The sequence below is a fragment of the Lontra canadensis genome, unplaced genomic scaffold (assembly GCF_010015895.1).
Source record: "Lontra canadensis isolate GAN:19392208 unplaced genomic scaffold, GSC_riverotter_1.0 scaffold9, whole genome shotgun sequence".
Taxonomy (NCBI): Eukaryota; Metazoa; Chordata; class Mammalia; order Carnivora; family Mustelidae; genus Lontra; species Lontra canadensis.
Genome location: NW_022631003.1, coordinates 38,032,543 through 38,104,631, shown reverse-complemented (window position 1 = coordinate 38,104,631; position 72,089 = coordinate 38,032,543). Strand labels below are relative to the sequence as shown.

At 34.7% G+C, this 72,089-nt stretch overlaps 1 pseudogene; it reads left to right on the top strand.

Annotated features, from left to right (window-relative positions):
- Positions 1-23,654: 23,654 nt before the first annotated feature.
- Positions 23,655-69,328, top strand: LOC116866055 (annotated as a pseudogene).
- Positions 69,329-72,089: the final 2,761 nt, after the last annotated feature.

The following is a 72,089-nucleotide window of genomic DNA, read 5'->3' as shown; positions in this document are numbered from 1 at the left end:
CCATCTCCCTCCGACTCCAGCAACCCTCAGTTTGTTCTCTATAGTTGAGTCTCTTATGGTTTGTTTGCCTCCCTCTCTATTTTTATCCTATTTTATTTTTCCTTCCCTTCCCCCATCCATAAACTTTTTATAAGGCAGATTGCTTACACTTTATAAATGTATTCCTCATTGCAGCCAGGGAAATATGTTAGACTCATCCATTAAACATTTTCTTAATGACTTTTACAAGCCTTGTGATTCCAAAATACCCTATAATTTATTTTATATGGACATTTTACAAATGAGGCATTCCAAATTTTCCAAGAAACTCAACAGAGATAGAAGAACACCCCTTGTTTGGAGGATGGACAGTATCTAAAATTGAGGCCACCATGAGATGACTTTTATAAGGGTCATCAAATTTTTCTGACTATAGCAAATCTGTTGTTTTAGAGCTAAAACAATAATGTTGTTCTAGAAAAAATCCTCAGCAGTATTTTTAGTGCCTAGAACATAGTACATGCTTAAGAAAACATGCAGAGGGTAGGAAGGAGGGAAAAAGGGAAGGAGGAAGGTGGAGCAGAGGGTGAGGAAGAGGAGGAGAGAGAGGAAAAGGAGAGGAATCATTTGTCTCCTTTAACTTCATGGCTAAATTGGTATGATTCAATATTTTATATGTGGAGAGATAAAATATCCTATGTTGAAATTAAAAATGGATTTTTCTTGCAAGTTTAGAGGTCAGAATCCATTCATTCATTCATTCATTCACTCAACACATTATTTGACTGCCTATTTTTTGTTAGGGATTGAGCTTAGCGTTGGGATATAAAGATGTTTTCATGCACCAGTTTCTGGGTAGCTTCTACTCTTATAAGAAATTAAGATATAAATAAATAAATTAAGATATAAATAAATAATGCAATGCAAGAAGAAGTAGCAAATTTTCACCAAGTGAGATGTAATCACATTAATTAATTTAAGGAAGGTTAAAAAATGAATAATAATGTCCATCACCCTTTTACCTTATCACTCCACCCACCTCTCCTCCAGCAACCCTCAGTTTGTTCTCTAGAGTTAAGAGTCCCTTATAGTTTTTCTCCCTCTCTGTTTCTATCTTATTTTTCTTTCCTTTTTCCTATGTTCATCAGTTTTGTTTCTTAAATTCCACATATGAGTGAAATCACATGGTATTTGTCTTTCTCTGACTACTTATTTTGCTTAGTATAATATACTCTAGTTTATACCACATTGTTGAAAATGGCAAGATTTCATTCTTTTTGATGGCTGAGTAATATTCTATGAAATATTTAAGTACATATATTTATACATATATCTCACATGTTCTTTATCCATTCACTTATCAATGGACATCTTGGCTCTTTCCACAGTTTAGATATTGTAGACTTTGCTGCTATAAACATTGGGGTGCATGTGCTCCTTTGAATCACTGGTTTTGTATCCTTTGGGTAAATACCTAGTAGTGCAATTGCTGGGTCATAGGGTAGTTTTAACTTTTTGAGGAATCTCCATACTGTTTTCTGGAGTGACTATGCCAGTTGCATTCCCACCAATGGTGTAAGAGCTTTCTCTGCATCCTTGCCAACCTTTGCTGTTTCCTGTGCTGTTAATTTTAGGCATTCTGACCTGTGTAAGGTAGTATTTCATCATGGTTTTCATTTGTATTTCCCTGATGCCGAGTGATGTTGAGTATTTTTTCATGTGTCTGTTGGCTATTTATATATCTTCTTTGGAGAAATGTCTATTCATGTCTTCTGCCCATTTCTTGATGGATTTTTTTGTTTTTGGAGTGTTGAGTTCAATGAATTTTTTATGGATTTTGGATACTAGCCATTTATCTAATATGTCATTTGCAAATATCTTCTCCCTTCTATCAGCTGTGTGATGATATTTGCTGTGAGTTTTTCATGTATTGCTTTTATGAATTTGAAATATGTTCCTTTTTACCCTACACTACAGAGAGTTTTAGTCAAGAATGGATGCGGTATTTTGTCAAATGCTTTTTATGTATCTATTGAGAGGATCCTATGGTTCTTTTCCTTTCTTTTATTGGTGTCGTGTATCACATTGATTCTTAGATGTTGAACCATCCTTGCAGCCCAGGAATAAATCCCATTTGGTCATGGTGAAAAACTCTTTTAATGTACTGTTGGATCCCATTAACTAGTACATTGGTGAGAATTTTTGCATCTATGTTCATTAGGGTTATTAGTGTGTAATTCTCCTTTTTGGTGGGGTCTTTGGTCTCATAGAATGAGTATGGAAGTTTTCCTTTCATTTCTATTTTTTTTTTGGAAGAGTTTCAGAAGAATAGGTATTAATTCTTTAAATGTTTGGTAGATTTCCCCATCCAACCCTGGACTCTTATCTGTTGGGAAATTTTTGATTAGTCCTTCAATTTCTTTGCTGGTTATGGGCCTGCTCAGCTTTTCCAGTTCTTCCTGTCTCCCAGTTTTGGTAGTTTATATGTTTTTAGGAATTTTTCCATTTTTTCCAAATTGCCCATTTTGTTGACATATAGTTGTTCATAATAATCTCTTATAATTGTATTTCTGCGGTGTTGGTTGTAATCTTTCCTCTTTCATTCATGATTTTGTTTATTTGGGTGCTTTCTCTTCTCTTTTTGATAAGTCTGGGGGTTTATCAATTTTATTAATTAGGGTTTTATCAATTTTCTTAATTCTTTCAAAGAATCAGCTCCTAGTTTCATTGATCTGTTCAACCTTTTTAAAATTTCTATATCATTAATTCCGATCTAATCGTTATTATTTCCCCTCTCCTGCTGGATTTAGGCTTTATTTGCTGTTCTTTTTCAAGCTCCTTTAGGTGTAATGAGACTTCTCTTGCTTCTTGAGGAAGCCTGTATTGCTATTTGCGTTTCTCTTAGGACCGCCTTTAGTGGTACATCCCAAAGACGGGTCCCCCTACTACTCCACCATGTTCTAAAAGTTATATGCTGCTTAAAGTATTTTTTGTTTCTATGTATTTCTGTTACACCATAATATTTTTAACATCATTTTTCAGAAACAAACATTTGTTGACATTTCTAGATTCTACATATTATCCCTAGATATTTTTAGAAAAATCTGTAATTGTTGAACAGTACCATTGTTCTCCCATGCATCTCTTCATACCTTGAATCACTAAGTCAAGGAAACAGTCAGATGTATCTGACCTGGAGGATAAAATATCCACATGTGATCAACAATATGTTTGAAATGTCATGATTTTGTGGCTAAGCACATAATCAATTGCAGTGGAAAAAATGATATTTTATGCAAAAGCATCCATAATCCCACCTGTCTGTTGAGACAAAAGCTGTCTAGTTTTCTTTCAGTTGCCTATTACCTGTCCTTCAAATATATTTCAAGGAGGTCCTTTTCATGGTGTTTCATTTTGCCATTTCAGGTTGAAAACTGGAATTTCCTCTGCCACTTGCCTCCCACATCCATTTATTTCATGTGTAGCTGTGAAAGGTATGCCTAATTTTTGTCATGAGATTTGCATCTTTCCTTCTTTAGTTCTTTTTGCACCCTGCATTCATTAAATCTACAGAAATGGGAGGCCATGTCTCAACACTGGCTGATTTTGTGAAATTCAGGTACATTCAAAGATGGTAATTAGTGTCTCGTAATGAAAGGCACACATGGTATGCCAATGCCTTTTTACTGACAGTAGATGGACAGTTATGTAATCTACTAGTGTAAACTCAAACTTTTTAATTGAATACAGGCTCTCTATATGAATACTTAGAAAACATAGGGAAAAAAAACAGACATTGTTAAAATAAGATAATGATCTTTTTTTCCTCCTCACAATTTTTCTAGTCTGGCAATAATTAAGCCTCAGTTGGACTTGGTTTCTAAAATGCCTGAAATAAATGAGCAAAAAATTCTCATATTTTTCTAACATTATCTTTTTTATAATTTTTTTAAAGATTTTATTTATTTATTTGAGAGACAGACAGTGAGAGAGAGCATGAGCGAGGAGAAGGTCAGAGAGAGAAGCAGACTCCCCGTGGAGCTGGGAGCCCGATGCAGGACTCGATCCCGGGACTCCAGGATCATGATCTGAGCCGAAGGCAGTCATCCAACCAACTGAGCCACCCAGGCGTCCCATCTTTTTTATAATTTTTAAGAACCATGATTGTTCCCATGATTTCATCAGAACATCTGATGATCAGTAATACATGCCCTATCTTTGCTGAGGACAAGCTACTTCACTATGTTAACAAATTCAAAGTCACAATACCTTGATAAGTTGCTTTTTTGTCATTATTCTGGTGGAAAGATTATTGCCAATAGTGAAAATGAGTACCTATTACAGATTTAAGGTTTTATTCTATGTTGACACGAAGAATTTTGTAGAGATTAAAAACAGGAAGCAGGAAGTATTTCTGACCTGTGCCACAGTAGTAACAACTTATGAAGCAGAGCAGTAGATTTAGAAAAATAAATAACTAAAAACTATCCCCAAAAGGTGCCCAAATTGAATTAAATAAGATAGAAAAATAATGATTTTTTTTCATTTTTAATACCAATTTCTACTTTTCTTAGTATTAAAGAAAAGCATAAAATTAACTCAGATGGATCCTTTGGAATTGGGTAATCTTGAATACACATACAATGATTAAGAGCAAGAAAGCATTGAAAAAAATAAGCTACTCTGCCTAAGAAAATATGCAGAGAACCAGAGAAATTAAATCAGCAGGCTTGCTAAAAGGTAGATCATCTCTAAGGCAACCTCCCTCCACACATGCACATCAAACAAGTCACCAAATCCTGCAAACTCTACTTCTAAAATTATACATAGGAATATTTCCCAGTCCAGTTCTCCTCTCCACCCACCACCGCTACCATGCTGTTCAACAGCAAGTGATTTTTTCCCTTAGTGTCCTCTTCTTATCTCATTACCAGTTGCCTCTTTCTTCAAGCTATTCCCTACAATGCTGGCAGCTTTGTATTCTGAAATAAGAGTCCTGATTTGCTGGGCTCCAAGCTTTACTAGATTTTTGGTAGCTCCGGCTATATGAAGGATAGAATTTTAAATTTTGAACATGATGTACAAAACACTTCACAATCGAGAGTCACAAGCATTAATTCACCCACTAAAATCTACTTTTACATGTCTGATTACACCCATGGGTAGTGGTGAAAAGGAAATTATATTTTGTTCATCTCTTTTTCCCTATTATCTTCCATAGTTCCTGATACCTAATTCATATTCTATAATTACTAAATAAACATTTGTAAATTAATTAATGACAAAGCAGAAATGTTAAGTTGGCATATAAATATCAGGAGATATCTATCTATCATCTATTTATCTATCTAAACATTGTTCTATTAACAATTTTGAATCATAGTTTCTAAATCTGTATGGAGGCAACATAGCATAAGAGAACATTAGAGAGAAATTGTCTGGAAAAAAATAGTATTTTTAGTTTCTACTAGGCTGAGTGATTAAAGATAAATTATTTAACATCCCTTACCACATTCTGTTCATCTCTGAATAAAAAATATTACTCCTTGCCCTATCTAAATCTTAGGGTTCTTATAAGGCTCAGATGAATTAACATAATTAGAGTGTTTAGTAGAAGGTTTGTCTAAATTATCATTTTGCATTGTATGGTTTAGATAAGGATTAATTCAGAGTTTAAACTGTATTTCCCAACTACTATGTGCTAAATATAGCAAGCCTGAACACTTCAGAAGTGGCTATTAAGCATTTGTTAGTTACGTGTAAGTCAAATGCTATAAATAGATTTGAAAAATTCCAGAGCATAAATTAATCAGGATTTTTTTGAAGGATTGAAAATATCCCTACCTTGCAAGCTTATATAGGAAAGCTTAATAAGAGTGCTTTAACTGTTTCCCTAAACTTCCACAAATAAGGAAAACATTGCTCCCTTTTAATACAATAATATTGCATCTGTGGCTCCCGTATTTACTCTCTATGTGTTTGATTAACCTCTTTTTACTTCTGAATCCATAATAAATATGTTTGTATTTCTTTCGGTTATTTGATGAGTAGCCTTTAGAGATTCAAATGTTGCTCTAGAGAAGGTGGTGTGTAAAATGACTTTGGATAAACCTAATGCATGCATCAAAACTGATGTATCTGATGATACAACAATCATAATCTCATTTTCATTTCCTTTTTTTCCCTCTCATTCATACTTTGGGCTATATTGATAAAACCAGTTCAGTTAATCATCTGGAAATGTTATCTATGTGGATTTAGGTAATCAATATGACTGTATTTTTAGATGAATTGACTAGATATTTTGGCATCCTTCAGTGTTACCCGTCATGATTCATACTGATAGTCCATTTATTTAAAGAGATAGTCAAGAAAGTGCCACTGACAGAAAAAAAAAAAAAAAAAACCCACAACACTACAACAAACTCCCCCATCTTCATTCTGTTTTTCAGGCTCCTAATCCACTGTGCTTATACTTATTCAAGTTCTATCCAGACTCTGTTTTTCATTAGAGGATAGTATCTGTTCTAAAACCAATGAAAAAGCAGAGGATTGGAATACTAACCATCCTAATGATACTGAATTAGTAATGTCCTAATAACTAATGACTGCTCTTATAATGGGACTGTCCTGTCTCACATCCAGAAAGAGTGCAAATGTTGGCCTTGTTCTTGCCACATGTTTACATACTATCCTCTGCCTTTGAATTTCATCCAGTTGATTCAGGGTTAGTCTTTTGATCTATACCAGAACAAATCGTCTCAAATCTTGTGGTAAGAGGAAAAACCTGAGAATATTCTGGCCATATTTCTGTTCCCATCCTTACTCTCTATCATCATCCTGAGAACCCTGACTCTGAACTCTTTTTGCTCTGTTATGAGCTACATTTTCTCTGCCATGTTATTTTTCTTTTCTTGCATTTAAACGCTATTTTATAGAAAAGTGATAGCTTGATGAGATATTTGGCTCATTGCCCTGCCATATATCTTGGTTAGGGCCAAGGTCATATTGTATTGTGCCATTGTTTTAAGTAATGCTGTAAAAGAGGCTAAAAGCTATTAGGTTAAAATGAATTGGGATATGCAAAGGGCTGCATATTTTATGATCCTACTTCTACAAAATGTTCAGAAAAGGTAAATCTGTAGAGGAGACAGCAGATCAGTGTTTTCTTAGGTCTGGGGAGTGACTATACACAGGTACAAAGGAATTGGGGAGAATAATGAAAATATTTTAAAACAACATTTTCATAATGGTTGCACAACTCTATATATTCATCAAAAAAAACTTAAAATGAGTACATTTTATGTTATACTAATTATACCTCAACAAAGCTACAAAAATAAGTAAATATATAGCAACAAGGCATTAAGAGACAGAAATAAAACAAAATTGCCATTTTATTGATAATTGTTTAAGCTTGTTGATAGATAATGGGGTTTGATCTTAGTATTTAATATTTATGTGGCTTTTACATGTAAACAGGAAAAAAAGGAAGGTAAAATTATAGGAGTCTATGTAATCACCTCAAAGACACCAAATATAAATCTGGATATATTTAATACTTATTTGTTCACTAATTTGCTTTATATAGATTTGATATTAAGGGTAATTTTCAAGTAATATCCTGTTTCTCCCCGCATTATTCATGGCAGCCTATTAGTGTCTATTTCTAATCAAATTTCTGGTCTTTTCTCTTCCTAGTCTCACCAGTTGACCCGTCCCTCCGCTTATTTCCTCAGCCTTCCTTTTGCATGATATTCTTTATTCTGACACCAAATAGCACTCTCTTGAATTTAAGCTGACAGCTCATGAGCATGGAAACTTGCAATGAATGTATCCAATCAGACTTTAATGTTGTTATGTTTATGCTATCCAAAGACCCAAGGAAATGATTTAGGATTCATACGAAAAAAAAAAATCAGAGCTATGAGCAAAGCAGCAAACACTGTAACGTATAACTTTTGTTTCAAAGTATATACAATTCAAATTTTGGCATTGATAAGATGATCTATATTCAAAAATAATTTGAAAACTATAGTGATATGTCTAACCTTATCTGCATATATTTTGTGACTAAAAGTGTATTGAAAATTTGTAGGATAAGATTATAGACTAAAGTAGATAAGTCGGTGCTGTAGCTTTCCACAAACTTTGAACAAGTGATTTTTGCTTTTTATCTGTCACTTCCAGTTGTTGGACAGATTTCTGATCTCCCACTAGCTGCTTCAGAAATTCTTTACCTACTCAAATATTCCCAGGGATGTTGGTAGGTACACTTCTATAGTTACTTCTTTTCTAAGGATTTAGAAACTTCCTTTTTTTTTTTTTTTTTTAGTAGTCAGGTGCTAATAAAGGCACATCGAGTTCAGAACAGGCAGTTGGTTGGAACATAATTCAATAATCATATAATGATAGCCAGGAACCACCTGTATTAAGTAATTTTTAATTAAAAATTATCCCAGTGTTCCTCCTTTCATTTTATTTTTTTCAGTTATCTAGTTTAATGATATATTAGCTTTCTGCCTTTAAAAACATCAATTTATTTTTTAATAATAATCTTTATCAACAAATATAATGATATGATAAATAAACATTTAAATAGTTCAAAGGCATATGATAAAAATAAACTAGTCTTCCTATTCTTGATCTCCAGTCTTATTCCCCAAAAGTAATGACTCTTAACTGGCTCATTTTGGTATATGCAAAAAAAAAAAAAATAAGTATATCTTGTTATACATTTAATGATGGATTTTGAAGCTCTTTTATGTCAGAACATGCAGATCAACATATTCCTCTAAATACCTACCACCATTCTATGGAAGTAACAATGTGTTTTTTTTAAAACAACTCTTCTGTTATTATGGGCAGCTAGGTTCCACTTTTCTTTCTTTCATTCTTTCTCTCCACCCCCATACAAAAATATTGCAATAAATATCTTGTACCTCTGGATATACCTGTGAGTGTTTCTTTAGGGTAAATTCTGAATAATAGAGTTAATGAGCAAAGGACTTGTACGTTTGTTGAATTCTGTTATTTTATGCAGAGCTGCCCTCCAAAATGTGTCAGTTGTATGTAAGAGTCCTAATACTCCTGAACCCTTAAGAGTGTGAAAAAAAAATGACATGTACATTTTACATACAAACTTAATATATATTTAAGAATTCAGGGATTTTGGTGGTTGTGGGTTTTGTTTGTTTTTGTTTTGTTTTGTAGAAAGCATCAATAGCTCCTTCAATTAATAGGTTTTGTTTGTTTGAAGACAGTTATACCAGAACTCCTGTTCCTCTTTTGACTAGAAAGGGTCAGGGTAGATCGAAGCTGCCTCTGAGAAAAATTAGAAAAGCCAAATAAAATACAGAAATCATCCTTTTAGGACAATGGAAAAGTTGCTGAGACAATGAGGAATAATGGCAGACTGCAGAGAGGGAGGAAGCTCTGGAGTGAGAAGATTCCTCAGCCACTCCTATTCTGGGACATTTGCTGATTCTGGGGCACAGGGAATAGAGAAAATACAAGGATGTTAGCTGAAAAACCTAAAAGGCCAGGGATGAACCAGAAGTGGACTGAACTGCTACACAGAAATGATACAGTGGCATTTTTATAACAACCATATTGTACTTAAATTTTGATTATGGGGAATTGAATGTTCACAACATTTAACTCTTTAAATTCTTCTCATATCTTTTTGATACAACTTTAAAATTCTTCCACATATATATGATTTTTTAGTTTATTTCTACATATTTTCTAGTGTTTACTGCTTACAATTACAAATGACTTTTTTTTTCAAAGATTTTTTTTTTTTAATTTATTTACTTGACAGAGATCACAAGTAGGCAGAAAGGCAGGCAGAGAGAGGAGGGGAAGCAGGCTCCCTGCGGAGCAGAGAGACCAACGCAGGGCTCAATCACCCTGAGATCATGACCTGAGCCAAAGGCAGAGGCCCAACCCATTGAGCCACCCATGCGCCCCACAAATGACTTTTCTTTCATCACATTCATTTGTCTATTTACTTGTTTTTAATTTTGGTACAAGATATAGCATACATGAAGAAAAGTTCAAAGATCATAAGTTTATATTTTTCAACATAAGATACTGGAACAACCAGAAATCCAAATGAAAAAAATTAATTTAGATCCGGACTTAGCACCACATAGAAAATTTAACACAAAATAGATCACAGACCTAAAAATGCAAAACATAAAACGTCTAGGAGACAACCTTTGTGACCTTGGGTTAGGCAAAGATTTCTAAGATATGAGAAGAGTGCACTCCACAATCAGACTTCTTTAAAATTAAAAACATCTGTTTTCAAAAGATGCCATGAGAAGATAAGAAGACAATTCACAACTGAGAGAAAATATTTGCAAAGTACGTATCTGATTAAAAAAACTTGTATCCAGAATATATAAGAATTCTCAAAACTCAGCAATAAAAAACCAAACAGATGTTTTACCAAAGGAGGTATAGAAATAGCAAATAAGCACATGAAAAGATGCTCAGCGTCATTAGTTATTAAGGAAATGAAATTTAAAACCACAATGGTATCACTACATACCTAGTAGAATGGCTAAAATTAAAAGGTTTATTGCTCTGTGTGTTGACAAGGCTTTGGAAGAACTGGAAATTTCACACACTACTTACAGGTATATAAAATGGCACAACCTCTGCATTAACAGTTTAGTAATACCTTAAAAAATTAAACATACACCTACTCGGGGCACCTGGGTGGCTCAGTGGGTTAAGCCTCTGCCTTCAGCTCAGGTCATGATCCCAGGGTCCTGGGACAGAGCCCCACATCAGGCTCTCTGCTCAGCAGGGAGCCTGCTTCTCCCTCTCTGTCTGCCTGACTCTCTGCCTACTGTGATTTCTCTCTCTGTCAAATAAACAAAGAATCTTAAAAAAAAAAATACACCTACTATATGATCCACTCATTGCATTTCTAAGTATTTCTCTAAGATAAATGAAAACATGTATCCATATAAAGACTTACACAGCAATCTTCATTCCAGATTTATTTGCCAAAGCCTGAAACTGAAAATGCATCAGCAGATTAATGATGAATAAACTGTGGTAATAGAATACTACTTAGCAATAAAAAAATAATGAACCACTGGCATATGCAATAACATGAATGAATCTCAAAATAATGATGCTGGGTGAAAGAAGCCAAGCTAGAAAAGATATTACCGTATAATCACATTTTATAAAATACTAGAACATGGAAACTAATCTACACTGACAAAAATTAGATTGTTGGTTGCCTGGAAATACACAGGAAAGAGGGCTGTTAGGAAGAAGGATAAAGGCACATGAGAAAAGTTTTGGCTATGATTAAATACGTTCATAATCTGGGTTGTGGTGATGATTCTATGGGTAATATATATGTCAAAAACTTATCAAATTATAATCTTTAAATATACAAAGTTTACTGAATATGAATTATACTGTAATAGAGCTATTAAAATTAAAATAATGAATTCCTCTCCCTCCCCATCTTAAGTTTACAGATTAATGAATTTTCACATATATAAACGTGTATAAAACCAGTTGGAGGGGCGCCTGGGTGGCTCAGTGGGTTAAAGCCTCTGCCTTCGTTCGGCTCAGGTCATGATCCCGGGGTCCTGGGATCGAGCCCCGTATCGAGCCCGGCATCAGGCTCTCTGCTCAGGAGGGAGCCTGCTTCCTCCTCTCTCTCTGCCTGCTTCTCTGCCTACTTGTGATCTCTGTCTGTCAAATAAATAAATAAAATCTTAAAAAAAAAAATCAGTTGGAAACATACAATCGCCAGCACCCCAGACATTTGCTCATGCTTTTTTTCCAGTGAACTCATCTGCCAGAGACATTAATTATTCAGACTTAGTTTACCCCTTCATGAGTTTAATGGAAAGGGTACCATACAGTCTAACTGTTTTGTATCTTCCTTCTTTATTTTTACATGTATCAGTAGTTTGTTCTTTTTGTTGCATTTTGTTATATAAATTCTATTTATCTTTTTTTACTATAGACAGTCTTGAATTGTTTTCAGGTTTTTGGATATTACGAATAAGGTTGCTCTGAATATTCTTGTATATATCTTTTGGTGGACATACAGACTCATTTCCTTGAAGTTCAATTATTGGGTTATAGGCTAGATATTTGTTTAGGTTTAGTAATTATTGCATATAGTATTCTGGGGTGTAAATGTTTGCATGCCCAATAATTCTTGTTAAGATATATCCTTAAGAGAACTTAAGAGAACTTGTTTTTATTTTGATGGTAGCGATCCTTATGGTACACAGTTGTATCAAAATCTGTTTTTAATTTATATTTCCTGTTTAATAGCATTGAATACATATTAATATGCTTATTGGCAACTTGGATAGCTTCTTTTGTGTGTTGCCTCTTAGAGTATATTGATATTTTAAAAATTGTGTTGTTTATATTTTTCATAATTTAAAGGTTTTATTGTGTTTATCAGTGGTTTGTTCATTTTTACACCTGAATAATATTCCACTGCACTAGTACATCAGACTTTATTCAATGATATATTTAACCATTGAATAAATAATAAATAAAATTCAACACTAACTTTATTTTTTTGTTTCTATCTGTGGTTATTTCTCCATCTCACATCTAGTGCAGCGCATTCATGTTTTCTCCTTTTTATTCTTCACTTGATCTTAGCCCAAAGGCTGAGAAGCAATTCTCCTTTTTATTCTTGATATTTAACTAATAATCTTTGTTTCCTTAATTTTAATAATTGACCCTTGAAATATATTTTAATTCTATTTGGCTGTTTACTGATTTAGTGTTTTCTATTCCTATCTCAAACTTCTTTTTCCTTGAGTTTATTTTATTTCTAATTTTATAGTTTATTCATTCATATATTTACTCACTCGTTACCATCTCCTCTGGACAGGTATATACTAGGTCCTTTTTTGGAAGCTGGAAATACAGCTTTGAACAAATAGACAAAACTCTATTTTTATGGAGTTCACATATTATTATTGAAAATATTTAAAAATTTACAAATTAAAATGTTAAAAGTATTAAAAAATATTTTTAAGTAGAATGCTTATGTAATTTTTAAATAGGTTTGAAAAATATTGACAATATCAATTTTCCTCTGAGCCCTGAACTAACTGAACTCTAAAGTATCTGATACACAGTGTTGTTATTTATGATGCAAATATTTTTTGGATATGTTACAAATTTAATTTTCATTTTTATCTATTACCTTATAAAAATGGAGGAGAGTTACCATGTTGTTTAATTTTCAGGAGGTATGAGATTTTGTTTATGTACTTGCTCTTAGTACCTGTATGTTTAGCACAATAATCAGAACTTGTCTATACTTTTCCCACACCATGAAATTTAAATTTTATTTGTGTTAAATTTTTAGCAAATATTCTTTTGGCACATAAAATAGACATTCTTTATTTTCAAGGAAATGTATATTATATGTCTCTATTAGATTCTCAGGAATAATTGTATTTTTGTAGTCATTAATTACATTTTTTTTTGCTATTGTACCTAACTTTGCCCAAAAATAATGTTCCATTATTTATTCTTTATGTAGTGTAGTGCCATTTTCCATGAAAATATCTGTGGTACATTGATCCTTCAAAAAATATTCAATTTAATTTTATTATTTAATGTGGTACTTTATTTATAAAATGTCTCTCTTGAATCCTTAATGTTTTAAGTCTTCAATTAAAATTTACTTAATGTTAATCATGGGATTCATGAAAACTAATTATTTATTTATACCTGATATTTTTAATATTTTTAACTTATTCATTTTCTTCTTGCCTATTTATTTTCAACCTGAGTCACTTGTTTAACACACATATCCTAATTATGCATTCTTAAAACATTTGTTTAAATTTAATCAAGATACTTTAACAGGGTAAATTTATTAACGTTTATTCAACTGACAGTCATATCTTAATGCTATATTTTTGTGTTATATTTGTATTTTAAGTGTTTTTTTGTTTTAATGTTTCTTTCACTGTATGGTTTATGGTATTTTTATGTCATTTTGTGTGTTTTTTATTTCTTTCAGGAATAATTAGTTGTTTCTATAATCTACTTTTAGTCCTATGGGTTCTTCCAATACCACTAATTTAATTAGCTTGCAACTTGGTTTTTTTTTTTTTTTTAGACTTAAACAAAATTTATTGTCCACCTGTAGTCCATTCTGAGATAAGAAAAAACATCACTCATAAACTTCTTACAAGCTCTTATCTTCACACTCTACATTGCAATTTTTGTTACCTATATTTTAAGTTTTACAATATCAAGAGTTACGGATACTCTGCTCAGTCACCATTTTCCAGTTAATTTTAGTCTTACATTTCAATAGACTCTATATTCATCACCAGTCCTTTACAATAACTTCTTCATTCATCTGTTTGTCAGTACAATTCCATCACTGGGTGGTTTTTCAAGAAGCCATGCATGTTCCAGATACTTACATTTTTCTCATATTTGAAAATAACTGTCTTGGAGTGCCTGGGTAGCTCAGTTGGTTAAACATCTGCCTTCAGCTCAGGTCATGACCACAAGTTATTGGAATCAAGTCTTTCCTAGGGCTCCCTGATCAGTGGGAAGCCTGCTTCTCCCTCTCCCTCTGCTGTCCTTGCTCCTTGTGCTCTCTTGCTCACTCTCTCTCTCCCCGCCAAATAAATAAATAAATAAATAAATAAATAAATAAATAAAATTTTCCAAAAAGAAAGAAAATAATTGTGTTATCACTTGAGCCATATCTTTGCAGGAGACTGTATGGAGTAAAGATTGGAGAGATGTATCTTAGAAGTAGGCACATTGGAATCAGTTCATAAACCATTTCTTAAACTTTATGCTGCATATATTGCACAGACTATATGTCTTTACTTATGATGACAAGGAAGCTGCTGGATTACAAGGGAGATCTTTGTCTTTCATTGTCTTCTTGAGGTGATCTATCACCTGTCTACCTTTGTTCAATGAAATAAGTAGGTGCAGTGCTTCCTGCAAAGGTGTCATTTTATGGCTCTCCTTAGTCTACCTTGCCTGGACTCTGTGCTGCTTTAGTTTCAAGCCATGAGTCACATTTGTGGCCTTCCACATATGTCACCAACTTGTGAGAACCCTGAATGCAGCTTGATTATCTGCTAGGGCATGTTGCTTTCATGCCCTCTCAATATTTGCTCTGAATTTTATTTCTTATATCGAGTACTGAAAGTGTAGATGTTTTCTATATTATATCAAAAATTGAGTTGTCTATATGTGGATATATGTCTATATGTGGATCATTTTTTTTTGGAGTTTTCAGTTGGTTTCAAGAGGAAGAGGGGTAGAAATGGCTTTCATTTGCCATTTTTATCTGAAAGTCTCCAGATTGTTTCTTAGCTGAGTCATATAACAAAAAGATAGTTGCTTGGGAACAATTTAATCACACACTTTATATAAACTAGTAACTGAATTTTCTTTGGAGTTTAGTTAAACATTATAATTAATTGAAAGTACAACATACCAATTTCAGGTTAGTGTTGATAACTTGTGCCTTTTCATACAGGGTAAGTTGTGTTCAGCCTAAGAAAACAAGGTCTGCTTCTCAGTTCAGCTGTCTTGATTCATTTTCAAATCCACTCGTGGCTGCAGTCAAGGAGCAGCTGAAGAATACTGTCTTTGACAATCATCCATAGATAAAAGAGCCTTTGTGGAAGCTCGGGTTTGCAGTGGAGTAGTTCCAGCATGCTGCTGGGGCAAGAAGACATGAGTTTGGGTGTTTTGGGGAGGTTGAGAGGAACAGTTTGGCTCTGCCTGTATAACCCCACTTCCAAGGTAGCACAGTTCAGTGACAAGAGAGATCTCAGCTCCTGATTTCTCTCCTGGGGGAAAGTGAGAGCATGTGAGTGAGTGCCCAGTTTCCCCACCTCTGTGGAATGTTGCCAAAGAGGCCTATTTCTTTATCACCCCATCCACAGTACTGAGTCATGAGCTGCATGACTGGAGGGTAGGAAGGGGTTGGGAGAATGGCATACTGAACTCTTGGTAGGCAAAAAAAGGGATGTGGATCCTACTAACTGTCAAAGATTCCACCACGAAATCCAAAAATGAGCCACTAGGGATGCCTCACCCACAGATTCCTCTAACTTTCCCAAGGACATCCCCAGCACAGCCACCTCACTTGCCCACACTCCCATCCTACGACCAGTTCTCTGTGCATAATACTGATGATGGCAAGAACAACTTCGACAGATATCTAGTGAATATTGCAGAAAGCTGTGTAGAATTTGCAAGCCAGGGATAAGGAACAGACATGAGCTTCTGCTCCATCCTTGGGAAAGCTAAGAGAGGCTTTCAGCACCCAGTCTGGTGCATTACAGGATTAAGACAAAGCATACAAGTTAAAGAATTCTGCCTCAAAAGAAGAAGAGAGAGCAAGAAGCATGGAGTAGATGTGTCCCTAGACAATCAAAGAAAGCCTCAGACTCCTTAAAAGGGGTGACAGAAGGTGTTTCTCTCCAGACATAAGTTAGTAAAGACTACAGGAGGTGACTGCTACTTTAAAAGCAGACAGCAATGCACTACTTCAAGGAGCAAGAAAAAAAATCAAGAAAATATGACACCACTAACAGATCTCAATAATCTTCCATTAACCAATCCCAAAGACATGGATGAAGATATCTGTTTGTTCATTTAACACATTTACATTCATTTTTTAATTGATAAAATAAAGTAATAATTTTATTTTTATTGTATATTTACTTATCCTTGTAACACTGGAATAAGTCTACAGGATATATTTATTCTTGTAATATTTAAGGATAAAGAATTTAAAATAGCTGTTTTAAGGAAGCTCAAAGAACAGGAAAACATATAAAGGTAATTCAACAAAATCAGGAAAACAACACATAAATAAAATGAGAAGATTACCCAGGAGATATATCATAAAAAAGAACCAAAATAAATTTTGGAGCTAAAGGATACACTGAATGAAATGAAAAATGCAATGGGGGACATCAATAACAGATTAAATGAAGCAGAAGAAAGAATCTGTGATATAGAAAGCAGGAGCTTTGAAATTAGTAAGAGGACTAGAAAGATAAAAGAATGAAAAATGGTGAGGAAAACCAATGAAAACAAGAAAATAAATAATATGTAAAGTATTGGAGTTCCAAAAAAGAGGGAAAGGGGGCAGAAAGCTTATTGTAAAAAATAATGGTTGAGAACATCCCAAATCTGGGAGAGATTTAGATATCTAAGTTCATGGAGCTCACAGTTCACAAAACAAACTCAACTTAGAGAGATCTTCTCTAAGATACAGTATGGCAAAACTGTCAAAAGTCAAAGGAAAGGAGAGAATATTAAAAGTAACAAAAGAAAAGAAGCATGTAACTTACAGGGGAATTTCACAAGGCTATCAGAGGATTTTTCAGCAGCAATCTTATAGGTAGGAGAGTGGCAAGATATATTCAAAATGTTGGTCAGAAAAAAACCAAAAAACAAAACAAAAAAAAAAACCCCTGCCAACCAAGAGTACTCTATCTGACAAAATTGTCCCTCAGAAATGAAGGAGATATAAAGACTTTTCCAGACAAACAAAAGCTGAAGATAGTCATCTCCATTTGACCTATCTCACAAGAAATGTTGAAAGAATTCTTTAGGCTAAAATGAAAGGAAGGTAATTAGTAACACAAAAACATAGGAAAATATACAACACAATGGTAAAGCTAAGCAAATGGTCATATTCAGAATACTCTAATATACTGTAATATGATGGTGTGTTAACCACTTAACTCTACCATAAAAGTGAAGAACAAAAGTATTAAAAATAACTTTAGCTACAATAATTTGTTAATGAACAGAGAATATTAAAAAAAGGTAAATTGTGACATTAAAAACTAAATTGGGGGAGTAAAAGGGTAGAGTTTATCTCTACGATCAAAGTTATCAGCACAAAGTAGACCATTATATCTATAAGATTACATATCTGTAAGATATGTATGCCTCATGGTAACTACAAAGCAAAACTATAATTAGATAATAAAAGATAAAGAGAAGGGAATCAAAGTACACAATTATGATAAATTATTAGTTCATAAAGGAAGGCAGCAAAAGACAGAAAGAAGAAAAGGGAATTATAAAATAACCAGAAAACAATAAGATGACATTAGTAAACCCAAATTTAGCAGAAGTAAGGAAGTAACAAAGATAGGAGCAGAAATAAATAAAATAAAGACCACGAAAGCAATAGAAAAGATCAATGAACGAAAAGCTGCTTTTTGAAAAGATAAAATTGACAAGCCTTTAGCTAAACTAAGAAAAAAGAGAAGACTCAAATAAAATCAGAAACAAAAGAGGAGACATTAAAACTGATAGAAGAAATACAAAGGATTATAAGAGTACTATGAATAATTATGTGCCAAAAATTAAATAAACTATAGGAACTGGGTAAATTTCTAGAAACTTACAATCTACTAAGACGGAATCACAAAGAAATAGAAAATTTGAACAGACCAATAAGGAGGAAGGAGATTGAATAAGTAATAAGAATCTCCCAACAAAGAATGGCCCAGGACAGATGGTTTCCCTGGTAAATTCCATCAAACATTTAAAGAAGAATTAATGCTGATCCTTCTCTAACTCTTCCAAAAAATTGAATAGAAGGGAGCATTCTACATTATATTTACAGCAAAGCCAGATAAGGAAACTAATAAAAGAATACTATACACGAACATTCCTACTGAATATAGATGCAAAATTTTTCAGTGAAATATTAACAAAATGAATTAAGTTGAATATTAAAAGAATCATACACCATGATCAAATGGGATTCATCTCTGGGATGCAATGTTGGTTTAAATATGCAAATTAATAAAGGTGATACACCACATTATGAAAGATAAAAATCACATGATCATCTCAAGAAATGCAGTAAAAGCATCTATATGACAAAATAGATTTCCATGATAAAACTTCTCAACAAGTTGGGTTAAAAGAAATGTACCTAAAACATAATAAAGGCTCTATGTAACAAGCCCACAGCTAACACAACACTCAGTAATGAAAGTTTGAAAGCTATTCCTCTAAGATCAGGAAAAAGACAAGAATATGCATTCTCATCATTCCTATTCATTACAGTAGTCATAGTCAGAAGCAGCAGCAAGAGAAGAAGGAAAAGGAAGAGGAAGAGGGGGAAAAGAAGATGGAGTAGAAAAAGGAAAAGGAGGAGGAAAACCAGGAAGAAGAAGGAGAAGGGGGGATGAGGAGAAGAAAAAAGAGGAGGAGGTAGAGGTATGGGGAGGATGCACAAAGAGAAAAGAAGAAAAGGCATCTACATCAGAAGGAAGAAGTAAATTTGTCTTCATTTGTAGATAACACTGTCTTATATATAGAAAATCCTAAAGACTCTTCCAAAAAACTGTTAGAACTAATTGGCAAATTCAGTAGAGCTGCAGGAAATAAAATCAGCATAAAGAAATCAATTGCTTTTCTATGCACTAACAACAAAATATCTGAAAAAGAAATAAAGAAAACAATCTCATTCACAGTAGCCAAAAACAACAACAATAACAAGTACTACTTAGGAATAAATTTAAGCAAGAAGGTGAAAGACCTGTACACTGAAAACTATCAGACTTTGATGAAAGAAATTAAAGACACAAAGGGAAAGATATCCTGTGTTCATGGATTAGAAAAATTAATATTGTGAAAATGTCCATACTACCCAAAGCTATCTATTGGTTCAATGTAATCCCTATCAAAATTCAAATGGCATTTCTCATAGGAATAGAAAAAACAATCCTAAAATCTGTATGGGACCACAAAGACCCTGAATAGCCTAAACAATCCTGAGAAAGAACAAATCTGGTAGCATTTCATTTCCTAATTTCAAACTATACTACAAAGCTATAGTAATCAAAACAGTTTAAAATGCTAGAAAGCACATAGATCAGTAGAACAGAACTGAGACCCCAGAAATAAACCCTTGAACACATGGTCAGCTAATATTTGACAAGGGAGCCAAGAATACTCTGGGGGAAAGACGGCCTCTTCATTAAGTGCTGACAGAAAACTAAATAACCACATGCAGAAGAATTAAATTGGATTCCTATTTTACAACACTCATAAAAATGAACTTGAAATGGGTTAAAAACTCAAAAGTAAAACCTGAAACCATAAAGCTCCTAGAAGAAAATATATGAATAAATCTCCTTGATATTGGTCATAGCAATGATTTTTTGGTTATGACACCAAAAAGACAAGCAACAAAAGCAAAACTGAATAAATGCAACTACATAAAACTAAAAAGCTTCTTCACAGCAAAAGAAACAATTGACAAACTGAACAGATAACAACCAACAGAATGGGCGAAAATATTTGCAAATCATACAGCTGATAAGGAGTTAATATCCCAAACATATAAGGAACTCATCCAATCAATAGTAAACAAACAATCTAATTTTAAAATGGGCAGAGGAACTGAACAGACGTTTCCCCAAAGAATATATACAAATGGCTAATAGGTCCATGAAAGGATACCCAACAACATTAATGAGGGAAATGCAAATTAAAACCATAGTAAGATACCTCCTTAAACACGTTAGAATGGCTAGTATCAAAATGACAAGAGATAACAAGTGATAGTGAGGATGTGGAGAAAAGAGAACCCTTGTGCACTATTGGTAGGAATGTAAATTGGGGCAGTTATGTGAAACAGTACATAGGTTCCTTAAGAAATTAAAGACAGAACTACTATATGACCCAGCAATCCCACTTTTGGGTATATATCCGAAGGAAATGAAATCAGAACCTCAAAGAGATATCTGTACTGCCATGTATGTTACAATATTCATAATAGCCAAGATATTGAAACAATCGAAAAGTCTATCTGTAGATGAATGGATAATGAAGACACAATACATTTATACATATGATGGAATATTATTGGCCATGAGAAAGAAGGCATTCTTGCCATTTGTCACAATATGGATGGGTCTTGAGGGCATTATGCAAAGTAAAATAAGCCAGAGAGAGAAAGAGAAATACCATATGATATCACTTATATGTGGAATCTAAAAAAACCAAACTCATAGAAACAGAGATCAGAATGGTGGCTGGAAGGGGCTGGGGGAGCAGAGTAAATAGGGAGATATAAGTCAAAGGATACAAACTTTCAATTATAAAATGAATAAATTCTGGGGATTAACATAGAGCATGGGGATTATGGTTAATAACACTTTGTATGCACTTGAATGTTGTTAGAGAGTAAATCTTAAATGTTCCCACCACAAAAAAGAAATGGTTATTATGGGAAGTGATAGAACAGTTAACTAACCCTACAGTGGTCATTATTTCACAATTTATAAATGTATCAAATCCTGACAACACATACCTTAAATTTACAAAATGTTACATGACAATTATATTAAAATAAGCTGGAACAAAATAAATGTTAGTTCAAATTATTTTTGAACATTATATAGGAAATAAAGCACATTTGTGGACCAGAAAATTGGCCTGAGGGTTCCCATGTCTCCCTCTGATACAGTCATAGCTATTTTTGGCAAGTTTGTCTCCCCTTCTGGAATATATTTTTTCTTCACATTTCACCATCTCTTTTGTAAATGCTCTCTCTCTGGCTGTTCATATGGCTTCCTATGATAAATAACTTCTGCCCCTAAGCATTCAAAGAGATATCACACTATACACATTCTAAGAGCTGTTTTGTGGTTACTGCTCTTTGCTGAACTCGTTATGCATGTATTCTGATGTTAGAGGGCTCTCTCTGCTATTCCAGTAAAAACTGTATCCAAGTGAGAAGATTTCATCCTTCCCCACTCAGGTCATGAGGTACAAAGCTAGGTATTCCTACCAGGTAACACTGTCATTTTGCTTGAGACCTGACTAGTTTCTGTGAAATGCAACACTATGCAGATCATAGCACCAGGGGGACAGCAGGAATATTCTATCACTAATTCTTAGAGTTTCAGCTACAACTTCCTTTAAAAACAAAACAAAACTAAACTAAATGTTCTGAGCTCCAAATATATTTAAAATGGTTTTAAAATATCTAATGTTTGCAATATATGTTAAAATATATGTCACTTTCATTGTTAATTATTTATGTATTGGAAATGTCTTGATATGAGTTAGATTTCCATTTATCCTCAGCAATCCTGGTTTTTACATGCTTTTCAACTTCATGAATTTTTTTTTAAATAACATATGCTACTGAGAAAAATATAAGCCATTTAAATTGGAAATCCAGTCAATTATTCATAGAGTTATATTTCAATTTGTGCAAATCTTCTGAACAACAACAACAACAAAATGACTATACCAAATGCTGACAAAGATATGGAATAACAGGAGTACTCATTCATTGCTGGTGGGAATGCAAAATAGTACAGTCACTTTGGAAGACAGTTTGGCAGTTTCTTACCAAGCTAAACATAGTCTTACTGTACAATTCAGCATTCACATTCCTAGGCATTTACCCAGTTGAACTGAAAACTTACATTCACACAAAAATCTGTGCACAAATGTTTATAAGAGCTTAATTCATAATCATTCCAAACTGGAAGTAATCAAGATACCCTTCAGTAGATGAGTGGATAAATAAACTGGTACAATCATACAATGTAATATTATTCTGTGATTAAAAAGAAATGAGAGTATAATGTAATGGAACTATTATATATAATAGTGTAATGGCAAATATGTGACACTAGGCATTTGTCAAAACCCATAGAACTGTAAAACGCAGAGTGGACCTTGAAGTAAACTATGACTTTGCTTCATAATGTATCAGTTTTCATCCATTAACTGTGACAAATGTAACACCCTAAAGGTATAAAAATAGAAAAAAACTGTATGTGAGCAAGAGGGAGTATGTGAGAATTCTCTATACTGTCTGCTCAATTTTACTAGACATCTAAAACTGTTCTAAAAATTAAGTGGAAAAATATCTTGTTTCAAATGTCTCTCTTATAGTGCTTCTGATTTCAGGTAAATCTTATCACCTATTCAACTGGACAAGGTAGAAAATTAAGCATTATTCTTGACACATGTCCCTCATGTTCTGATGCATTTCGCTTCCTAAATATCTTGTAAATCCACCTTCTTCTCTCCATGCCCAACTCCTGTGATATAATAACAACTTGTGGCCATGCTAGGATGCTAGGATAATTGAAATCAAGAGCCTCTACCTACATCTACCTTGCAGCTTCTATCCTCTCTTTCACATAATGCCTATGGAGTAATCTTTTCAAAATGCAAACCATGCCATTCTCTCCACTCAAAATCATTTAATGATGCTCCAGTTAACTGGGTGAATGCAAATATTACAGACAACTGTGCATCCACTGGCACCTACCTACAGCCCAGCCTCACCTCTTACTATACTATCTTGATTTTCAATTAGCCATATTGATTCTCTTGTAGGCTTGCACTCTTTATTCTACCTCCCAGTATAGGAATATTACATATGTTGTTGACTCCAATATGACTTTTTTTTTTCTCTCTGCTATTCCCCTTATTTCAGGTTTTTATTTAAATTCTAGTTTGTTGCTTTTTTTAGAGCCATCTGCTCATGACACCACCTCTTGCTCCTCCTGCTGCCGCCGCCGCCGCCACTGTCATCCTGAGTCACTGCCTGCACAGCTCTGGCATCCTGGCTTCCCATGCTAGCCACCAATATTTGGAGTTCTTACAATATGGCAGACATTGACAACAAAGAACAGTATGAATTTGATCAAGATTTGGATGATGTTGAAGAAGTAGCAAAAGAAGCTGGTAAAGAAACAGTAATCAAAGCATGTCCTCTACCTGTTCAGACGACACAAAATTCTCAGATTCTTCCAGCCCTTCAAGAGAGACTTGATATCAGGGCACCTGAGTGGCTCCGTGGGTTAAAGCCTCTGCCTTCCGCTCAGGTCATGATCCCAGGGTCCTGCAATCAAGCCTGGCATTGGGCTCTCTGCTGGCGGGGAGCCTGCTTCCCCCTCTCTCTCTGCCTGCCTCTCTGTCTACTTGTGATCTCTGTCTGTCAAATAAATAAATAAAATCTTTAAAAAAAAAAGAGAGAGAGAGACTTGATATCTGGTAGAAACACCAAGATACATTGAAAGTTTGCCTAGGGCAGTAAAAAGACGAGAAGCAAGTTAAATGTGCACAGATAGAAACCAAATTCTATGAGGAAGCTCACAATCTTGAGAGAAAGTATGCTGTTCTCCATCAGCCTCTATTTGATAAGCAACTTGAGATCATTAAGGCAATTTATGAACCTACGGAAGAAGAATGTGAATGAAAAACAGATGAGGAGGATGAAATTTCAGGGGAACTAAAAGAAAAAGACAAGATTGAAGATGAGAAAAAGGATGAAGAAAAAGAAGACCCCAAGGGAATTCATGAATTCTGGTAGACTGTTTTTAAAAATGTTTACTTGTGGGGTGTCTGGGAGGCTCAGTGTATTAAGCACTGGACTCTTGGTCTTGGCTCAGGTCATGGATCTCAGGGTGATGGAGTCCTGCATGGGGCTTGCACTCAATGCAGAGTCTGCTTGTCCCTCTCCCTCTGCTCCTCCTCGCACACATACTCTCTCTCTAAGTCTCTCTCTCTCATAAATAAATAAATAAAATCTTAAAAAGAAAATAAAGAAGAATGTTGACTTGCTCGGTGATATGTCTCAGGAACAAGACGAATCTATTCCGAAGCACTTGAGTTTTTAAAGCGAGGTTCTCAGATACTGGCCAGTTCATGAATTTTGTCCTAGAATTTCCCCTTGAGCCCACTAAATATTTCACAAATGAAACGTTGACAAAGACATACAGGATGAGGTCAGAACCAGATGATTCTTACCCCTTTTCTTTTGATGGACCAGAAATTATGGGTTGTACAGGGTGTCAGACTGGAAAAAAAGAAAGTCACTTTGAAAACCATTAAGAAGCAGAATCGCAAGGGATTTGGGACACTTCATACTGCGACCAGAACAGTTTCCAATGACTCTTTCTTTAGTTTTGTTTTGGTTTTGGTTTTGTGTGTGTGTGTTGGGGTTGGGGGGTTGTTTGTTTGTTTGTTTGTTTTGCCCTTCCTGAAGTTCCCGCGAGTGGAGATTTGGGCGATGATACTGAAGTTATCCTTGCTGCCGACTTTGAAATTGGTCACTTTTTATGTACGTGTTTAATACCAAGGTCAGTGTTATACTTTACTGGAGAAGCTATTGAAGATGATGATGATGATGACAACGACGGTGATGATGAAAAAGAAGAAAGGAGAAGGAGAAGAACAAGGAGATGAGGAAAATGATCCAGACTATGCCTCAAAGAAGGATCAAAACCCAGCAGAACGCAAGCCAGCAGTGAAGCAAGATGATCTACCTTCTGCTTCCCTGGAAAGGATGAATTTAGATCATTTGATAAGCCTATTTCAGGTTTTCATTGTTATTGTTTGTTTGCTTGTTTTTGTTTTTGTACCCTAAAATAAAAATGTCAAATATAATTTTAGTTCTCACCCACACACACAAAATATAATTAACATATAATCCAATATTAGTTTCAGAAGTAGAATACAGTAATTCATTACTTACATATAACACCCAGTGTTCATCACAACAAGTGCCCTCCTTTTAAAAAAAAAAATTATATATTCGTGAGAGAGAGAGAGAGAGAGCATGAGGAGGGTGAGGGGCAGAGGGAGAAGCAGGCTCTCCACTGAGCAGGGAGCCTGATGTGGGGCTCAATCCTGGGACTCTGGGATCCTGACCTGAGCTGAAGGTAGATGCTTAATCCACTGAGCCACCCAGGGATCCCTACAAGTTGCGCTCCTAATGCCCATCACCCATTTAACTCATTACCTCACCCACCTCCCCTTCAACAACCCTCAGTTTGCTCTCTATAAGTGAGAGTCTATTTTATGGTTTGCCTCTCTCTTTTTTTTTCTTCCTCTATGTTTATCTGTTTTGTTTCTAAAATTCCACATATGAATGAAATCATGTTATTTGTCTTTCTCTGACTTACTTCACATAGCATAATACTCTAGTTCCATCTGCTTAGCTGCAAATTCCATTTCCCTTGTTAAATATTCTGCACACATGCTAACATCAGCTTAGTTGCATGGTACAATTTTCCAATGGTCCACTTTAGCACTTTAGTTTATTCTTCCTTGCAGCATTTTTCTCCATTTTTAATTTAAATTTGTTTTATGTATTTATTTGAATATTTTCTGTTCTACCTCTTGTCTGTAAGCTCTACAAGAGTGGGGATCTACAACAATTTTTTCCTTACTCTTCTATCTCATTACTTGCTGTTATTAGACATACAGTTAAAAACTCAATACATATTCTACTGAATGAATAAATAATGAACAAGTAAATGGAAGATTAAGGGAGTTTTCCAAGGTATTCTAAGAAAAAAAATCCCAATATTGAGAAAGGAAGATTGGTAGACTGTAAGACAGAGGATCTAAGAACCAGCTTAACCAACAAAAAGAACCCCTTGTTTATTCTTTTCCTTTAGAACATAAAGCAGCCAAATGTAGGTAACATCTATATTTTCCTAAGCAGTAACTCATTTCAAGGTATGTTGACATTCAATGGAGTCCGCTATAGCTGTTCAGTCTTAGGTTATAGTGTGTTAAAAAATTGTGTGGGCAGTGACTGTGAAGATTTTGTAGCAGAGCAAAAAGAAGACGGAGTGTTCAAGCTCTTCTTTTTGTTATCAGACAGCTAAAGAATGTAGGGCTTAGATAGAACTAGGAGGGGCGTTGATCATCATGTGATACAGAGAAGTAGCATACAAAGTGACAACACATGACTAGTCCCCAGATAAGACCCCTTTTTCTCAAAACTACTAAAAGAAGGTGAACAGTATGGGAGTGGTCAAGTCTGGCTAATGCAAGTTAAAGTCTTCAATAATTTTTGTTGAAAATAAATACCTTTCTTTTTCTTATTCTCAGCTAATCATCTTTCTCTTTAGCTTACTCAGAAAACAGAAGCAAGGGCACCTGGGTGGCTCAGTGGGTTAGGCCTCTGCCTTTGGCTCCGGTCATGATCTCAGGGTCCTGGGATCAGCCCCACATCAGACTCTCTGCTCAGCAGGGAACCTGCTTCCCCCTCTCTCTCTGCCTGCCTCTCTGCCTACTTGTGATCTCTGTCAAATAAATAAATAACATCTTAAAAAGAAAAAAAAAAGGAAAGAAAGAAAAGAGAAGCACAATTTTGTGGTTTTTGAGAGGTATAAAGCCTTTAATGATTGAGGTCAGTGGGTAACAAAGGAAATTATAGGTGGGGCGGATTTGAAATGGTTAGAAATAAAGGCTAAGCAGTCCTGTAATTATGTGTAGAGAGTTGTTTGAGCACCCTTGCTGCCTGCTGCCGCCTCCCTGTTGCCATTATTGTATGATGCAAATCTACACCTATTTATTTACTGTTTTCAAAGTATGCAATAAGCCCTTCTAGCAGCATGGCATTTTTTAAAAAACAGGTAAATTCTTAGTAACAAATTAAATACTGAATTTTTGTGCATCAAGAAGGTTAATGATAAATGTGTAAGTTGCATTAAATGGTTATCTTTACCATTCACCTGGAGGGCCATAGTTAATCACTGACCATATTAAAGAACAGAACACAAAATTCAGCTAATGTAGCAAGTGGATCTACTTCAAACTCTATTTTTACATTAAACAGATACTTAATATGATAATTTAAATACATGCAATGTCAAAAGTTGTGTTTAGGGGCACCTGGGTGGCTCAGTGGGTTAAAGCCTCTGCCTTCGGCTCAGGTCATGGTCCCAGGGTCCTGGGATCGAGTCCCACAACAGGCTCTCTGCTCCGCGGGGAGACTGCTTCCTCCTCTCTCTCTGCCTCTCTGCCTACTTGTGATCTCTGTCAAATAAATAAATAAAATATTATTTAAAAAAAAGTTATGTTTATGTACTGCTCTTTGAAGCAAGACTTTTTTTTCCAAACAAATGAACAAGACTAATTCTATTTAAGTTTTTTTAGTGCATGAAAGAAATGAAGTGATAGCTATTACTGTGTTGGTGCTATTCGTAGATTTTTCTCAAGTAGTTAAATGGTATCAGTTTTATAAATGTTTCGAACAATAAATTCATTAAGCTATAAAAATCAGTTGGATTTATCTCATCTGGTTTGGAAGCCCATTCTGTCAAAGCTGAAATAGCTAACATTAACATTATTATAAATGTATATATCCAGTTAGAAAAAAAAAATGACCCTGAAAATATTTTAGTTTCTGAAGGAACTAAATAAAAGAGGGTGCTCAAACTGTGAAAAATGCATGCAAACACTCATGCATACATGCATACACACACACACAATAACACTCCATACAAATACAGTAAGATTAAAGAATTTATAAGTAAATATTGATCATTGAGCTCCTTCCACAAATGACTTAAAAACTAGTCTAGAAATAAAATAGCAAGTAATTAAGGAAAAATGTACAGAAGCTTATAATATGTGGTAGAAAAACAGCAGGAATCTTATTAAAAAGAATAGACCAGGAAATTGAACTAAGAATGGGATTTACAGATATTGAAAACTCTATTGATTTATTTTTCACTTCCCCTAAAGAATTCTTGACAGAGCATGTCTATATAACCAAAAAAAGGTACTATCTATTTAGTTGAATGTCTATATATAACAATTTATCTTCTGTCTATATCTACTTAACCAGCTGACATGACGGCATCAGCTATCAAAAGAGCCCAGAGTTTAAAGTACTTTTTTTGGTACAACTCCTAACTCTTGGAATGACTTGACTAAAATAACTAAAATAATATTTGTCTCAAAATGTAGCCTTGGGGCAGCTGGGTGGCTCAGAGGGTTAAGCCTCTGCCTTCAGCTTGGGTCATGATCTCAGGGTCCTGGGATGGAGCCCCGTGTCAGGCTCTCTGCTCAGTGGGGAGCCTGCTTCCTGCCCTCTCCCTGCCAGCCTCTCTGCCTACTTGTGATCTCTGTCTGTCAAATAAACAAATAAAATCTTTTTAAAAAAGTGTAGCCTTAATGCTCTGAGCCTTTCCTAAATTACTACTAAAGTAGCACTGAAAGACAATATTATGTGATATAAAATAACCTGTACACATAATTAAATTTGGGGAGGACTACTAAAAATACAGTAAAGAATTTCTAGTAAGTTGCTCTGAATGGAATGTTTTTTTAATTGTTCTATATCATATTTATACATATATGTAATTAAATATTCCCTTTAAAAGCTAAATCAGAAATGAAGTGTGATTTACAGTGAAAACCCGCATGAGTCCAAATGGGTGAGGTTAATTTGTGTTAACACAAATCCTCAAATTTCAGAAGTCTAACACAACAGAAGTTCATTTTTTGTTCCTGTTACCTGTCTAAATCAGGAGAGTGGGGGGGCCTGTGTACATCACACTCTTTTAATTACTCGGGCTGATAAAAATTCTTCCTTGACTCATGTATCCTATAAGGGGGAAAACTGGCAAATCATCCACTGACTCTTAAAGATGTCAAAGCTAAAACTTTTATCATTTTCAGTTTTTTTTTTTTTTTTGACCAGAACAAGTCAAATAGGACTATCTAAATTCAGAGGAGTAAAGGGGTGTCTGGCTGGCTCAGTCATATAATAGAGTATGCAACTCTTGATTTCCTGGGGTCGTGAATTTGAGTCCCATGTTGGCCACAGAGATTCCTTAAAAAAATAAAAAATAAAAAATAATCTAAAAAAAAAAAAGGAGTAGAAAGCACAAATCACATCACACATTCATAAAGGAGAACAAATAAATGGTGGTGATAACTCAACTTTTTAACCACTAAATATTCACTTCACTTCCCTTTACCTGTGAAATACATTCACAAACTTCCCAAGAGAGAAAATCAAAATTCCATTTAGTTATAGCATCAAGCTCAAAGTTCAGGATCTCTGTGTAATAGATATAATGGTCTTTATATTAGGTCTCATTATGTCTCCTATTGCTCATTTATGAAATACAGGGGCAAGTTATATATGTACCCCCAAACTCAATATACACTAGCATATTGGGAATGAGATAATGCAATAAATACTTGTTTTCAGAAAAGGAAAGATGAGTGCTGTGGATGACCCGGTGAAATCAGCTGGGCAGAGAGCCAGCATGTTCTCTAGTTAAGCCCCTCTTCTGTGAGTGGGTCCTCTACTCCATGGACTCTGCTCTTTGTGGGGTTCTTTCTTTCCCTTATGGTGCTTGGCTACATCTCTAATGAGCATTGGAGAAAGTGCTGTCTTTAAGATCCTAGAGAATGACGGACCTCAAAGAAATGCAAACACTTTCAGTGATAGATCTCATTCCTAAATCTGAGAAACTTCCCCAAATCTTCCTTAAGATCTTCTTTAAAAACTCAATGACCTCCATATCTGTTTGCCTCCAGTGAGTTCTGGTACCAATTATTCTCCTTGGATTTCTTACCTCCCACTCCCTCTTTTTAACTTAAATGTGAATATTTTAATAAAATTTAAACCTTAAATCTCTTTTTATTGAGCCACTTTGTCCAGTTAAAATACTTTACTAGAAGGGTGCCTGGGTGGCTCAATGGGTTAAAGCCTCTGCCTTCAGCTCAGGTCATGATCCCAGGGTTCTGGAATCAAGCCCTGCATCAGGCTCTCTGCTCAGCAGGGAGCCTACTTCCTCCTCTCTCTCTCTCTCTCTCTGCCTGCCTCTCTGCCTACTTGTGATCTCTCTCTGTAAAATAAATAAAATCTTTTTAAAAAAATATTTTACTAGATGTCACACCCTTAGATGGCTCTTTACCACGAGACTTTTTTTTTTTAAGATTTTATTTATTTATTTGACAGAGATATCACAAGCAGGCAGAGTGGCAGCCAGAGAGAGAGAGAGAAGGAAGCAGGCTCCCTGCCAAGCAGAGAGCCCGATGTAGGACTCGATCCCAGGACCCTGAGATCATGACCTGAGCCGAAAGCAGAGGCTTAACCCACTGAGCCACACAGGTGCCCTCCCACTACAAGATTTTTTAAAAAAAATTTTTATGTTCAGTTAGCCACTAGATAGTACATCATTAGTTATTGATCTGGTGTTCAATGATTCATTAGTTGTGTATAACACCCAGTGCTCATTACGTGTGAGACATTTTAATACTTTCAGAGATTTTAACAATGACTGTGACAGCCATACTACTCCAATTGTCTTTGATGTGAAATAAATCATCCTTAAATCAGTGGTGTAAAACAAAAACTATTTGATTATATTCATGGGTTCTATGGGTCAGGAAGTTGGAAAAGGCACAGCAGGGAAGACCATTTTCTAAGGTCTCTGGGGCCTCAGCTGGAACAACTGGAGCTGAAGGACGGATGCACTTACAAGATAACTTCCCTATGTAGATGGCTGATGATAGAAAGTAGAATGGTGGTTGCCAAGGGCTGGTGGGAGGGGAAAAATGGAAAGTTACTGTTTCATAGAAACAGTTTCCATTTGAAAGGATGACAAAGTTCTGGAGATGGATGGCAGGTTGGTTGCACACAGTATGAATATATATAATGCCATAGAACTACACACTTAAAAACAGTTTAGGTGAACTTCATTTTATGTATATTTTAACAAATTAAAAAAAAAAAAAGGCTAGTGCTAGGGCTAAGATGACTGAAAAGCTGGCTCAAGTGGAAATGTTTACTGGAGCACTAACACCCAACCTATGTGGCTTGGGCTTCTCGTACTATGTTGGCTGTGATCTGCTGGGGCCATTCCAAACAGGAGCCTCCAGACAGTGAGGGTTCTGACCTGGTCTTGCAAGTCATTGAGCATACCTTGTGCCACAATGTATTGGTTAAAATGATCACAAACCCATGCAAATTGAAGAGGTTGGGTAGTAGCCCCTACCTTTCAACAGGAAGAGTGTCAAGGAATTTGAGACTATGTTTTAAGAGTGCTGCCCTCATGACAAAGCTCAGTTTAAATTAGCCTTTGTCATTAAAGGCCTTCTCTATGTCATTTTCTACTTAGATTTGTGAAGGAGTTCTGTATTCTAGAACTGCAATTCACCAAATTTCTGAAAGTCCCTTTTCTTCTTTGCTTGCAATCCAGTCATTCTTTTTATCCTTTTTAAAAAAAGATTTTACTTAAAAAATTTTTTGTTTACTTAAACAAAAAAGAGAGAGAGAGAGAAAGAGAGAGAGGGAGCCAGCAAGAGAGAGCATGAGCAGGGGTGGAGGAAGTGGGGTAGGTGCAGGAAGAGGGAGAAGCCAGCTCCCAGTTGAGCAGGGAGTCCCACGTGGGGCTCCATCCCAGGACCCAGGATCATAAGACCTGGGCTGAAGGCAGACGCTTAACTGACTGAACCACTCAGTCACCTCCATTTTTTTATCCTAAGCTACTATCTCCCATAGTCCCTTGCCCAAATTCTACCAACTAAAACACAATACCAACATTTCTTTTTTAAAGATTTTGTTGGGGCGCCTGGGTGGCTCAGTGGGTTAAGCCTCTGCCTTCGGCTCAGGTCATGATCTCAGGGTTCTGGGATAGAGCCCCGCATCGGGCTTTCTGCTCTCTAGTGAGCCTGCTTCCTCCTCTCTCTGCCTGCCTCTCTGCCTGCTTGTGATCTCTCTCTCTCTCTGTCAAATAAATAAATAAAATCTTTAAAAAAAAATAAATAAAGATTTTGTTTATTTGACAGAGATCACAAGTAGGCAGAGAGGCAGGTAGATAGAGAGAGGGAGGGAAGCAGGCTCCCCGCTGAGCAGAGAGCCCGATGTGGGGCTCGATCCCAGGACCCTGGGATCATGACCTGAGCCGAAGGCAGAGGATTTAACCCACTGAGCCACCCAGGTGCCCCCAACATTTCTTTTTCCAACATCTTCTCATAGGAGTTATCCTTCCCAAACAAATAATTGTGAGAATTTTGTTAAATATGTTGCCACTACATAATAGATTGTAATGTTTTTTCCAGACTATCAATATCAGTTTCCTCAATGCTCTTTCCACCCACTTATTAAGGCAACTTCCCATATGTTAAGCCACTTTGTGTATTAGGATAGTTATTATGTGTTATAGAAAATAACTTTAAAAATTCAGTAAATTAGGGATGCCTGGGTGGCTCAGTTGGTTAAGCAGCTGCCTTCGGCTCAGGTCATGATCCCAGCATCCTTGGATCGAGTCCCATATCCGGCTCCTTGCTCGGCGGGGAGCCTGCTTCTCCCTCTGCCTCTGCCTGCCATTCTGTCTGCCTGTGCTTGCTCTCTCTCCATCTCTCTCTGACAAATAAATAAAATCTTAAAAAAAAAAAATTCAGTAAATTAGCTACATGAAATTTTATTTCCTTTACACATGTCCTGTCCAACTCAGGTCCTCAGGGAAGCTCTGCTAATGTTAAGTCACTCAGGAGCTAGGCTGATGGAGAACTCATTTCAATACATGTGGTGAATCAAGAACTGACATTTAAAGCTTCTGCCTAAAAGAGATATATCCCTCACTTCTGCTCACATTCAATTGGCTAAAGCAATTAATTTAGGCACACCTACCTTCACAGAGCAAAGATGTTCAATGTTACTATGTGTCCCATAAAGAGGAGAACTGGAAACATTTATGGAATAGCACTAATGACTACTGAAGAGTTCTAAACGATAAGGTCTACAATATCTAATTTGGTAATTTGTATTTTGATGTCCTGTTCAGTAGATTCAATGGCACTGTAGTACTGGAAATAATTACAATTTTTATTCAAATGTAATACACTTATGTAGATTTTCTTAACTGGGGATATATAATTTTAAAAAGAAAGTTAGGAAATAAATATTAGAATTCCTAAAAAACAAACAAACAAACAAAAAGCATTTCTTGCAAATAGGATTCTTAAATGCCAGAAATTTTTTCCAAAGAAATTTATGTTTTTATCTTTAGTATTTATTAGAGAATGGGATGATTATGCACATTTAGTTTTCTGAAATAGTTTGCATGTAACATTACAACTAAACTGGCATAGTTGACTGCTTAACCCTCTGGGAAACTGCTGGTTGGATAGTAAATTGGTACAGTCTTTCTTGAAACTAATTTGCCAATATTTATCAGTAGACTTAAAATATTTATTTTGCTTGATCTAGTTATTTCACTTAAATCTATATGAAAGAAATTATCAGAGGTAAAATCATAATTTTGAAGATTTCTTGTATTTTTATGCTTGTGTGCATATATATATATATATATATACCTCATATAAGTATGTGATGTAATTTTGTATATATATGAATATTCTACAGATACTCATGTGAAGAGAAAATACATAAAAATATCACTAGTACTTATATGTGTGTTTTAGATTCATGTTAACTTTTGGGTGTTTTTTTATATTTTTGATGCTATAAATTTTCTACTATTTCTCTTTTATTTCTTTTACTTATTATTTCTTTTATAATTTCTTTTATAACTAATTTCTAATATAAATTTATGATTTATATAATTACAATTTTATAATATACAATAATTTCTTTTATAATTTTATAATTTAGAAAATCAATCCCTAGGGCCTCTGAGGTGGCTCAGTTGGTTAAATGTCTGCCTTCAGCTCAGATCATGATCCCAGTCCTGGGAATCAAACCATGTCAGTCTCCCCTGCTCAGTGGGGAGCCTGCTTCTCTCTCTCCTCCAGGCTTGTGCTCTCTCTCACTATCTATGTCACTATCTAAATCTGTCTCTCTCTCTCAAATAAATAAATAAGATCTTTAAAAGAATTGATCCCTAGTTAAATTAGTAGTATTCTATTGAACTATCCCTTTGAACCCATTATCTTTAATGGGTCTTTCCATATTTTTTAGCACTAAGTATGCAAATCAACTATTTGCCATTGTATTATCTGTCCAGGATGCAGGAAAAAATAAAAATATTTATTATTATATAATATCTTTTATCAGGATTATGTGTCATCATATTTATTAGAAACAATAAAAAGATAAATTGACTAACATTATTTTTGTTTGTTGCAGGAAAAACCCTAGATAAAAACAATGGAGTCTTGGGCAACTTGATTTAAGAGTTCCCCCCTACCCCCATTAATGAAAATTCTGGGTTTTTAGGCTTTAGCTTCAGTCTGTATAAAGTCCCATTTTAACACTTTTTCATGATTTTTCATTTTTATGAAAGCTATCTTCCAATAGAATTGGTTAGGAAATACTCATTTTGTTTTGTCAGATTTTAGTCACCTGGTATTAAAAGTTGCTGTTATATAATTACAAGGGGGGGAATGGTGGTTCTGTTTTAACCAATTAGTGACAAAACAAAAGAGAAAAATCAGCATCCAGGCCTCTTTTAATTTCAACAAAGTACCACAAGGATATTATTTTCCCGTTAATAAATAATTCTATTTTTTGAAGACCGTAAAAGCTGGGATTGACATATATATTTTTGCATAAGAACAGTAAGTTATAAAACTTAGAAATTAGTAAAAATTACATTATTTTTTATCAGAATTGCTCTCTGCATGACGTGTTGCTTTTTACACAAAGAACCTTTAAATCAGTTACAATTATTCACATTAAGTGGACAAAGGATAGCCCTTTTGCCATTTTGTCCTTTTTGAAAAATACATTACAGTAAATAATACATTTTAGCATGCACACAATAAAGAAAAACAGGAAAAGTTTGGAATATCTATCCCTTCATATGGCAGATAGCCATTACCCACAAAATAATTCTATTTTGTCCAGCATCAAATACAATTTGAGAGTAATAACATAATTGTATAATCATGATATAAAACTATTAGTATGTTACTTCTCTGAAAGCATCATTGCTTATTTAATTTCTTTCTCCGGCTTTTACTTTAAAAAAATTTTATGTCCCTAATTGAAATGTAAATCTAGAAGCAGCTGTCAGCAATTTCTTTAATAGGTAAATTTATTTTTGGCATCTGCCACCTGAACTCTGGGTTCTATCACACCATCTCCTTCAGCCTGTCTTCCCCTCCATTTCTCACCCCCACTCTCTGTTGATATCTTTGCCTTTACCATAAATTACCAGTGATCTCATTTTTCCCTTTTAATCCTTTCATAAAACCTGTTCTTTAAACATGAGCCCCTGCAATATAGATTTCTGGCTGTAGCCAGATATGAGAATGACTGGAGTGACAAAATCAAATACTTACAGAGGCCAAAGCAGGGAAGTAAATTGGGGGGTGGGGGGTGGGGGGGCATATGGAACCTGATAGAATAATGAAGAATGAAGTAGAAAATTAGCTAACTTCACAACCAAGGAACGTTTAATATCATCTTTTCCAAATCAGGAAATAAAAAGGATAAGGATAAAATAAAAAGGAAAAGGATAAAAATTGGATAATGGTGAAATTCTTAAAAATGCCCAGATAGAGCTTGATTAACTGGTGTTATGATGTAAGAAACTTACTTTACAATTCCACTGTGGCGTAGAGGCAGCAGTTGCCCAAATTAAGAATTCACACTCTGGGGGTGATCTGCTCTCCAGTAATCTAAAAGGCCACCTCGGAAGGCAGTTTCACAGGTGTTTCCACTATCTTGATCTTCCATCAACACCTGAAGCTACACTTATTAACATAACAAATTTAGAATGCTTAGGCATTGCTTTATCCACCAGCCTTAGAAAGGAACTTTGATTGGCAAAATTGCTGTGCTTTTATTTAACTAAATTAGTGTACCCATTGCTGATTAAGAGGCTCCAACTCCAATAAGTGGCTACCAGAATACTATTACCAGACCATTGTCATATTTGCCTAGATAAACCTTTCATGCAAGGCTTTTCCAATAATCCAGAAATGGTGGAAAACTTGGTCATCACTCAGTTTACTGCAACTGTTGTTTCAAACTGTTTGTTTCTGGCTACCTAATAAATACTTACTGTGTGTTCCAGTGTATTCTGAGGCTTGTTCTCATTAGAAGGTAGTAGTGACAGTGTAAGGGAGAATAAAAAGGAAGAGGAAAGAGGAGGGAGAAAAGGAGAAGGAGAAGAGGTGGGAAAAGGGAAAAAAGAGGCCTCAACAGTTATATATTTCCTAACTGAATTAGGCTGGTTCACAAACTAGTTTGCAAAAGTAAAAGCAAAATAACCATGAATTTAAGCAGCCCCCATGGACATGGCAGAATGTTCAATACAAACAAAAGACTCAATAAACTTGTCACATTTTTTATGACAAGTGATCGTTTTGGAGCAATGCTCCTATAGTTAGGGGCTTACTCTAGGCACTGAAACTGGAAGACAGGATGTTATCTTCCTTGAGGATTACATTTCAAAGACGATAGCTCCAGGAAAGACATTCCCGATCTTAAAGTTAGCAAGAGATTTATTCAGCTTTTTAAAAAGATCGTATATATATTTAAAAGAAAATAGAGAAAGAACTTACAAGTTTTCTAAAATAAATACTCTTAGAGAAGGGTGGGGGAGAGAAGTCTCTTCCCTTATTTTGAACAAGGAGAATTAAGCCCCTTATTTTTATTTGTATATGCATCTTTTATTTTATATGTATATGCATCTTTTATTTGTATATACATCTCAACAATTCTCAAGCACACTAACATTTGAGACACTGATTTAAGCCACTGTTTAAATATTTTATTTCTGAGAATAAATTTTGGGTTCATGGGGTAATCTCTGTGTTTATATAGATAGCTAATAAAAAGACGATTTTCAAAACAGATAAAACCAGGACTCTCATAGAGATACAAAAATGCACACATGTTATTACTCTAATTCTTAATCATGAGGGAACCAGACAGTGTTATATTTAGTTTATAGATAAGAAATATATAAAAACTGTTTTTGTCACCCCCCCACCAAGAAGGGTACACAATTGAACCTCTATAGAGCAGAACATAATTTGCATGTCTATAGACAATTATCTGTCATTGCAATCAGTTACTGTTTAGTCTATTTGGGCTTCTTTAACAAGTATACCAAAAACTGGGTAGCTTCTAAACAATGGAAATTTATTTTTCATGGTACTGGAGTCCAGGAAATCCAGTATCAAGGCACCAGCTTCCTAGATCACCATTTTTTCTTTGTAACTTCACATCATGGAAAAGGCAAAGACTTTTTCAGGCTGCTTTTGTAAGGACACTAATTCCATTCATGAGGACTCTGCCCTTACCACCTAATCACCTCTTAAAGTTCCCACCTCATAATACCATCACCTTGGGGGTTAGATTTCAACACATGAATTTGGGGGCAGGGGACACAGGTCAGGACACCACACACACACCTTCAGAATATGGCGGTCACCTGCAATGTACAGCCTTACAAAATAGATCAAAGACAATGAAAGAGTTGATGATTCAGGTAATCTGGAAAGGTGTCCTCCAGAGGTGCATAATTGAAGTATGTATTTTTTTCCTACAAGATGAGTGATCTCAATTTGAAATATATGATTGATTTGAGGCACGATATCTTAATTTGTAAGGTATTAGATAATTTGATTATTGGTATGCAGTATTGGAGTATTTAAAACAAGCTGATTTATTCCATGTATATATTTGATTTATTAGATTTGGAATAATTGCTCTGACAGCTTTAATGTACACATCTTACAACTCTCAGAGCTGGAATTATAACTGAATCCCTTTCCACGTTACCATTCAGAGCCTCCAAATTACGCATAAGAATTAGAACGGTACTGTCTTTTGTCAGTTTACACAGGGGTAACCTGGAGGATGACCACAAATTAGATAAAGAGCTGCCAGTAGTCCAGACATGTAGAATAGTGTTTCTCAGTCTTTATTCTCCTAAAATTTATATCATTTTGCTGTCATAAATACTACTTGTGCTATTATTTATGTAGAATTATGTCATATTTATATATTATTTATGAAGTTTAATTTAATATTAAAGTTACTAATTTACGGAGGCCAAGAAAAACAAGGCTGTACCCACCTCGAGTCTAGCCCTGACATAAGTACAGCCATCTTGACAAAGCAAAAGCTGGCACCTTGCACCCCCTCTCCACCCACTCTCCTCCCCTCAGTAGTATGTGTGACATTCCTCACCCATCCCTGGCTGCCCTAAAAGAAATACAAATAGTTAACTTGCAGAAATCACAATCCTGCAAGACAGGAGTCTCCCTCGGTTTACAAATGTCCCAGTGATTTACAACAAAGAAGCTATCTTATCAATAGCCCAATTTCCAGAGGCAAATAACTCAGTTCCTCAAGCCCTAATGTCACCCACCCCTCCATAAAACTGAAGGAGGCTGAGGCGGAAGGAAATGGAAATAAAGTTAAATTTCTTCTAAACCTAAATCTCACTAACAAGGACGCTTGATAGGAGGAATGCGACATTCCACCAGGAAACTCCCAATTGTCTTCATGTTAGTGCCTCATTAGAGGAAAAAACAGTCTTTGCTTGATAATAACCAGGCCTCCAATATCCTGACAGTCTTCTTTACCCTGATAGCTCTTCTGAATATCCCATTTGTCCTCACCCACCCCGAGTCCACCCCTCCTCTGCCTTTAAAAAACTCTGACTGTAATCTGGTTCAGGGTCCAAGTCCCTACTCTGCTGTGTCAGGTGTACTTGGGCCCAAGCTTAAGCTTGTCAAAAAAACCCTCGTGTGATTGCATTGGTGTTGGCTCCTTGGTGGACTCTCGGATGCAAAATTTGGGCGTAACAATTTTTTTTTAAAATCTTAAGTTGTGATGTCTTTAAAACTGTTGACTCAATATACTTATTTTTAAAATATACACTCCTTAGAAATATAAGTGATTATCAATGGACTGCCTGCCATTACCTTTTATATAACTGCATGTGTACATAATACATTCTGAGAAACAGAGAGGGAGAGGGATGGTCTTCTATGGTGGGTAAAAATCAAAAAAGCACAGAGTTTTCATATAATTGTCAGGTTCAGGGTCATTACTTTTTCAGTTCCATTTTCAAACTGAGGATCCAATGCAAGAAGGTTATAGCTCTAATGACCCCTGAAATTGAACAACCAACATGTAAAAACATTATCAAAATGAATTAACTTATCTGAATGCACTTTATAAATTACAAAATATAAACAAAGTAATTTAGAACACTGAAAAGTTTCAGAACTTCACAGCAAGTCCTGCCATGGCTATGGGATAAGCAAAGATTTCTACAAATTTATAAATTAAGGAAGAATATATAATTTTTTAAAGTTTAGATGAAGTACAAAAATAAGTCCTAAAATTTAATGCATGCTTTGAATTAATGTCAAAGGTCTTTACTTTTTTAATATAAACTTGGTATTTACAAACATAATCCATTAAATATCATAGCCCTTTTCAAAAATGTATGAGTGTTGGGCCATCTCTCAGTTCCTCACTTGGGATAAGGCTGTCAATCACCAGGTCTGTGTGTCTGTGATGTCCCATTACCTTATTGTAGTCACAGGCCCAGAATTACTCCTCTGCATCCATGGAGTAAGTCTGGAAAGTTCATTCATAATTCAGGGCTGGCATTTTTCTCAAGAATGAATTTGAAGAAGACGTGTAAGATTGTCTCATACGGTCTCTAATTGTTGAGATTCTTCACCTAAGTGATCTGCTTTGTATAAGATACTATAAGTTTAGGGTTTTGTTGTTTTAAGTTTCAAGGATCAAATGTTGTGCCAACTACCTAAGATTAAAAATATTAATATATCTGGATATTCTCCCAATTATAATCTTGAGACAAAGGTGACTATTAAAATTATGCCTTCACTCATCCATTTTATGCAACGTGGTGGACCTTGACTTGATAAGGACAAAACAGACTGACATAACAGTGAGACAAAGAGAACATTTTCTAAAGTAGGTAGTACTAAAATAAGTAGTATTATGACTATATGAAGTTTATGACAAGTGAAACAACTATAAATGTTGGAAAAGTTGAGCATCTATTTTCAAATTCAGTTTTGTATTACTGCCAAAAACTTTAGATTCCTTTACTTTCTGGATTTGGACTCCTGGCTCTTTCTTAGTTTGCTTCCATCTCTCTCTCCTGGGAAAACTGGCTTTGCTTTATTGACTTTTCTCCTGTGATAGTTCCCGTTACTGAATCCTCATTCTATCACTTACCTAGAATTCAATTTCCAGAAAATGCTTAGTCTCCAGAGACAGAACAAGTTGACAGTTTGTTGTCTCCTACTAAAATGCACTTTGTGTCATTTCATTTAGATATGACTTGCCCCTTAACTCCATAAATATTATATAACCAAATATATGATTCAAAATCAAAAGTGAAACTCCTGCTAAAATTCCTTCAGTTTCTACTCCAAGCTATTTCCATACTTGGAGTATTGTTTTACTTGCATATTTAAAAAACAGGAAAAGATAACAAGGAAAACATTTACTTAGCCAAAGCAATTTTTTCACTGTACAGACAGTCATTATATATATGTTTATGAGCTGTTCCATTATACAGCATATAATTTTATCATTTTTCGCTACATAATTACTTTTGGGGGTTTATAAATGAGGCAAATTTTAAAGTATAATTAGCATTTATAATAACCCAATGCAATTCAAACAATCTCTTTAATTCATTTATTTGTATTATTATTTTCATGCTATTCCATATTAAGTTTAAATACAGTGAATTCAACAAACTGCTCAGTAGACATGTATACCTATGACATTAGTGGGTGTCATATCACTTTGTATCAGGAAAGTATTTATTCATTATTCAGATGCTTAAGGCTAGAATCAAATGCTTTCCATGCAAATAATATCAACATTAAACTTCAGGAAAAAATCTAAAATTTAATAGTGTAAGTTGTTTAAATAACAGTCAATGAGGGGCACCTAGGTAGCTCAGTTAGTTAAGTGTCTGCCTTTGGCTCAGCATTGGTTTTAAAGTTGATAGACTGAAATCTTATGGAATTCATAGTTTATTTAAAGAAAGTAATGATATTTTATTCCTGGCATGAATTGGTACCATATGCAGTCTACAATAACTCACATTATTAGGACCAAAATGCTGCCTCTTCTCTAGGGCAAAATATTTACCTACTTGTTAAAACACTTTAAAAAAATGAAAAACCTGCTGCTCTAATATTGGAAAAAATTAGAAAATAAGGAAAGTTTAGAAAAGTAGTCTGTGAGTTGGAATATTTTTAAATTAAAATCTTTACTCAAAAGATCCTAAATGTTTTACCCGTACTCAAAAATCAAAAGTTACTTGAGAAACCATATAATTTATTATTAAAAAGAAGATTTCTAAAATATCATTCTTTCTACTCATGACTGGGGCTGCATTCACAAGGACATTTGAATTGAGATGCATAGAACAGTTAGCTATAAATATTTTTGGCCAATGAGTCACATGGCAGAGGCAGAAAAATGTCCCACTTACACTTTTCCTTTGCTTATTGTTGTAAAAGAGAAAACTATCTTCCCTAGACTGGTTCATTTTGAATGACTGAGTCAACTTTTGGAGCCAGGCAGGTGTAAGCCTTCTTCTTTAATCATAAATAAAAAATAGTAAGATAATGAAAATCAAAATAGATAATACAGTTAAGAGAGCCAATACGAAGAAATAACAATAATAATTAAACTACTGAGGTAAGTTACCTCTTTGTTGAGAGTTTTTTATCATGAATGGTAGTTGTACTTTATCAAATGCTTTTTCCACATCTATTGAAACAATCATGTGGTTTTTATCCTTTCTTTTATTAATGTTGTGTACCACATTCATTGATTTTGCAAATATTAAACCATCCATGAACCCAGGAATAAATCCCACTGGATTGTGGTGAATGATTTTTTTTTTTTAATGTATTGTTGAATTCAATTTGCTAATATTCTATTGAGAATTTTTTGCATCCATATTCATCAGAGATATTGGCCTATAGTTCTCCTTTTAAGTAGAGTCTTTATCTGGTTTTGGTAGCAGGGTAATGCTGCCTCTAGAATAAATTTGGAAGTTTTCCTTCTTTTTCTCTTATTTGGAGTTAGTTTGAGAAGAATAGGTATTAACTCTTTAAATGTTTGGTAGAATTTGCCTGTGAAGCCATCTGGCCCTGGACATTTGTTTGTTGGGAGTTTTTGATTACTGATTCAATTTATTTGCTGGTTATCAGTCTGTTCAAATTTTTATTTCTTCCTGTTTCAGTTTTGGTAGTTTATATGTTTGTAGGAATTTATCCATTTCTTCCAGGTGGTGCAATTTGTTGGCATATAGTTTTTCATAATATTCTCTTGCAATTGTTTGTATTTCTGTGGTATTGGTTGTTATTTCTTCCCTTTCATTCACGATTCTGTTTATTTAGATCTTTTTTCTTTTGGTAAGTCTGGCAAGAGGTTTATCAATTTTATTAAACCTTTCAAAGAACTAGTTCCTGGTTTCACTGATCTGTTCTATTGTTTTTTTTTTTCATTTCTATATCATTTATTTCTGCTCTTATTTTTATTATTTCCTTCCCTTTGCTGGCTTTAGGCATTGTTTGTTGTCATTTTTCTAGCACCATTTGTTATAAGGGTAGGTTCTTTATTAGAGATTTTTCTTGACTTTTTTTTTTAAATTTATTTATTTGACAGAGGGAGAGATCACAAGTAGGCAGAGAGGCAGGCAGAGAGAGGAAGGGAAGCAGGCTCCCTGTTGAGCAGAGAGTCAGACGCAGGGCTTGATCCCAGAACCCTGGGATCATGACCTGAGCTGAAGGCAAAGGCTTTAACCCACTGAGCCACCCAGGTGCCCCAAGATTTTTCTTGACTCTTAAGTTGGGCCTGTATTACTATATACTTCCCTCTTAAGACCACTTTTGCTGCATCCAAAGATTTTGGACCATTGTGTTTTCATTTTCATTTGTTTCTGTGTATTTTTTAAAACTTCTTCTTTGATTTCCTGGTTGACCCATTCATTGTTTAGTAGCATGTTGTTTAAACCCCATGTATTTGTGTCTTTCCAAATTTTTTCTTGTGGTTAGCTTCTAGTTTCTTTCTTTTTCTTTGTTCCTTTTTTTTTTTTTTTTTTTAGATTTTATTTACTTATTTGAGAGAGAGAAAAAACACAGAGGGAGAGTGAGAAGGAGAAACAGACTCCCTGCTGAGCAGAGAGCCTGATGTGGGTCTCTATCCCAGGATCCTGAGATCGTGACCTGAGCCAAAGGTAGATGCCTAACCAAATGATCCATCCAGGGGCCCTGGCTTCTTGTTTCACAGCATGGTCAGAACAAGTACATGGCATGATTTCAATCTTTTTGTGTTTGTTGAGGACTGTTTTATGCCTAATATGTGATCTCTTCTGGAGAATGTCCCATGTACAATTGAAAATAATGTGTATTCTGCTTTTTAAGGAGTGAATGTTCTGAGTATGTCTGTTAAGTCAATCTGGTCTAGTGTGTCATTCAAAGCCATCATTTCTTTGTTTATTTTCTGTTTAGATGATTTGTTTATTGATGTAAATGGGATGTTAAAGCCCCCTACTATTATTGTCTTATTATGAATTGGTTCCTTTATGCCTGCTGTTAATTGTTTTATATATTTGGGTGCTCCCATGTTGGGTGTATATATATTTACCATTGTTATATTTCTTGTTGGATTGTCCCTTTTATGTTTATAAAAGGCCATATATGAAAAACCTGTAGGTAATATCATCCTCAGAGGGGAAAAACTGAGCTTTCCCCCTATGGTCAGGAACAAGAAGGGGATGTCCACTCTCACTGCTATTATTTAACATAGTACTGGAAGTCCTAGCCACAGCAGTCAGACCACACATAGAAATAAAGGCATCCAAATCAGCAAGGAAGAAGTAAAATTTTCATTATTTGCAGATGACATAATACTTCATATAGAAAACCCAAATACTTCACCAAGAAACAGCTAGAAATGATAAATAAATTTAGTAAAGTTGCAGGATACAAAATCAACATACAGAAATTTATTGCATTTTATACACCAATAATGAAGCAACAGAAAGAAAATTTAAGGAATCAACCACATTTATAATTGTAGCAAACACAATAAAATACCTCTGAATAAACCTAACCAAAGAGGTGAGGGGCTTGTACTCTAAGGAAGATGTGGTCCATATACACTATGGAGTATTATGCCTCCATCAGAAAGGATGAATACCCAACTTTTGTAGCAACATGGACGGGACTGGAAGAGATTATGCTGAGTGAAATAAGTCAAGTGAGAGAATCAATTATCATATGGTTTCACTTATTTGTGGAGCATAACAAATAACATGGAGGACAAGGGGAGTTAGAGAGGAGAAGGGAGTTGGGGGAAATTGGAAGGGGAGGTGAACCATGAGAGACTATGGACTCTGAAAAACAATCTGAGAGGTTTGAAGGGACGGGGTGGGTGGGAGGTTGGGGGAACCAGGTGGTGGGTATTAGAGAGGGCACGGTTTGCATGGAGCACTGGGTGTGGTGCAAAAACAAGGAATACTGTTATGCTGAAAATAAAAAAATAAAAAAAAAAAAGAATGCTAAAGGAAAAAAAAAACTACACAACACAGATGAAACAAATTGAAGATGACACAAAGAAATGAAAGACATTCCATGCTCATAGATAGGAAGAACAAATATTGTTAAAATATCTATGCTACCCAAAGCATCTACACATTCAAAGCAACCCCTATCAAAATACCAACAGCATTTTTCACAGAGCTAGAACAAACAAACTTAAAATTTGTATGAAACTGCAAGAGACCATAAATAGCCAAAACAACCTTGAAAAAGAAAAGCATAGCTGGAACCATTAAAATTCCAGATCTCAAATTATATTACAAAGCTGTAATGATCAAGACAGTCTGGTATTGGCACAAAAATAGACACATAGTCCTATAGAACAGAATAAAAAACCTAAAAATGAACTCCCTGGCTCTATGGTCAATGAATTATTGACAAAGAAGTAAAAAATATCCAATAGAAAAAAAGACAGTCTCTTCAACAAATGGTGTTGGGAAAATTGGACAACCACATGCAAAAGAATGAAACTGGATGACTTTCTTATACCTCATACACAAATAAATCCAAAATGGTTTAAAGACCTAAATTTAAGACCTGAAACCATAACAATTCTAGAGAAAAGAGACAGTAACCTCTTTGACAATAGCCATAGCAACATTTGTCTAGTTATGTCTCCTGAAGCAAGGCAAAAATAAACTCCTGGGATTTCAAAGGGATACATGCACCCCAAAGTTTATAGCAGCATTATTTACAATATCCAAATTATAGAAACAGTCCAAGTGTCCATCAGCTGATGAATGAATAAAGAGGTGAAATTAGATAGATGATAGATAGATAGATAGATAGCTATAATGTAGCATTACTCAGCTACAAAAAGGAATGAAATCTTGCCATTTGCAGTGACTTGAATGGAACTAGACAGTATTATCTGAGTGAAATAAGTCAGAGAAAGACAAATGTCGTATGATTTCAATCATATTTGGAATTTAAGAAACAAGACAAAGGAGCAAAGAGGAAAAAAAAAAGAGGGAGAGGCAAACCAAAAAACAGACTCTAAACTCTAGAGAACAAACTGATAGGGGATGGGTTAAATAGGTGATGGGGATATAGGAGTTCATTTGTAGTGATGAGTACAGGGTGATGTGTGGAAGTTTTGAATCACTATATTGTACACCTGAAACTAATATTACACCATTATGTTACCTAATTGGATTTTAAATAAATACTTCAAAAAAAACACTATATGCTATCATTGACTCCTTAAAAAGAGGTGAAAACAGAAGAGAAATAAGAGGGGGAAAAGGAGACAAGTTTAAATAATACTTAATTCACTTACTTAAAATTCAAGAAAACATTGCACTAACAAATCAAGGGTAGGCAATAATGAGGAGAGGAGAGGAAAATGCAAAATGCAAACAAAAACCATATATATGAAAACCTTGATTTTAATAATTACAAGTGAAGCATATAAAAAATTGACCTATTTGGCAGGAAATTGATTAAAGAAGAACACAAGCTTATGTAATTTTATAAAACTTATAAATGCTTGTGTAATTTACAGAAAAGAAATAAAGAAAAAAAAGTAAAAGAACCACGAAACATAGTCATAAGAGAATCTATTTGCAATCAGAATTGAAAGACAGAGAGAGAGTGTGTGTGCACAAATGAAGAATAAAATAGGGGCCCTGGGTGGCTCAGTGGGTTAAGCCTCTGCCTTCGGGTCAGGTCATGATCTCAAGGTCCTGGGATCAATCCCTGTGTAGGGCTCTCTGCTCAGCGGGGAGCCTGCTTCCCCCCTCTCTCTCTCTGCATGCTTGTAATCTCTCTCTCCGTGTCAAATAAATAAATCTAAAAAAAAAAAAAAGAATAAAAATAAATTCACTGAGATAGTTATTCAAGAAGTATAATATTTCATTCAAATACATGTTAGACACAGGAAATAAAATAGGGATTAAAAAATTCCATGGCTACTGTCTTCATTTAGCTTAATGACTACTGACAGAAAAAGACACTGATTTAATAATTGTTCAAAAGAAGCTGCAAGTGCATATGAAGTCAGTGCCATGGAAGATTTCTACATGCTACCACTAGCATGTCATGGGGGGACTCACCTATACGGGGGGCAGGGAGGAAGTTGCATTGCTATTTGAATGGTCTTCATGAGCAGAATTTTCTAGATGAGGAGTAGTGGAGGATCGAGTGGGTGGAGAGTAAGTGTCACACACAGAGGAAAAGGCAGAAGCAATACCTGAACTAAGGAAAGGATTGAGTTGCAAATATGGAAGGTTCAATGAGAACCAGAGATAATTCATGAAAATAAGTTAATACCCAGACAAATGCCTGAATATCAAAGCAGATGAAGATGGGTTACCAACATCCAGGCTTCCAAAACAGTTCATATTTAAAAAAAAAAAAAAAATCAGTATTTTGTTAGCCTCAGACATCTCCACACCTCCATATTGTTAAATGATAGTGTAATATTTATAAATATTTGTGGGAGAGCACACTATAATCCAGTCTCTCATTTACATCACCCCTAATCCTATCCTGTGTTTCTTCAACAAAAGTAACCACACTCCTGGATCACCTATTCTAAATTTTCTCTTGGGTTTCTTTGTGTTTTACTTATTATGTAAGTATGAACTTCTAATGAATACATTTTTAGTTTTCTTGTTTTTGGTCTTTATAAAAAAAAATAGTACTGTGCCATGTAGGATTTTTTGCAACTTTTATTCAAAATTCATTTCTAATATTCACCTGTGTTCACATGTGTAGCTGCAATTTATACATTTCTAATGATACCGAGTAGTCTATTATGTAATAGTTCACAAGATATTTATATCTTTTCCTGACAATATGTATCTTGGCTGTTTCCAGCTTGGAGTTACAAGCAAAGCTGCTATAAATATTCTTGTACATGTATTCCAGGGCACAGTGTAAGAACTTCATAATATCACAGCTGATGCTGAGCAAATGTTACTTATTCCATCCAGTGTTTTCACTAAAAGATGAAGATGTTTTTGCTGAAATTGAAATAACATCATTACCTGATCTTCCTGGGTGTTTGATTGTGTTAGAGCTTTTAGAACACGTTGTCTTGCATTATGGTTCTTAACATTTGTGTAATTTCTCCTACAATATTGCAAGCGACTTGTTAGCATGCGTTTTCATTCTTTTATTCCCACAGTGCAGCATCTTGCATATCACACCATAATGTTCAAAATTTCTTGAAATAAATTGAACATTTAACACTCCACTTAATATATCAAGATTAATCATTTTTAGCTGAAAAATGTTTACTTTCCTACCAGAGGCAGAAGAGATGGCTATGTTGCTTTTTAATTTTTTTTCTCTGGCTTTTTAATGTAGCTTTAAACTCTTAAGTCCCTTTGCCTGAGAAATCCATTTCAGAGGACTCTTTTGCTACCCTCAGCGTCACTGCTAGTATAAATCTGTCTAATTGACACACTTTGCTTTAGAGTTGAGGGGGAAATATGCCTTAGGACCGTGTTTTTAACACACATATTTAATGTAGTGAATGCTTTTTAATGCACTTCTTATTTTTAGTCTGATTGTCCACTTTGCCCTTTTCTTGGGCATCAAGAAGCTTTCTTCTTCTAATATCTCATTAAAATGTAAACCTACACTCTGGCCTAAGAAGAAATATGTCTAGTCCCTGACTTTCTACGTAAATTTAAGAGGTTTTAATGTGTATTTGCATGGTTATGAGGGCCAAGGAAAAAAATCCAATAGATGGCTGATATTTTCAGGGACAATTCTTGGATAGATTTATGATCCTTGTCTTAAAGGGTTATAGAACATCAGGGATATCTGAGGACACACCATCTAAATAATCTCATGGAAACTTTCCCAACATAATGTGTTACATCTCCTCATTCTTTGAAATACAAATTGAATCATCACAAGATTATTTAATATCAGTTTTCTTAACATGTGAAGTGAAACTTACTTGAGAACTATGTGGTCTTTAAATTATATCACTTTGCCTAAGATTTGTCTACCTGAGCCCATGCTCTAGTTAAATTAACAAAATATTTAGTCAACTTATCATTATTTTGCCTGAAATAGAAAACACAGATTAAATAGAAATGACTTGAATTTTTTTTCCAGTTGCTTCAATTTACAAGTAAAAGTCAAAGATACAAAGAAGTGAAGTTATATAGCTAGTGGCAGAGTTAAAGCTAGATCACCTTCTATTCAGTGATTTTTATACTGGTAAATAATTTCATCTTTGCTTCCCAATTAGCCATCACCTCCCACCGCCCCCACATACACATACCACACACACATTAATATCACTACTTAATTCCCAATAATGTATCCGGTTAAATTATGACCTGAATTATCTGGGTCCCTAATAATCAGCTTTCTAGTAAGAAATAGAGAAGACTTTCAGATTGCTTGTAATTCATTTTGGCTTAATACAAATTGCACAGAGAGTTGGTGACTACACAGAGTTTGCAACCCATCTGTAGACTGGTAAGATAAATATTATATGCTTCTAAAATGTGAATAAAAGAAAGGAATTTCAGAATTGTGTTATATTTTGTTTTCTTTGTGCTGAACATATTTAAACATACTTTTTCTTATCCAAATACCCAGAGTTATTTTGAGTGCCTTTATCAGCACTCAAACAACTCCCCTCACATATCACAGAATTAGTTATTACTATTTGATGACTTCCTCAGATTACACCAATCTATTACAGTATTGGGAGATCATGTCATTAAAAATCAGTTTTACTGGTTAGATTGCAGCTCACTGGTAGAGCTAAGCATTTGCAATTCGGGTCTAATATGTGAACATTTTTCCTTGACATTTCCAAAAGGGAGACAGTGGAGTACTGATAGTCATGAACACAGACCTCATGAATGAAAGTAATTGTGTATTTCCAAGGACCTAGCTTTTCTGACAACACAGATAATATGACTTCAAGTCTCGATTTCTTATGGCACTTTTTGAAAAAGTCTATTTCTTTCCAGGCAAATAAAAAAGAAAGCATTGATCTTCAAAAATTGTTTGAAGTTTTGTTGGTTTTATGTTATTGTTATTGTTATTTTACTTTAGGGAAGGAGAATCAAAATTAAGGTGATCATCGTTGAGATGGATGCCAGTAATCCAGTTTCAATTGCTTTTACCTGTTTTGAATAATGTCTTCACAAGGGATGATCAAGAAAAGCAGCCCTATTATCTTGCTACTCTAGGTAGAGCAAGGAATAACATTCATCTCTCCTAGAAGCAATTTTTCTGCCTTTTTCCCTTAAATCTTATGTACATGCTGAAGGATAAGCAAGGATTGAATCCCAAAGGGTGTATAGAACACTAAGAAAAGAGGAGATGCAACTTATGACCATATTTGCCTTAGATTTAGTCCCATTTATGAGGGACCCTTTGGGAAGTTCTGGAAAGCCAGAAACTCTGGGAAAATGCATGGGTTCTCACCAAGCTCATAGTGACAGAGCAAGGAGATACCTATCTTCACGCCAAAGATCCAGCCCTGCTTGACACCCTAACCTTGGACTTGTGAGAAAACAAATTTCTGTAATTTAAACCTATTTATTGTCTATTGTATATTGTTATGGCACTCCTAGCAAATTAATATAGGGCAGCTCTCAATGATGGCAGCTGGTTTCCTTCCTTCAGAATTAGGGAACAAGTGAGTACACCCAAAAGGAAAGCCACAGTCTTTTTGTAATTCAGTCTCAAAAGTAACAGCTAAATACTTCTGTTGTATCCTATTCACTGGCTGTCAATAAGTTGAGCTCAAATACAAAGGGAGGGGATAGTATGAGGGCATGAAAACAATGAGGTAGGGACTATCTAAGAGGCTGCCTGCCACAGACCAAAACATCTGTAACTTAGGGATTCTAAATGAGGTGAAGAATAAAAAGCCATAGAGAATATTATATGATGAGTGGAGTATGTGGGAACTATAATAAACAACCCTTAAGAGTGTTTGAACAGGGTTTAAGCTGAAGGAAAACTCTCCAACCTAGCACCATGTAACTGTTTTCATCCCATGGTGTTACATGAAAAGAAACTTAGGAGACCCCTAATAATCATCACAGCTGATATGAGCACTCAATCCAATTTTGTTTTCTTTATCATCACCTATATTTACTCTCTTGTATGACAAGGAAGAATAGGAAGTAGAAGGGATTTTAATTAGGTAAGTGTCATCAACTACCCTCGTACTGCTGCTTTGCATTTAGTTTTCCCTCCACCCCTTGCCAGTTTTCATGCTTGGCTTAGAAACACCTCTTCATGAGTAAAGCTTGCAGTCAATTACTATGTGACAGTACCAACTATTGCCCTAAATATATATTCAAATTAAGGGTTACATAGCGGGCATTTCTAAAGCAGAACATTCCCGTAAAACAAACAAAAACCAAGCCAGCTGGAATGTTATTTTGGATACACTGTCCTACCTCAGGACCATTATTAGTTTCTCAGGACTTATCTCCAAAAATTCACTCAGGGGAAAAAAAAAAGGTAGACTAGGTTATAAGCAAACACTAGTTAAATACATGCTATTAAAGGTGAGAAAGAGGGGCGCCTGGGTGGCTCAGTGGGTTAAAGCCTCTGCTTTGGCTCAAGTCATGATCCCAGGGTTCTGGGATGGAGCCCTGCATAGGGCTCTCTGCTCAGCAGGAAGCCTGCTTCCTTCTCTCTCTCTGCCTGCCTCTCTGCCTACTTGTGATCTCTGTCTGTCAAATAAATAAATAAAATCTTAAAAAAAAATAATGGTGAGAAAGAAGTGTTAAGAATCCCAAAAATCTTTCTCTGAAGAAAAAAGAAGCTCCATATATTTTAAGAGGTAAAAAGACCACCAGAGGCATATTTGTGATTCTTTCTTTCCGTGGCCATTGTAACAAGATAAAGAGGAAGAAGGTCAATTTGTTAAATTTTGGAGAGGACTTCAATTTTTGGTCTACGCTCCTCATTTATTAAGTCAGTAGAACAAATCCATAACTTTAAGTTCTGAATCACCTGGCCATTAAAAAATACACTCACATAAAAAAAAAAGGTATCTGTACTCTTGGCATAGGGCATACTTGGAATTATGATCTCTGGTGTTTAAAATTGGCCTTGGGGAGTTTAAAACTCCATTACCATGCCTTCCAAGTCTTCCACTCTCCACCTCCATCTTTTCCTGTGCCATTAATTGGCACATAACAATGAGGAGTATGGGGCTTGAACTTAAACCGGCTGAGTCTGAATCCCAGCTCTATCCTTGGCTAGCTATAAGACAATTCTGAGACTCAATTTCTTAATCTGTAGTGTGGAAATAATCACAGTAATATAGGGGAAGAAAGGCTACTTCTTTAAAAAAATTTTATTTATTTATCTGGGAGAAAGAGAGAGAGAGAGAGCATGAGAGGGGTAGGGTCAGAAGGAGAAGCAGACTCCCTATTGAGCAGGGAACCCAATGCGGGACTCAATCCAGGAACTGCAGGATCATAGCCTGAGCTGAAAGCAGTCAAGTAAACTGACTGAGCCACACAGAAACCCAAACGTCACTTTCTATCCAGTTTGGCTGATGGTAAGCATTCAAACCACATCTAACCATTATTAAGTTGATTATTCTGTCATAAATGTCCTTTAATTTGTGGACTGGCCAAATGTATTTTCCTTCTTCAAGATACAACTCAAATATCTCCTTTTCTAGGGCATCTCTGATAAGTCCTCCAAATTCCTTCTTCTGGGCTTTCATTCTGTTTTATTTTATCTCTGTTTGTACACTTGTTACTTTCATCATGACTTTTCCCCCCCTTTTTTACCCAACACTCCATTGACCAGAGCTCCTTGAGAGTATTGGTCATAACTTATTCTTTTGTTCCCACATGGTGGATGCTCAAGAAATGTTTATGAAATAAATGAATGGTCACTCAGACATTGATATAATGTCCTGTGAGTAAGTGGATGTCAGGGTAGAGTAAATTATATTAACAAGCATCTTTGAAAGGAGGATTAAGAAAAATACTTCATTCTAAAAATGTCTTGAATCAATATATTTTATACAAAACAAAAACTACTCATTAACATTTTGGCACGATGGACATTTTGAACAGGGAGTATGTGTAGAATACACGATGTTCATGCTACTGAGATCACTTATAAAAAAATGTGGGCATAAGGGTTCATTGTAACTTGTAAAGTAGCATTTGCATTTGGCATTCAAGCCATTTACTGGAATAGTATATCATGGATTCAGATAAAAATGGTATATATTAAGAACATTAGTCAGTGATTAAACGATTTTGAAAACTGATATTTGAGGCACCAAAGCAACTTTTCAGCCTCTATATTTAATGACAACCAGTACTTAACATTCCAGTTATTGGTATCCATCTTGATACTTGATAATAGAGCAATTTCCATTCATTCATATCCTAGTTCAAATAAATCATTATTCTGTGCTTCCACATCTTTCATCTAAATATCAAAATGTTAAAGCCTTACTTTCTAACCTAGCCTTTAATGATATGTTTTTCTAATTAACTTTGTGTATCATTATCAATTCCTCAGTACTCATTTTGAAATCCCATGTAATTAAGCACATTTTCAAATCAGCATTATTTCACAATGTAAACAAGATCTGCATTTGAATGAAAATTTTAAATTTTAAAAATATTGTAATTTAAGTCTCTGGAAGTATTTTTGTTAGCGTTGCAAGTATCAGTGTATATCACAGTATAAATATTCACTTTCATTTATTAGTGCAGCTAAAAAACTTTTTAGTGGTAATATTATAAAAAAAATAGTCTTCTTACATTTCATTCACATAACTGGATATCAAAATATTTGGGGTTTAATTATACTGAATACAATGAGATAATACATTTTGAATTAGCTCTCCAAACTTATTTCAGATGTCCTTGAGATTGTTTGCAGTTCCTTCAGTGGGGCTTACAAGAGAAAATCAGAGTACACTCAAAAAGAACCTAAATTCTTAAATCTCCTGCCTCAAATAAGGATTCATTTCATATTTCTCAATTTCCTCACTCACTTGGCCTTTACTTTTCATGCATTATAAAATGCTGTCTCTGCCATATCCAAATTATACTAAAACTATCTATTTCTTTCTTCACTGCCACCATCACAGACTAAATAGTATCATTTTTTGACTGACTACTGGCAATCACTTGTTAATAGATACCACTAATGCTTGCCCCCTTCTATGGTTTTTCAAAGGTGAATATATTTTGACATTCAGTCAAATGTCTCATCAGACATTTTTTGAATATTCAAGAAGCAGTACTAACACTCCCCGGTTTAGAGGAATGGTGCTGGTATAGGTGTACTGGTATCTGAGCACATTGAAAGACTCTCTCACCTGATGCCTCTCTTCCTATCTTAGATCAGTAGGCCACCAAAGTTGAAGGGATGAAGCTATAAAGGCTTAATCTCAGCCTGGCACCTATATCATTAAGTATTTATTTTTTCATCTGATGGAGAAAAAAATTTGATAGATAAAAAGAGAAATAGGCAAATCCTCAATTATACTTGGAAACTCTAATAATATAGCTCTCTCCAACAAAATAAATAAGCAGATATAAAAGTCAGTAAACATAAAGATTTCTGTAGCACAATTTAACCAACTTAATCTAATTTATACCAACAACTGTGGAATACATAATTCTTCAAGTTTTTGTGGAACATTTACTAAGGTTTCTACTATTTATTTATTCAATACATGTTTAGTTGTAGTAGATACATTTATTGAATAAAAACATGTATTTATTCAATACATTTATTCAATAATGTTTTGGAAGTCCTAACTTGTACAATAAGGCAAAAATGGAGAAACAAAAATTGAAGAGATTGGAAAGGAAGAATAATGACTTTGCATCTTAAAAATCAAAATGAATCCTTAAACAGGCTCCTAGGAGTAATGATTATAGCAAGATCCTAGACTAGAATATTGATGTACAAAATCTAATTGTATTTATATATAAAAGAAAAAATAGAAAAGGAAAACTAAAATATAAACATTTACAATAGTATAAAAAAAGCATAGCATAATTCTGTGGTTAAGAATAAATCTAAAAACATATGCAATACTTCTGCATTTAAAACTATAAAAGATGAAATACTTTCTAAAAGAACCTAAATAAATAGAGAAGTATAACATTCCAATAGCTTAGAAGACTTAGTAATGTTATCAGTTTCCCCAATTTGTCTGTAGATACACATACGCAATTCTACTCAAAAGCCAAGTTGGATTTTGTTTTATTACCGTGTTAACTTATTTGGTTTCTAAATTTAATATTTATTTGTCTATTTATTTATGAAACTGCCAAGCTGATAACAAAAGAATTACGAAGTAGTTAAGAATAGTAGAGAAAATCTTGAGGAGCAAGTTGGAGAACCATGCTACCAAATACCAAAACTTACTGTGAAATTGCAGTGGTTAAGCCAGTGTGATATTACTGTAAGATTATTACAATACACTAATGGAAAGGAATAGTGTTGGAAAAGACCAATACAAATCCATTTTCTTCCTTCCTTTCTTTCTTTTTTTTTTTTTTTTAAAGATTTTATGTATTTATTTGAAAGAGAGAGCAAGAGAGTGAGAGAGAGCATGAGCAGGGAGCTGGGGTAGAGGGAGAGGGAGAAGCAGACTCATCTGCTGAGCAAGGAGTCTGACCCAGGGCTCGATCCCAGGATCCTGGGATGATGACCTGAGCCAAAGGCAGACACTTAACCAACTGAGCCACCCAGGTGCCCCAAATACATTTTCCTAATTTACAGGAAGATGCCACTACAGTTCAGTTCCATTTTTTGCTTGTTTGTTTCTTTGTTTGTTTTTTAATAAATGGTGCAGGAACAACTGGATAACCATATGAAAAAACCAATACTAGACCTCCTCCTTATACTACACATTAAAAATTAACTCGAGACATGATATACTCAAACATAATTGATAAAATATTAAAAGTTCTAGAAGAAAACATAGGAACATATCTTCACAAACATAAGGTTTTCTTAAATAGAAAATGAAATAGGATATGATATTTTTACTAACCCTTAAAAAAAAAGACTGGTAAACTACATTTCATAAAAACCAAGATAGCAAAAAGATAAGCAACAAAATGAGAGAAAAGATTCACAACACAAATCAACCCAGTTTAAAACTGGGCAGAAGACTTGAACAGGCATTTCATGAAAAACTCTACCAAAATGGCCAGTCAATATATACACAGATAGTATACAACATTAGTCATCAGAAAAAATGAAAATCAAACCACAGTGTAATACACCATGCACCCATCAGAATTACTGAAATTAAAAAAGACATAATATCAAGTAATGGCAAAGAGTTGGAAAAATTAGAAGTCTTTGTCAATGGTAGTGCAAACTGAATTAACCCATATTAAAAGCTCTTTGGTGTTATCTAATACAACTAAACATACATATGCCCTCTACTCAGCAACTGCACTGCTGAGTTTATAATCTCCAAAGTAAGTAATGATATTGACCAGAAGGCATGGTCAATACATTCATAGCAATTTTATTTGCAATGGCCTCATAATGTAATAAACCCAAGTTCCCTCAACATGGAAAAGGTAAATAAACTACAGAATAATATCCATACAGTAAAATACCACACAGCATAAAAATGGACTACCATGTATACTACAAGAGAATGAGCTTAGCAACAATGTTTAATCTCACAGACATAAGGTTTAGGCACCAAAAAAAAAAAAAAAAAAAAAAAAAGGGCTTCAGGCACAAAAGAGTACGTACTCTAGGATTCTCTAGGATTCCAATAATATAAAGTTCAAAAATGGGCAAAATCATTCTTTAGTGATAGAAATCAGAATAATCATGGTGCTTACTGGGTTAATTTGGTATTGACTGGTTGGGACCATGGCACAATGAATCCTTCAAGGTAATGACATTTTCTCTATTTTAAATGTAAAAAACATGTATTTACTATAACTCCATGTGAGTTGAATTTCAATAAAATATCACCAAAAACAAGAACAAAAACAAAGTAAATTCTGGGTGCATAACAGTAACTACCCCATGAGACTTGTTTTGGGGGCTCAATGGAAATTCATTAATAAAAGTGCATTTACTATAATACCTGCCACATAGTAAAAACCAATGAATACTGGATGAGCAATACCAAGTTTTGTTGATGATATACAGCAAATAGAAATCTGATATACTGCTGCTGGGAGCATATATTGGTACAGCCATTTGGGAAACCCTTTGACAATATCTACCAAAGTGAAACATACTTCTAGCCTATGATAGTAGTTCTTCTCTTAGGTATAGAACTAAGAGATATGAGTATATGTGCTCCCCCCAAAAAACATGCATAGTAGTAGTATTCTCAGCTTTATTCATAGTAGCCAAACACTGAAAACAATTAAAATACCTATCAACTCTAGAGTAGATTAATAAATTGTATATTATGTAAATAAAATACCTTTTAGTAATGTAATAGAACAAATTATGACCAAAGGTAACAACAAAGGTAAATGTTGAACAAAGGAAGGAAGGCCAAAATAAAAAGACTACATAGAATGCAATTTAGATTTTAATAAGAAGATGCTGTATGATTCTTTTTATAAGAAGCTCAAGAGTAGGCTAAATTAAACTACAGTAACAGAAATCAGAGTGGGCTACTTCTTTGCAGGAGAGGAGGTAGTTATTGTCTGGAAAGGGACATGAAAAACCTTCTGGGATACTGAGTATTTTCTATATGCTGATATGGAGGATGGTTACATATTATGTGCATATTTAAAAATTGTATAAAGCTGTATGCTCATAATTTATGTACTGCATACATTATGTCTCAATATAAACATTTTAATAAGTATTTTTAAATTGAAGATATAAATAAAGAAACCAAGAAGTTTACCTAGTTGTACCATGACTTTTTTAAAAATCAGAAATAGTAATGTCAATTTATTTTATAATACATTACCATAACATTTAGATCAGCAAAGGTCATTTTTGGGTAAAGAAGAACAGTAACATTAATATGTTCACAATACTTAGAAAGGACATAAGTCTGTCAGCATATTACATTTATTAATTTATGAGATGTAGGGATTGCTGAAAGGAAAGATAAAAACTTATAATTACTATATAAAAACAAACTAACATAAACTATAAGATTATAAAAAAAAGAACATCAGTCTTCTTCCTCAATCTCAAAAATATAGGAAACAGAAGGAACAAATAAACATGAAAAATTTATGAACTAGAAAAATCCAAAAATTGATTTAGACAAATCTAAGAACTGCTACCTTGAATATATCAATAAAAGAGATTGTTTACTTCTAGCTTCATCTAGAAAAAATAGGAAAAGAGACAATTAAATTAAGAATAGAGTATTATATTAGCAAAGATATAAAAGATTACTTTAAATTTGTTATTTCCAGGATAATCAGGAATCTAGAGGACAGGGCTGATTTTTAAGGAAAATATAAATTAACATAGTTAAGAACAAAATGGATTATCAAAAAGTCAACGAGAACAATTTTAAAAATTGAGAATGCTGCCCATAACTACTCCTCAAAAAAGGAAACACCATCCTCTGCCAATTTTCTTCGTTTGATTCATCAATGATTTCATATCTTCAAAGAGCATACATAACTTGGCATAATTTTGCAAAATTAGAGACTCATGATAAAATAACCTCTATTCTATTTATAAAATTAGCATATATTGATAATAAAACCCGAAAAAAGGACCTTCTAAGATCACACACGAATATTTTTTTTCTTTTTTAAAGATTTAATTTATTTATTTGACAGAAATCACAAGTAGGCAGAGAGGCAGGCAGAGAGAGAGGGGGAAGCAGGCTCCCCGCTGAGCAGAGAGCCCAATGCGGGGCTCGATCCCAGGACCCTGGGATCATGACCTGAGCTGAAGGCAGAGGCTTTAACCTACTGAGCCACCCAGGCGCCCCGATCACACACAAATATTACTGCTAAATATAAATTAAAATCTATTAAGTAAAACATTTGTATGTGTATTTTTCAAGCTAATTGGACTTGTGGTGGTTTTGTACTATTAATTTGATTAAATGGAAACTACATTTCCCATAATTCACTTCCATGTATGGTTCTGGGCCAGCACTACGTATGAAAATCTGCATGAAATTTGTGAAGCAGAAGTAAAGCAGCAGTCATTACCCTCTGAAAGTCAGAGTAGGGCTCTAGGTGCTGCTGCCTCCCACATGTCATCTGCTGGTTTATTTTTCTGCCAAGAAGCCACAACTGGGCCTGCAGCCACCGAGCTCCAGCTAGATCTCCTGCAGATTCTGCATCCTGGGTCAGATGCAGACTTTTACCAAGTCACTTCATAATCAAGGTTAAAGATGGCAAATGAAAGATTTGGCTTGTACTCATGGATTGCAATTTGTCCCAACTCTTGCCTGTTTTTCTTTCAGACTGCCAGCATCAATATACAGAGATTTCTGGCCCTTCGCCAGTCACAGAAAAATAGCCTCCCGTGGACTCCTTTACTGGCTTTCTCTTTAAAGATTCCTGATTAGTAACTTTCATCTGATCCTTCCACACCTCTAGTTCCTCAGTTCTTCCTTACGCATTCCTTAATAACCATTCCCTTATTCTATGTCATTCATAATTGTTCGGTTTCCCTGCTCAAACACAGACTGGATAAGTGGCATTAATTCCAAGAATGTAAGGATTCTTTCCATAAGAAAATCTATCAATATAGTTCAAGTATTTCCTCATATTAATATGTCCAAATATCACCTTTCAAAAACAAACAAACAAAAAACAAACAAAAAAAACTTCCAATGTCAGAAAGCTTCCAGTAAATTCTGTAAAACATTCAGTCTTGGGGCACAGGAGTGGCTCAGTCGGTTAAGCGGTTAAGTATCTGCCTTCAGCTCAGGTCATGATCTCCAGGTCGTGGGATCCAGTCCCCATGTCAGTCTCCCAGCTCAGTGGGGAGTCTGCTTCTCCCTCTTGCCTGCCATGGCCATTCCCCCTGCTTGTGCCCTCTCTCTCTCGCAAATAAATAAATAAAATCTTTAAAAAAAAATCATCTTTTTCTTACAACATCTCTTTCAGAGAGTTTTTAAAAAAATGGGAAATAGTCTCCAATTTATGATGTGATTTAGCTTAACCTTAATATTATAATTCAGCAAGGACAATATGAGAGTGAAAATATATTTTCCTTACTAACATAAACATAAAAATCTTTTTTTTAAGGTTTTATTTACTTGAGAGAGAGAGAGAGAGTGAATGAGAAAGAGAGAGTGAGCGTGAGCAGGAATGGACGGAGGGGTGTGGGGAGGAACAGAGGGAGAGGGAGAAGCAGACTCCCCACTGAGCAGGCAGCCTGATGTGGAACTCAATCCCAGGACTCCAGGATCATGACCTAAGCCAAAGGCAGATGCTTAACTGACTGAGCCACCCAGGTACCCCCACACAAAAGTCTTAAACAGAATTTTAGCATACCAAATCCATTAATTTGTGTGGATATGAGTAAATATAGACAAGTTAGATTTTAGTTCAGAGAGACAGAGTGGGTGTAATTTAGAAAATCAAATAATATAATTTCCCACATTAACCAATAGGAAAACCATTTGACAACTTCAATAAGTGTAGAAAAAGGATACAATAAAATATATAGGTATTCACTTAGAAAAACAAAAATAAAAATGAAGGAAAGTCTCTTGAAAAGCCTTCAGTAAATACCATATACATGTTGAAATATGTTCTTTTGAGTATAGGAATGAAACAATGAAGGAGCTTCTGGGTTATGAACACATAGAGGTTCTGGGAACGTGGCTCACCTGGAAAGAACAAAAATTCTCGGCACCCCTTCCCACATACCTTGCCCTATGCATCTTTTCCATCTGGCTGTTTCTGTGTTAACATCTTACAGACTGTTAATCAGGTAGTGTAGTGTCTTCCTGAGTTTTGTGAACATCTCTAGAAACAAAAAAAAATCTAAGGAGTATGATCAGCTTTGGTCTTTCTGATAAAACTTATTTTGAACTCCAAAAAGGAAAGAAAGAAAGCCCTCTATTACCTCTACTATTTAATATTGGATATGCAATGAAGTTAGAAAAACTCTAAGTATTATAAGGATAGAAAAGGAATAAATAAAGCTGCCATTATTTGAAGATAATTGTATAGGAATATCTTAAATTGTCTATAGATAAATTAATAGAATTAATAAAAGAGCTAATAAGCAAAATATTAAAGAATCTACAAATCAATCTATGACTATATAGTATTGACAATTTTAGAAAGTGAAATTTATAAGTTACAAACAATGTGAAGACATATAAAAATCTCAAAAATTATAAAAGTTTAAGAATTATTAAAAGAGGAAGTATTTACATGGAGAGATATATTATGACCATAGTTTCAAAGATCCAAAATTCTAAAATGTTAATTCTTCATAAATTAATATATGCAAACACCTTTTTCTAATTGTAATTCAAAATTTACATGGAAATGCCAAGGGCCAAGAATAATCAAGATACAATAAACAAAAAGAACATGTGGAAAGAGTTACTCTACCAGATATTAAAACCAATCATAAGCCTCTAATAATCAAGACTGTGTGTACTGGAACAGGGATAAATAGAGACCAGGGGAACCCACAAAGGGAGACCCAGGGAAAAAACCAAACTCAGGTATATATGAGCAGTTGTTACATGTCAGAGTTAATAAAGCAGAGAGGAAGGAGAAATTTTTCAAGAAATGATGTTGAAATCTTTGGATATTTATATATATTAAAAAAAAGAAAGAAAGAAATTAGATTGCCACTTTATAGAAAAATCAATTAAAATGAATCAGAGATCAAAAATGAGAGGCAAAAGTATACAGATTTTAGAAGAAAACAAAGAATTTGAGGCTAGGAATATATCTTTAACAAAATACAAAACTTATCTCTTCCTTCCATAAAGCAAATGACTGATAAATTGAATTATGCTGAAATTAAAAATTTTTCTTCAATATGACATAAATAAAAGAGAAGGAAGTTAAAGCATACAGTAGGACAAGATATTTGCAATTCATCTTATTGAAAAAGTCTTAGTATAAGAATATTAAAAGGATCCCTACTAACTAATATGAAAAGAAAACTAATAAAAATGGACTAAATTTTTTGAATAAGTACTTCCTGGAAACAAAAATCCTAAATGGCCAATAAAAATATGGTACACTGTTCAACCTCACTGATAATAATGAACATACAAACCAAAATGAAGTATCATTGCATACCCCCAACAGACAGAAATTTAGAAGGCTGATATCAAATCTTGGCAAGGATATACAGCAAAGGAAATTCACATAAATTGCTGGTTGATTCCAAATCGAATTATAAGATAATTTTTGGATTTATGTATTTAAAAGGAAAATCACTATAACCCACTATGAAGGAATTCCATCCATAAGTATATACCCTCAGAAAAACTCTTACATATATGTATAAGAAACCTATATGAGAAAGTTTATAGCAGCATTCTTTAAAAAGCCAAGACATGGTAAGAACAAAAGCCCACCAACTGTAGAATTCATAAATAGTTGGTTATAATCTTTTTTTTTTTAAGATTTTATTTATTTGACAGACAGAGATCACAAGTAGGCAGAGAGGCAGGCAGAGAGAAAGGAGGAAGCAGACTCCCTGCTGAGCAGAGAGCCCGATGCGGGGCTCGATCCCAGGACCCTGGGATCATGACCTGAGCCGAAGGCATTGGCTTTAACCCACTGAGACACCCAGGCGCCCCAAATAGTTGGTTATAATCTTTTAATGATCCTCCACATAACATAAAAATTAATAGACTATAATTACTTGCAATATGGGATAAATCTCAGAAACATAAGGCTGAATGAAAATACAATTAGATAGTTAAGGTATAAAGTAGAGTATAAAATTAACATCCAAAATCAATGTATTTCTTATATAAGAATAATAGCAATTTGGGAAAATATAATTGAAATAAATGGATGATTACAATAAAATAGAAAATATATAACAATAAATCTATCATGACATGCTCGTGATCTATGTCTGAAACATTACCCTCTAATGGTTTAAGTTTAAAATACCTGAATAAATGTAAAGACTTCTTATCATTGGAAGAAAAAACTGGAGTAATAGAAAAATAAGTTTTAAACAAGCACTAATGAGTGATTAATTAATGAATAAGTTCATTAAATGAACTTATGTTCAACGAGTAAGTTTTAATGTTATACCAATCTGTACCCCACAGGTATTTGAAAATAATCCCAAATTAATCTATAAAAATTAACATAGGACAATAACTAGGATAAATATAATCAAGTAAAGTAAACAGAAGTGACTCACCATATAAGACTTTTAAATTAAAGCAATACTTCTGGAAGGCTGACACCACCCTCAGAATAAATAATGTATTGCTGAATACAGCTACTGAGAGACTTTCCTACGAGACATTAGTATATGATATATAGTAGCATTTCAAACAAATGTGGAAACATGAAATAATCAAAAACTGTGTTAGGACAATGATTAACAAGAAGGGAAATTAAAAGTTAGGTCCCCATTTCACTTTTTAAATCAAGTACCCATGATTCAAACTAAAGAACATTATTATGATGCAGTGTAAACCTTATGGTAAACTTTGGTGGTGAAGCATCCATTTCATCCTCTTTGAGGAGAGCCATCTCCAATGAACACATTGCCAGCCAGAGGAGTAGATAAAGAGCAGATCATCTACTCCCCCTAAGGTTCCTTTGTTGATTTCAGTAACTGACCCTATGGAACACCGCCTTTTCCCTTCTCTGCACTTTACAAATTGCTGCTCTAATGTTATAAATTCATCAGTAAAGAATGAGCTCAAGAAATCCTCCACTAAAAGCAGGATCTCCAGAGCATGTGTGTAGTTCCCCACCCACCAACCTTGTTCTGTGGCTCCAGGTAAACTGTGTGATTTCCTGGTCTTGTGAGTTATAAACGTTTATATTTTCAGTTTTCTGATTGTTGCTGAAGGGTGTCATGCAATCATAATAAGAACCCCAAGGGATGGTCCAGTCATAGCATTGGTTTGGAAAGGGGAGATTGTTGTGGAGCTCACTGGGGCCAGGTGAGTGCCCCCAGGCATTTATAGAAAACAGCATTTTTAGGCATAAGCTGGGACCTAGACAAAACTGGCACTCTAACTTTGCCCCTCTGCTTATTTGCTTTTACTAAATGATGCTCTCTTTCATTCTTCAGATCATATCTTTCCTCCATCACAAAATATACTCAAAACTCCATTTCGCTTTCTTCTTTCTATCCACTTCTCAGAATCTTTGTTAATAAAAAATTTCCTACTTCACTGTCAAATTTGTGAGAAATTTTCAAAGGAGTTCACATTTTCGGTTTGTTTGTTTGGTTACACATTGCAGTATTTTTTGTTTATCTTCTCATTTCTCCCTGCAACTCCTGCTGTTAATACTTGAATCTGTTTTCATTTACACACTGTCTGTGTCAGGTACACAGTGAGCACTAAAGTCATCTGTGTTGATGAGAATAAATGGAGAAATAAAGAATGATTCAACATTAGAGAGGAAACCAAGCCACTCCTCTAGTATCATGACTTGCTTTCTTCCAGCCTAGAGCAATGACACAAAGAATTCACCAACTGGGAACATTCCCTCCAATTAACTTAATTTGTGTCAAAATATCCCTTTTGCAACAGTGTAGTAATGTTGGTTTAACTATAACCTTACAAAGGCAAAAAGCCTACTTACTTTAATGTTCAATGAATTGTTTTCCCTAGATAACAAGTATTGAAAGAATTTTAGCAGAGCCATTTTCAAGTCTTGACAGAGTCTATTTCAAGGGCTGTGAAAACTGCAGATTATCCAGCCCTACCCACAGAGATTCTGTTTTAGAAATTCATAGGTGAGGCTCAGTGATCAATATTTTTGACAAGCAGCACACTTATTCAACAAATATTTTTGAGTGCCTGTCATTAATATTTTGTTTTGTATATAGCTGTGAACAAAACAGACCAAAATTCTTGCTTCTGCAGAGCTTACAGTTCAATGAGTAATCCTGGGATAAGGGTTTTTAGTATTTAACAGCAATCTTTAATATTAAACAAACTTTCTTAATATTGTTGTTTTATATTAAGCTGTTTAATACCTCACTGTGTTTGGTGTGACATTTTGATAAGGAAATATTTTGAGAAAGTACAGCATGTAATGTTGATGATACCATGACTCCATATCTATATGCTATTTCCTAAATTTCTCTCTAATTTTCAAAGCCAAGTACCTGATATGTATTTTTTTTTTTTTTGCTATAGAATCAGATAAAACCGTTGATGAGATATGTGATGAAATACAATGGGAGAGGCTTTCAAATTTATAAAAGAGCATTTAAAACTCTCAACTATAAATAACACTGTAATTTTTAAAGTGAAGTGATGGGCACTGGTGTCAATTAGAAAAAAGAACATTCAACTTGGCCTTAGAATCAGTATATTAGAGAAATGTTTTTTGAAATTCTGAACACCTTTATGAGGTGCTTCTTCTCCCCCTCCCCCAACTCCTTCCTACAGAAAAAGACCTGTTACACAAACTATAGAATTTTAGCAAGTGTTAGCACATCATTAGTCCTATCAGGACTCACCGCAGGAAAATCACACTTTCAAGCAGAAGAATGAGATGGTGCTCTCCACAGCAGGGAAAGTACCCAAAGCTAAGAAACTAGAGTTGGTCCCAGTACATATGACAGAGCAAAGTGAAGGTGTACACTATTTAAAATGTTTAATTCAAATACAAACAACCACAGCATCTGCCAGTAGAAGCTTACATAGACTCACTGAAAGGAAACAAATTTGGGAGAAGCTGCCCAAAAGACTTGAGGCTATAATGAAAGACATGAACTGCTGTGTAGCACCAATTAATAAAGAAACCACAGCCATCACTACTGAGCATAGACACTGTGGTTTTCACTAATACTGACTTTCTGCCAGGAGCTCAAGTCAGCACACTTTCTTTTTGTGCCCCCAGCTCCTAAGAATAACTCTGATGAGGGTGCCCTGGATTGGTAGAATCTGTTAGACTCTTCTGCCTTTGCTGCAAGAAATCCTAGAAAAGAATTTGGCACTTAGAGCTTCAAAAGAAGGGACCGTCCCCTATGAACACTAATAAAACAAGCAGTTCTTGACTGTGAGTTCAAATGGACTAACCGAATGACAAAGGACAATTAAAGGCTCATCTTGTTAATTTATTTTTATTTTCTGTATCTTCCCACTTTTCAGAAATGTGCTATGGGCCCTCAGAGAACTCTGCTTTGGAGGTCCGGTCTCCACACTCTGCAATAATTTCTAGAAGAAATGAGTGCATTTTTTTTTTTTTTCTTTTAGGGATGAAAGAGAGAGTTGATGATTTCCTTCCCAGTGAATCACTAGCTAAATGGACGGATCCTGAGTTACATCTGAATGGAATGAAACGTGGCCACTGACACGTAGTTCTTCCTGAAGGATCAATACAAATCATTCAGCTGATTCTAAATTTGATGGAAGAGAAGGAAGTTTTTCAGTCGGTTTTAATACTGCTTGAGTGTTCTTCCCTTGGTAATTGTTAGTTTTCCAAGAATTCTTGTATATATCTCTTCAGCCTGTTTCCTCAGCTAAAGTACAAATTTTTAAAATAATTTTTAAAAATCATATCCTACCTCCTCTAATAGATTTAAATGTATCTCTAGCTAGAGAGCGAATTAAAATCAGAGACTGAAATCTCACATTTTAAGATGCATGCCAATTGCCTGAGTTTACAAAAGACAGAATCTGCTTTCAAATGTGTGGGTGGGGACGAAGATGCATCTCTAATAAGCTCCCACCCAGGTGATACCAGCCTCTGGCCCAAAGACCACACTTAGAATAACAAGGATTTCATGCTTTTTAAAGCAATGGTTAATGAAGAATCCTGCACACCTGTTGTTACAGGGGCTTTGACGAGTTAAGGCCCTGAGCTAGCCATTCCTATCTAATTAAATTTGGACAACAGGTTTGGGGCTCTTTTGAATAAAATTGCTTAAAAAAGTCAAAGAACAGAAATCTTAATTTCCGTTGGGGTAAAGAATTCTTCCTGTTCAATTTACACTTATTTTGTGTCTTATGACCATGAAACGATCATGTTTGCTGATAGTTCTCTTGAACTTACATTTTGTAAATGATAACTATCTCTTTTTTTTTTAAGATTTTATTTATTTATTCAGAGAGAGACAGAGAGAGAAAATGAGAGAAAATGCAAGTGGGGGTAGGGGGTAGAGGGAGGAGAGAGAGCATCTTAAGAAGACTCTGCCCTGAGCGCAGCACCCAATGTGGGGCTTGATTTCATGGCCCCGAGATCACGACTTGAGCCGAAACCAAGAGATGAATGCTTAACCAACTGAGCCACCTAGACACCCCACTACCTCTGACTTCTTAAAGCTCATTCTATAATATCTCTGGGAGACAGGAGGCTTAAATTCTTATATTAAAGAAAATTCAAACACTTTTTTCTCAATTTTGTCATCAGGACTGGCTATAATAAAAGTTATGACAAACAGATATTTTTTCCTCTTGCAATAAAATAAATGTTCAGTTTTCCCCTGGCAAATGATTTTCTGAGTTTTGATGTTACTAAAATACAGCTAATGTACAAAACAATTTTACCAGGGGATAGGTAGAAACAATTAGCTGCCCAAGTTTCCCACTGCATAGTTGATTTCTACAATTAGGGAGGGAGCATAATCCAATGATGAAAGCTCAGGCCCTGGAGCCCACAGAACCAAGCTTATCCTAGCTCTGATTTTCCCCAGCCATGTGGTCTTAGACAAGTTATTTCACTCCCTCCAAACCTCAGTTTCCTCATCTATCAAATGAAGTTATTAACAGCAAGTTTGACACAATGCCTGCCAAGTATCCACTATTTTTACTATTAATTATATAATCTCTTGAAGAAAGAAAAATAGTTACATTAAAGTAATGGATGCTTGATAAAATTTCATTAAGCTGACTGGAGGAAGAATGGTGACGTTTGTAAAATGAGAAGCATTTTCTCTTACACATTGTAAAGAACACATGTTTGTGACATAGGGGTGGCATATTGTTAGAAAATTGATGTAGATGACATCATATTTATAGCTATATCTTGGTCTTGTTCTTCCCAAGCATGAAAATGTAATATTTTCTATTCATGTCTCTTAGGCATGAACCAAATTAGCCAATTACCTAAAGGTCAATTCTATTTAAAATACTGCAAATGCAATAATCAATAATGATAAATTTAGTGGCTGGGAAGAAGACATACTCAAATCCTCTAGTCAGTATATATTTTACCTATAGAGAAATCTACTTTGGATGAGGGTAGTTTAGGAGTCATAGAATCAAGAAGGTTGAATAGTGAATACCAGCCCAATAACAGTTATTAGATAGAAATAAAAACTGGATTTCAGAGAAGCTGGTATAGGTATTAAAAGATTAAGACAAGCGGTGCCTGGGTGGCTCAGTGGGTTAAAGCCTCTGCCTTCGGCTCAGGTCATGAGCCCAGGGTCCTGGGATTGAGCCCCTCATGGGGCTCTCTGCTCAGCTTCCCCCCTCTCTCTCCCTGCCTCTCTACCTGCTTGTGATCTCTGTCTGTCAAATGAATAAATAAAATCTTAAAAAAAAAAAAGATTAAGATTCAAATCTAGTTAGCATGTTTCTCAAAAGTCTTATCTTCTAGCTTCAGTTTAGTCTCATTGGAATAGTAAAATCTTTGCCATATGTGGTACTTGGCTGCACTTTTATTGTCTTCCTGACTTTCTTATGCTGTAAGTATGTCCAACTATACTGTAACCTGAGAGCTATTTTAGCTATGTTTACTTGTCCTTTGACCCACTGTGGCATTCTTTGTAATTTAAGTTGTACAGATAATATTAGTTTCCCATTCCTTCTGTAACAAATCACCACAAACTTAATAACTTAAATGACATAAACTTATTCTCTTTCAGCGCTGGAGGTCAGAAGTCTAACTTCAAGTTTTAGCAGTTCTGTGTTCCTTTTAGAGACTCTACGGAAGAATCTGTTTTCTGATCTTTTCCAAATTCTAGAAGGCATCTACTTCCTTGGCTCATGACCCTTTTCTCCAGCTTGAAGCCAGCTTGAAGCTCCAGAAGAAGCAAGGTGTAGCTTCTTCTCTCCTCTCTGACATCTGCTTCTAACCTTACATCTTCTCTGTATATAACAACTCTTCCTCTGGCTCCATCTTATAAGAACCCTTGTGATTACACTGGCTCTACCTGGATATTCCAAGTTAGTCTCCCAATTCCAAGATCCTTTCCTGAAACATGTATATAAATGTCCCTTTACTATGAGGTAACATATTTACAGGTTCCTGAAATGAGGTCATGGTCACCATTGGGAGGCTATGATTCAGTCTAGCTTTGAGAGCAAATGAAATTCCAAATTATTAGGGAGGAGTTGCCTAATGGTTTCACTAATGCGTTGTTTACAAGCGAAGAAAAATAAGTTAAAGAAGTTGAACAGATTGTTTTTCCACTATAAACTTTATAATGAAATTATAATGAAGTTTATAATGAAATTTAACTCCAAATGAAAAGAATAAGTGAAAGACATTTAAGAATAAAAGTATGAAGAGATTATAGAATCTATGCCATGGGAAATGTATTAATTTTGTGTCTATGGAGGATACTATGCTATACTATTTGATTATACAAACTTCTATAACAGTACATTCACCTTGATATAATAATAAATAAAGAGCAAGAATGTTATCTGCTATGTACTAAATCAGTACTTTTATGAGAACTGCAGCAACAAAGCAAAAACAAAACAACAGAAATGTCTTACCTGAGGGAATACGCAGGTCCTCCCACAAATAAGTTATACTAGACATTGTTAAATTGTTAAGAAAAAATTAAATGGAGCACATATTTCTTTAATAAGGTGTTTACATTCGTTATTTACATTGGTTAATGTTTACCTATTAGGTTAGGGGCACCTGTGGCTCAGTCGATTAAGTGTCTACATTCAGCTCTGGTCATGATCCCTGAGTCCCTACTCTGTGGGGGAGCCTGCTTCTCCCGCTCCCTCTGCCTGCCATTCCCCTCTGCCTGCGCTCCCTCTCTCTCTCTCTCTCTGTCTCTGTCTCTCTCTCTAATAAATAAATAAAATCTTTAAGAAGGACCCCATTAGGTTAAGTCTTAAAATCTGCAGTGCTCTAAAAAGCACTGAGGCTTGAGGCCTCCTCAATGCATATGGTCTTGAGGTTCAAAGTAGAACAGAAAAATAATTCCAGGAATTCACCTAATTTATTTCTGGAATGGCCACAAAATTGAAAGTGTTTAAGGTTTTGGAAATATTATTATTAGGAGGAAAAGTAAAACCTATTTGAGTTGGATGAAGCCATTGCACCTCTTTTCAATTTTATTGAATTTTTTGTTTTTAATTTTTATTTCTACCTTAAATTAATAATTGTATCATTTCCTAAAGAATTCAAGATGCTCACACAAGCTTAGCTCTACATATTATTTTCATATATATTATTCTCACATTATATAAATCATAAAAGAATTAGTACTATTGTTTTGTTTTAAATAATCAGTTTAAGTCTATATTTATTACACTCTTTATTGCTATGTGCAGTCTTATGTTTTCATCTGAGATTACTTTGCTTTAGTATGAAGAAATTTAGTGTTTCTTTTACTACAAGTCTGCTTACAGTGAATTAAACAGAGATTTTGTTTGCTTCATACAAAGAGGTTGTTATCATACCTTCATATTTGAAAAATACTTTCACTGGGTATAAAATTCTTAGATGGCAGGTTTTCTTTCAGCTCATTCTATTGTATTCCATCTACTATATTTGCTATTAAAAAAAGTTAACTGTAACTCTATTAATCCTCCTTCAAAAGCAATATATAATTTTTTTACTGCTTTTAAGATTTTTCTCATTGCTTATTTCTATCAGAGGTTTTACCATTATAATGTGCCAAGGTGTAGATTCCTTCATCTTTATCTTGCTAAGTGTTTACTGACTATTTGAATTTGTGGGTTGTCCTCTTTCATTAAATCTGGAAAATTCTTGGCCATTATTTCTTCAAAGAGTGTTATTGTCCTAGTTTTCTCCCACTTTTCTGGTTCTCCAGTAATATGTATGATAGACATTTTGAATAGTTTCTTGATGTCTCTCATTCATGGTTACATGTGTTTCCTGTGTCCCATTTTGAAAACTTTCTACTGATCTGCCTTTGCCTTTACTATTTCCTTTTTCTGTTATATCCATTTTGCTATGAACCTTGTTCAATAAGTTGTTAATTGCAGATATTTTATTTTACAGTTCTAGAATAACCATTCAAGTATTTTATTAATTCCAATCCTCTGTTGACATTTTCCATTTCTTTATTCATTATGCCCACTTTATTATCTGTTTTCTTTAACCAATTAATCATAGGAATTGTGAAATCCTTATCTGGTAATAATAATATTTGGATCATCTTTCTTTCTGCTTCTATTGACCACTTTTATCTCTTTGCCATTGGTCACTCTTTCTCCTGATTATTCACATTTCTAGCAATTTGCTTTATTCTCTGCCTTATATTGTTGAAGATACTTTGTGGAAGCTCTGGTATTTAACTTCTTTCACTAAAAAGTGTTGAATATTGTTTGTGCAGGCAGTTGATTTATCAGCAAATTGTCTTGATCATTTTGAAGCTTGAATTTTATGGTGGGCATATTCTATCTGGTCTTGCCTAAAAGGCTGGGATATTTACCAAGATACTGTCAC